The 68,821-nt window shown below is 38.7% G+C and overlaps 3 protein-coding genes across 4 annotated transcripts; 2 read left to right on the plus strand and 1 right to left on the minus strand.

Annotated features, from left to right (window-relative positions):
• The first annotated feature begins 923 nt into the window (after positions 1-923).
• slc2a11l (solute carrier family 2 member 11, like) lies at positions 924-6,616 on the plus strand. Its single transcript, XM_062434278.1, has 12 exons — positions 924-1,073; positions 1,325-1,423; positions 1,564-1,724; positions 1,848-1,972; positions 2,195-2,324; positions 2,925-3,073; positions 3,691-3,878; positions 5,341-5,451; positions 5,694-5,795; positions 5,940-6,015; positions 6,116-6,243; positions 6,395-6,616. The coding sequence occupies exons 1-12, from the start codon at positions 1,050-1,052 to the stop codon at positions 6,614-6,616; spliced, it is 1,515 nt and encodes a 504-aa protein (XP_062290262.1). The 5' UTR covers positions 924-1,049.
• A 727-nt stretch (positions 6,617-7,343) lies between these two features.
• On the plus strand, positions 7,344-19,098 carry nt5c2l1 (5'-nucleotidase, cytosolic II, like 1). The gene is made up of 18 exons (XM_062434277.1): positions 7,344-7,670; positions 8,884-8,957; positions 9,186-9,303; positions 10,748-10,843; positions 11,548-11,639; positions 11,747-11,804; positions 11,915-12,008; positions 12,148-12,201; positions 12,284-12,367; positions 12,501-12,536; positions 13,591-13,698; positions 13,791-13,857; positions 14,107-14,277; positions 14,368-14,419; positions 14,537-14,597; positions 16,180-16,356; positions 16,446-16,524; positions 16,629-19,098. The coding sequence occupies exons 1-18, from the start codon at positions 7,600-7,602 to the stop codon at positions 16,670-16,672; spliced, it is 1,536 nt and encodes a 511-aa protein (XP_062290261.1). The 5' UTR covers positions 7,344-7,599; the 3' UTR covers positions 16,673-19,098.
• A 14,228-nt stretch (positions 19,099-33,326) lies between these two features.
• sppl3 (signal peptide peptidase 3) lies at positions 33,327-60,582 on the minus strand. Of its 2 annotated transcripts, none has more exons than XM_062435194.1 (11): positions 60,132-60,582; positions 47,406-47,483; positions 44,332-44,417; positions 44,084-44,203; positions 43,297-43,375; positions 42,354-42,466; positions 40,128-40,234; positions 38,231-38,394; positions 37,482-37,669; positions 37,182-37,291; positions 33,327-36,401 (listed from the first exon to the last, which is right to left on the minus strand). In XM_062435194.1, exons 1-11 carry the CDS (start codon positions 60,155-60,157, stop codon positions 36,330-36,332), a joined length of 1,143 nt encoding a protein of 380 aa, XP_062291178.1. In that variant the 5' UTR covers positions 60,158-60,582; the 3' UTR covers positions 33,327-36,329. The 2 variants fall into 2 exon arrangements, with proteins under 2 accessions (XP_062291178.1, XP_062291177.1); XM_062435193.1 differs by having other exon boundaries at positions 44,314-44,417.
• Between the last annotated feature and the right edge of the window lie 8,239 nt (positions 60,583-68,821).

Consider the following 68,821-nt stretch of genomic DNA (forward strand, 5'->3'; position numbering starts at 1 on the left):
TTTCCTTCCTCCATCCCCCTTTCTTCCTTCCTTACGCCCTTCCTTCTTTCCTCCATCCCTCCTTCTCTCTTTCTTTCCTCCCCCTACCTTCCTCCCTTCCCCTGTCCTTCTTTCCTTCCTTCCTCCCTTCTTTTCTCGCTCCTACCCTCCCTCCTTCCTTCCTTCCTTCCTCCCTCCTTTCCTTCATTCTTCCTCCCTTCCTTCCTCCCACCTTTCCTCCCGTCTCCCTTCCTTCCTCCCTTCCTTCCTCCTTTCTTTCCTTCTTCCTCCCTTCCTTCCTTCCTCCCTCCTTTCCTTCCGTCTTCCTTCCTTCCTTCCTTCCTCCCTCTCTCCTTCCTTCCTCCCTCCTTTGTTTCTTTCTTCCTCCCTTCCTTCCTTGACTCGAGGACAACAAGAGGGTTAAAGGCTCCATGTATTTGCATCTTTAGTTTCTTTAATATGATGTATTTTCTCACTGTAGACTATAAACCAAAGAGGTCAGTTAACGAGTAAAAGGCTGTTGTAAGGGTCGGGGTGGATTTCTTAGAATTTGTGATGGATATTTTTTCATTGGAACTCTTTGTTCACGCCTACTGTACAGAATGACAATCATTACAGATTCACAGTCCAAAGAAACTTCACTTCACATTTTGGAGGGTCTTTAAGAAGTCCTGCAGCCTAAAATATTTAAATATGGATGCTTTATTTGCTTGATTGGAACATTAGAAAATAAAATATCCTCAGGAGTTTCAGGTTTTATGAGGAATTCACAGTCATGTTGATGTTTTACTTTTTTCCCCTTAGCTTTCAAACAGATTGCAAGACAATAAATAACTTTTTTTAGCACGGTCTGTCTGTCCAAAGTCTGTCAAATCATTGGGCAAATTCCTTACGCAAACACAAATAGTATCTGCACAGCTGTTCTATTCCTGACACTCCTGTGGCATTTCCTCTTTGGCCTCAATAGAAAAAGTTAATCATTTCAGTGCAAAGTTATATGTCTGCAGCACCGTTTTAACATGTGAACGATTTGTACAGACTTCACACACGAAATCAACCCAGCTCCAGCCATGCTACAACACTTAACACTCCTGGTAGGAAATATTTAAGATTATTTTGTGTCCACCTCACATTTTTTCTTCATAAATACAGTATGTGAATGCCAACTTTAGGAATAAATGAAAATGGCCTCACTGATTGCTGTAACCTGCAGAATCAAGATGAGCATTCAGCGATAATAATTTAACATATAGATGCTGACAAACGTAACCTTTAGAACATGTGATAATGAAGATTAATTTGTTGATCTAACATCTAAAATAGTTCATATGCTAAATCTCTGCAGCTGGACTGTCCTGTTGTTATCGCTGCTATTTTTATCGCTGGCATCGGCGGGACATTTCAGTATGGATTCTGTATATCTGTGATGACCTCACCCTCTCCTGTGAGTGCAACTACTTCACAAATTCATGTTAAAATGTCAAGAAACTTGTGAAGCTATGTGAAAACAAAACATACATCATGATGGCATGAATGTATAGAAAATGAATATTGAATATTGAACTGTACTTGTGATACTTGCAGTTTATACAGGAGCTGGTGAACCAAACATGTCTGCAGAGATACGGACTCTCTTTGCAGCAGTGGCAGCTCTCTCTCATCTGGTCTTTCACTGTGTCCATTTTCTGCATTGGGGGATTACTGGGGTCACTGGTGGCTGGTCCACTGATCTCAAAATTTGGCAGGTCAGTGAACACAAACAGAAAAGTAACAATTATTTAAGCATCTTAAAAGAAAAGCAAATAACGACAATTTTTCAAAATGGCTTAAGACTCTAACATAGATGTCTCTTTTTCCCTATCCCACAGAAAAAAATGCCTTTTGTTAAACAATTTTGTGGCTATAATTGGAGCTGTGTTGATGCTCTTGAGCAAAACAGCCATGTCCTTTGAGATGATCATGGTGGGACGATTTCTTTATGGCATCAATGGAGGTGAGCCTACTGTATGAAGAAACTAATTTCATCTCTCTTTCTTCTTTAATTTCCTCATAGATGGCTGCTCCATCACTCTTGGCCCCCCCCCATTTAACCCTACAGACAATCGATTTCTATTTGTGACTATTATATTTCAAAGTTCTTCAGGTCATTCGTCATCCTGTTATTGATCACTATTGACTCTCAAAATGTATGATCCCCCCTTGTGTATGCCTCTAGGAGTCAGTCTCGCAGCTCATACACTGTACCTCGTTGAATGCACTCCAAAGAGACTGCGAGGGATGGTGGGAGTGACCATCGCTACTTTCATCTCACTGGGGAAGTTCTCTGGTCAGCTGCTGGGGATCAGGTGAGGTGGCCAACGTCATAGATACTGTGCATAGAGTTAAGGAAAGGGTCAGGTGGTGCTGGGGGTCAAATGACAGCTCACATGTGAACATAGCTCTGTGTCTTCTTTGTACATATGGGCAATATGGATCAAATCTTTAATCAAAATATATGTAACGCATCACAATATTTGTAATAATAATATAATAACTTTATTTGTATAGTGCCTTTCATACACAAATGCAGTTCAAAGTGATTTACAATGAAAGAAATGATATCCACCAAGTGCTTCTCATCATAAAATACATAATCTTAACATAGAAAAATGTACATAAGATGAAAATATAAAACACATTTAATAATATTTCATATATAAGATGAAATTAAGTGAAAATATTATACATAGAATGTCTCCCTTTTCCCAACGGACGCTTCTTCTACCACTGGTTAGTATTACTGATAAGAAATGATGAAAAAAATAAGATCCTAGCTTTCATAAAACCTTACAACATGAATGATTTCAAACAAAACACTTTACTAGTTAGTGTTTGTCTGCGTGCCGTAATATTATACTGTGAGTGCTACACTGCTGCATAAAGTTAACTTGATTTTGTCCTTGCAGTGAGTTACTTGGTACAGATGAGAGGTGGCCCTGGTTGCTTGGTTTCAATGGTTTCACTGCATTACTTCAGCTCCTCACCTTGCCTTCCCTGCCAGAGTCTCCCAGTTTCCTGCTGCTCGACAGAGGAGACCGCCAGGCCTGTGAGAATGGTGCGATTATACATCTTTTGCTTCAGGGGGATCCTCTGTACTTTCAAGTTTGTAATCTTATGCTTGTTGTGATGTTCAGTGGTTTGATCACTCCTTAACCCTTGTGTTGTCCTCGAGTCAAGGAAGAAGGAAGGAAGAAGGAATGAAAGGAGGGAGGAAGGCACGGAGGAAGAAGTAAGGAAGGGAAGAAGAAGTAAGGAAGGGAGGAAGAAGGAAGGAAAGGAGGGAGGGAGGAAGGAAGGAAGAAAGAAGGAAGGAAAGGAGGGAGGAAGGAAAGAAGGAAGAAGGAAGGAAAGGAGGGAGGAAGGAAGGAAGGAAGGAAGGAAGGAAGGAAGGAAGGAAGGAAGGAAGGAAGGAAGGAAGGAAGGAAGGAAGGAAGGAAAGAAGCAGGAAGGACGGCGGGAAGGAAGGAAGGGAGGAAGAAGGAAGGAAGGGAGGAAGGAAGGAAGGAAGTATGGAAGGAGGAGGGAGCAAAGACAGAGGGGAGTAGGGGGAGAACGAAGGAAAGATTAAAGAAAGAGGAAGGAAAGAATGAACAGTCAAAAGAGACGGGGTCAATTTGACCCGGGAGGACGACAGGAGGGTTAAATCTGCTGCGTCTTCATGCTCTTTTATAGCTTTAAAGAGGCTATGGGGCGACAAGGACTACAGCAGAGAGGTGGAGGAGATGTTGCAGGAGAAAGCTGCCCTGCAGAGTGTTCGCAGCCACTCAGTGATGGAGCTGATTCAGAACCAAACAGTCCGATGGCAGCTCCTCACCATCCTCGTTACCTTCACCACGCTGCAGCTCTGTGGCATCAATGCCGTGAGTGATATGTCATACACTCAATGCTGTTTAGCAGTTTGGTGAAATGTTTACTGCACTTTGAGATGAAATGCATTCTTTTGCATAATTTGACATTTCACTTCTTTTTTTAGACAATGATGTACAAAATCAATAGTTTAGCAAAAGGTCTGAATGTTCAAAACATGAGACTTATTGATTGTGTCCAACTAGCTGAAGTCTTCAATTTTGACGCTATCAGCATCCGCAGATGTGTCAATATATTATATTAGAAGTGTAGATACAAGTCATGAGAGTGTACACGTGTAGGGCTGTAAATTTCATTATTTTGCAAAAAACAATGTTTAGACCTTGAGGTCTGTAAACCGTGATGAAGACCTGTGAAACCTGCTTATGCCTCCACGTACACATACATGAATACATAAAGTTTGCTTTTTAAAAACATTTTGGATATACGTTTTAGCAATAGTAGAGCTTATATAAATTCATCCCCAGAGGGGCAATTAATTTTTGATTGGTGATGTTTAACCCTCCTGTTGTCCTCTGGTCAAGGAAGGAAGGAAGGAAGGAAAGGAAGGAAGGAAAGAAAGGAGTACAGATGAAGGAAGGAAGGAAGGAAGGAAGGAAGGAAGGAAGGAAAGGAGTAAGGAGGGAGGTAGGAAGGAAGGAAAGAAAGGAGTAAGGAGAGAGGAAGGAAGGAAGGAAAGGAGTAAGATGGAAGGAAGGAAGGAAAGGAGGAAGGAAGGAAGGAAGGAAAGAAAGAAAGGAGTAAGGAGGGAGGAAGGAAGGAAGGAAGGAAGGAAGGAAGGAAGGAAAGGAGTAAAGAGGGAGGGATGTAGGAAAGGAGGAAAGAAGGAAGGAAGGAAGGAATGAAGGAAGGAAGGAAAGAAAGGAGTAAGGAGGGAGGAAGCAAGGAAGGAAGGAAGGAAGGAAGGAAGGAAGGAAGGAAGGAAGGAAGGAAGGAAGGAAGGAAGGAAGGAAAGGAGTAAAGAGGGAGGGATGTAGGAAAGGAGGAAAGAAGGAAGGAATGAAGGAAGGAATGAAGGAAGGAAGGAAGGAAAGAAAGGAGTAAGGAGGGAGGAAGCAAGGAAGGAAGGAAAGAAAGAACAGTCAAAAGAGATGGGGTCAATTTGACCCGGGAGGACGACAGGAGGGTTAATAACAGTCCAACAAAAAGGACAAACTAAGCTCCAGTTGGCATTAATGCATTTTCCTTAATAGTCCCTCTTTCCAGTCATATCAAACCAGACATTTAAACATACTATAATGTTAAAATGTTGAATGTATTTACTTTCAAAGAGAAAAAATAAAAACAATATCAACAACCCATTTCCCTCTCCCTGCCCTCAGGCCTACCTTACATGCTAAATTCAAAACTGTGCATACAGTAGGGCTTATATTTAAAAATGTCTTTAACTTCGTGGGTTAATGAATAGACGTGTAATATGGCTCGGTATCTCTATATTCAAATGCTTCTCTCCAGGTGTACTTTTATTCTTTTGATGTGTTTCGTGCGGCAGGAATCCAAGAGCAGCAGTTACGTTATGCTGCCTTGGGAACAGGGCTGTGTGAGCTGTTCACCTCTATAGCCTGTGTAAGTCCTGTTTCACTGATATTTAATCATCTTTTATATCTTTTTTTATATTTTGAGAATAATATACTTTACACATGCTAACACATTGTAGTATTTAGTAAAACATCATGCTTTAGTAAAACATCATGCTTTCTAAAAATGTGCCCCCTTACAGTAATATGAACCATCAGTGAAATTATAGCTCCCCCATGTGGTTGCATAATTTAGTGAAATCATTGCTGAATATCCTTTTGATTTTGCAGTTCATGATAATTGAGACTACAGGCAAAAAAGTGCTGCTGTTCAGAGGATACATGGGAATGTCGGCTACACTTGTTCTCCTCACCATCACCCTGTATCTGCAAGTGAGTCGCCACACCCCCACCAGTTGCTGCTGCTGGAGGCATGTTTCTGCACATTTTGAGGCTTAAAACATGTCACATCTTGAGAGACAGTAACTCAAGCCACTCATAAACTCATGTATAAGAGATATTTTTTGTTTTCCTCAGAGTCTCATCTCCTGGATGCCGTACTGCAGCATGCTCCTCATTTTCTTCTTCATAACGTTTTTTGCCAGTGGACCTGGTACGTTAATTACTCCAGATCTTATCAGATATTTCAGTTTAAATAATATTCGCTTTTTGAATAAATAGAGGTGATATTTCTATGTGTTCTTCACCCCCAGCTGGAGTTACAGCTCCTCTTCCAGGGGAAATGTTAACTCAGTCGTTCAAATCAGCTGGATACACCATAGCCTGCACCGTCAACTGGACAGGCCTGTTTGTGCTAGGGATGCTTTTCCCTGTCTTAGTGGTCAGTGCATTATTATCTTTATCAGATTTTAAACTACAGGACAGTAGACAAACAATATAGGTGACACTTTGGTGAAGATATTCATTTGGAATTAAATAAAATGCATCATTCAGACTGACTCACACATGTGTCTCAAACGCTTCCTTTCCAGGAGAATCTGGATTACTTTTGCTTTCTCATATTCCTGTTTTTCTGCGCCACCTGTGGGATGTACGTGTGGTTCAACGTCCCTGAGACCAAACATCTGACAGCGCTGGAGATCGCTGCAGAGTTTCAGAGGATGCACTGCAAATCTGGGAAGTCACTGAGGGAACAATCCAATGAACAGACAGAGACACCTAACAGCATGGAACTATACGAGACCAAATTATGATATTAGTTACTCCAGCTGAAAATATAAGATATAACTGATATAGTCATACAGTTTAAATGTTTCACCACTGCAACTGCATTTTGGTGTTTTGTAAGTCCACATGCACAGCACCATAGCATTTATAAAGGATTTCATGAAGTTAGTCTTGTGAACAATGCATTAGGCTACTGCACCATGAGATTAATAAATGTGGCTTTACTGTATTTTATATTTACAATTTTTTTGTTTTTTTTGTAGTTTGAAGTTTGAATGTACGAATAATTACATTTGTGCGGTGTTATTTCAGTGGTAAATGTCTGTATATTAACTTTAAAATGTTCAAAAGCAGATGTTGGCTTCAGTGGACAGACATGGCTCTGTTCATCCTTGTAGTTTAAGACAAGTTTTAGTCACTGAAGGTTTCAGTGAGGCCTCGGACTAAACAGACACACATCACAACATCCACTATCCTGCTGCAGAAACTTCATGCTGCATGGAGGACATTCGTAACCTCAATTTGGGGTCACAGTTGCACTAAGAGTACTCATCTATTTTAAACTTGGAAACGTGACAGAAATACGCCCACAGTAGTTTAGCTTTTTTGGTAAAAAAACAGGTCAAATCAGTAATTTAAATATGTGACTGTTTTGTTTTGATGAGCTCTGGTGGGGATGACATCAGGGATCTCCTAATTACGCAGCCACGCCACATGTGTGCTGCCCTGATAACACAATCTGCACGCTCAAAGCTAAAGAACTCACAGTGACAAATGCACGAGGCAAGAACAACGTGTGTCCTGCGGCCGTTTACGTCACCAACGAAGAGATTCAGGCTGCAAACACAACAAAGGTCCGCCCCCACGAAATTGGGGTAAATTTGGCATTTTAAATGCATGTCTCGATGAGCGGCAGCCAAACAAAACAAACTGCTGAGTTGTAGATCGCAGAGCAGTTGTGCGATAACTTACAGGAGAGTTGGACATCAGCAGCCTTCGTTTACAGACAATGGACGCAATGGACACAGAATCCAGCATCTCCTCTGATCAGCCCAAGTTGACGAGAGGCTTTGACCAAAAGTGAGTCAGTTTGTTTTAGGGGTAATAACACAGACACAGACACACACAAATATACTTCAACATGTACAACAGGGCGATGCTGCTGTACTTCCAGCCTTAAATTATTCACATAGTCAGAGTATGTAGAATGTTGTCATTTATTTTTTATTTTTTTTGAAAGAACAAATAAGTATTTTAATTTTTTTTTTTTTTTTTTTACATTGTATGTGTAATTACGTCATCAGCCACAACACCAACTCCAGTTTCTATATTAATTTATACATTTTTATTAACATATCATTATTTGTGTCATTATGTTGACATAATTACAATGTAGGCAATAGTAATTAGCTATCTACTACCAGACCTGTCTGACACTCCTGACTTACCAGCTTTTATCCTCTGAACGTTTTGCACCCTGTCACTGAATATTTTAATCAGTAGCTCCCCTCAACAGTAAGCCTCCTGCATCAGACACACTCACCTCTCACCAGCTTTTATTTGCCAGAATGATCTCCAGGAGAAAGATCCTTAATGCTCAGCAGAAACACGCTTAAAAAAAAAACAAGCGCTTACAGGTAAATTATTTACAGCAACCCTATATGTATGAACTGTCAGAGAGGGTTAAGCTTGGAAGAGTTGCAGATAGGCTTCACTGTCAGGGTGTCACTGATAAAGAGCATCTGGGGGCATGTGACACAGGAAACCATGGACCGTTTGCACCAGTGAATACCACAGTCTCTTAAGAATTACATCATGGATGCTTTTTTTGGTTCCCTGGTAGTAAGTTCATTTAAACAGAGATAATTGAGATTGTGATAACAATTCTAGCCTGCACCCAGCTCGCTGAAGGCAGTTGGAGGGCAGGAAATGAGGCAAAGGAGCCAAAAGATAGAACAAGTTAACTTGAGGTGTGAATTCAGGTAAAACAATAAAAGCAATAAATCTTGGCTTTACATCAAACAACAATAATAACAAAACATTCGCTTCACCATAGATGACTTCTTCCCTCTAACCTAACATGAACATGACTTCTTGGTTGGACTGATGCAAACTAGCTGATAAGCAAAGACCTCAGTGTGTCATACAACATGCTTAACTTTAAGAAACCTCACTCAGACAATACACACACATGGATTGTGCAAGTTCAGAGGTCTTGTGCTCCAACATCTTTCGTTCTGCTGTAATGAGCCTGCAGACTTCAGCTGTGTCGTTGTATTGTGTTCGATCACAGGGTGTTCGTCAACAGAAGTCTGACACTGGAGAACATCAAATGCTACGGCTTCGACATGGATTACACGTTGGCAGGTACAACAAAAAGACCTTTGTGTGCAATCTTCTGTCTCATCCTGAGGAGCCTATTTGTGCTGTCTGTTCATATATGTGACATAATATAGTTATCACTATATATTCTAGCTTCTGAACTGTCTCCTGAACCAGCTACACCAGAATAACCGGCTGTATGCTAACGGTTTTCTGTTTGTCTCTCTGTGTGTGTATGCGTGTGTGTGTTTGTGTGTGTGTGTGTGTTTGTAGTTTATAAGTCTCCTGACTACGAGAGCCTTGGCTTTGAGCTGATAAGAGACAGACTGGTGTCTATTGGTTATCCTCATGAGCTTCTACGCTACAAGTATGACCCAAACTTCCCTACACGGTTAGTTCTTCACTCTGCAACTGACGATCAATGCCACAATAAGGAAATCAATTCATCTGTTAAATTAAAATTGAAAGTTCAGATTCAAGCAAATGTTTGTTTTTTTTTTACTTAATTTTTATTGAGTTTCTCCTCAACAACATGACATTATAGTCTTTAAACGTGTAAGATAACTGTAAAAGTATATCAACTTATAATAAAGTACAATCGAAAAATGTATATATAATAAGATGAGATGGTAGCAGATGAATAATTAAGAAATGATAACAGTAATATTAAGAAAAAAAGAAAAAAGAAAAAACAAATGAAGGGAAAAGAAAGACGAAAAGAAAAATGATAATAAGTACATCATTTTCAAGCAAAACCAAACATTTTTCCAGGTTTATTGCTCCTATATTTCAATTTTAATTGTCTCTGCACAAAATATATTATACAGCTGGGGACATTTTTAATGTATTGTGATTAAAAGTAATTAAAATCTTTGACACATGAAATGCAGACATTTAAGGCACTTATCAAATCAAAGGTTGTAAATATACAATAAAATATAATAAAATGGTAAAGGGGGGAAAATACAGTACAGAGAGATTCATTAAAATAGGCAAGGCTTTAAAAAATATTTAAGGCAAGATTTAAAAAAAAAAAAAAAAAAGTAGGTCTTAAGATGTTTTATGAAATAATTCACTGAGGCTGCATGTTGGATATTTATGGGCAAGCTGTTTTGGTCCATAATACGTTTTATCTAAAGATGTGAGATATAACCATAGACTGTATATAAAATGGACGTTGAAAATTTCCGGTGCATGCCGGGTAAAAAAGAAACACGGATTCTACCTATATGGGCATCAGGAGGAGCATGAGGCGCCCTCCTGAACCTGTGAACCAATCAACCTGTCAATCACGACGTAGCCACGCCCTAATGCATACCCTGCTTTATCGTCAAATATAAAATCAGGGAGGCCAAAATGTCCCAAATGAACATCATACTGCATTGAAGAAGGCTTTAAACTAGCGATTGAGACCATAAACACATTTAGAAAACGTTTACTGAGGTTAGAAATCAAGTGAGAAGTTGGTGAATTCTCCATTGACTTGTATAGAGACGGAAGTCCTTTTGACACCAAAACGGTCGCCCCCTGGTGGCCTTTTGATAGAATGCAGTATTAAGTTACTTCCGCGTTGGCCTCATTTCAGAGGACCGGAACTCCCCGCCTGGATATAACCCATTGAGATAAACCATCTTGCTTCAAGGAGGACCTCAGGCAAAAATAAATGACTACAATGTTACAAAAATATTAGTTCTGTTAAGGCGGGTTTAAAACAGTTCAGTACAAGCACCAATGCTGCTTCACATCTGTCCTTTCCTTCCTTTATATCTGCTTCAACTCTCAGTTCATTTCATGTCTGAATAATCTCTTTTCTTTTCTTTTTTTTTTACCCTCAGTGGTTTAGTGATTGATACCACATACGGGACTCTGCTGAAGGTGGATTCAAATGGGAATGTTTTGGTCTGCAGTCATGGTTTCCGCTTCCTCACAGGGTAAAGGACTTTTTAATTATTATTTTTTTGATTTTAAAGTTGTAGTTACACTTTTTTTTGTGACATACATGATTTAAGTAAATGAAAAACTTCTTCAACCAATGGTTTTATGTCAAGAAAAAAAAAATCAGAAGTCTATGATTCACCTTTTTTTTCAGATATATTGAGTGCTGTACATTCAAATGATATTTATACTTTGTAAGATACTGATTGAAGTTACAGTAACTTGGATCGATAGTAAGACAGTTTTATTTCTATTCTGTGATTGATTGGAGAAAAAATCAAGAAAACTACAATTGCATGTAAACATTCAACCATTCACACACTGATAGCAGAGATTACCATGCAGAGCTGCTCATCAGGAGATCTAAATTTACACACACTTATGGCACATCCTTCAGTAGCAATTTGGGTTTCAGTATCTTACCATAGAATACTTCGACATGAGGACTGGAGAAGCTGCGGATCGAACCGCTGATCCTCTGATTAGTGGATTACCCGCTCTTCCTCCTGTGCCTCAGCAGGTAACAATGACTGCAGCATGACGGTCAGCTGAGATGAGCCGGCTGAATGGGGATAACTAAGATTTCACACAGTAATTAATTTTTTAACATCCCTGAAATGTTAATGACTCTAGCTTATTGGAGTCTGTAAACTTGTGTGACTGGATCTTTAATACTCACCTGTATGATTGTGTTTCACAGGGAAGACATTCACAACTACTACCCCAACAAGTTCATTCAAAGAGATGACACCGACCGTTTCTATATTCTCAACACTCTCTTCAATCTTTCAGGTTATCTGAATTCTTAGATTTCACAATTACCTTTATATATTTTAATAAGTTTGTACTTTACTTATGTGTAATTACAAGCATTCATTTTTTCCCTGTGCACTCTGCAGAGACTTATCTCTACGCCTGCCTTGTGGATTTCTTCACCTTATGCAGCAGATACAAAAAGTGAGCCATAATGTGACCCCATTCCTGTCTGCTCTTTTTTCTTCTCTTGAACAATTATAAAATTAACAAATTAACTTATTCTCTTTCTCTGCTGTTCATTTTTCTTCCAGCGCTCTGAAGGGTTACCATCACGGCGACTTGTTTATGTCCTACAGAAGCATGTTCCAGGATGTTCGGGATGCAATGGACTTTATTCACGACACGGTGAATTGACAAAACATTTCATATTCTGGCTCACTTTTTTTTTAAGATAAGAAATATTGCAGATGTGTGTCCATCTTGATTCAGGAACTTTGTCTGTACAGTATAGTAACTGTTACACTCTTATATGTGTGCTTTATAGGGGATCCTGAAAGAACGAACAATCAAGAATTTGGATAAATACGTTGTTAGAGATGTGAGTAGTACACTGACAGGATTGTGTATAAAAATGTCTCTTAGCTTGAATTTTGATGCATAAATAAATGTTTTCTTTACAGCCAAATATCGGTGTACTCCTGACTCGGATTAAAGAAGTGGCCAAAGTCTTTCTTGCCACCAACAGTGACTACACCTACACTGAGGTGAGCTTCCAAATTGACTTAACACTCAAACTCAATTTACATTTACATTTACAAATTACATGAAAATGAAGGAACACAACCATCAAAATGACCAATTATTCTAACAACTTGTTTCTTTCCCTTCTTCATCAAGGCCATTATGAAATACCTGCTGGAAAACGGCACTAAGGTAAGCTAAATTACATCCAGAAAGTTTACACTGAAAGGTGGCCTGTGGAGTTTTATTGTAAACAAACAAAAGTGATATTTACCCTCCTCATAAAACATTTGCAGAGCTCACTTCTCCAAGTATTTTAAATTCTGCATTGTTTAGACCAATGTTTACTGGCTTGCAGTCATGGCCGTAGCTACCATTGAGGACACCGAGGTCATGTCCTCGGTATTGTTTTCTTGAAGTTTCGTTTAATTGTGTAGTGAAAATAGCCGCCGAGACAATTATCCTTGCATCAACGGACCGTCACGTGACACATACTTGCAGATAACGCTGCCATGTAAAAACGAAAGTATCCGGCTATAGCCAGCGGTGGAGTGAAGCCTTGAAATCGCCAGAAATCTGTTTATGTCTACATTTGTGAATTGGATTTGACCCGATTTTGCAAACTGTTCATTCATTGGACGAGCCCTTTTCTCCCTTTCCCAGCAGGCCGTGCTCCATTCCACATTTTAAGAACAAACAAAGAAAATAATATAATGCACTTATAATTTTTAAATATACAACCATGGAAGTTGTAGAATACTGAAATATGAGTTGATTTAAGTTGCAAAATTGGAAATGATAAGAAAGAACTGGACCACAAGAGTGACCATGACTGAGAAATGCACAGCAAGAAAGCGTTATAAATACATCATGGATTAAAGCAAACAGTCATATAAATTGTGGTCTTGTTTTTGACCTCGGTATTTGAAAAATCCTGGCTACGGCCTTGCTTGCAGTCTTCTTCTTCATTGCTGTGTCTCTCAGTACTTTACAGTCATGCGTAGATCAGTGGAGTAGTATGAAATGATAGGTTGGACTATGTACGCATATTTAGAAACAAAACAACAAAACCTTAGAAGGAGACATTTATTTCTCTAGAGAAGGTCCTTCAAATAGAAAGGAGAGAGGGAGAGGGAGAGGGAGGGGTATAAAGTTGGTTTCAATCTGCAATTTCACCACTAGATGGCACTAAATCCTACACACTGGTCCTTTAGGAGAGTCATGAGAACTTTATTCTTAATTCCAGTCTGGAAATCCGAAAAAGTCCTGGCGCTCCTTCTTTGACCTCGTGGTTGTGGACACCAGGAAGCCACTGTTCTTTGGAGAGGGGACTGTGCTGAGACAAGTAGACACGGTATGAACATTGTACTGATACTGTTGATTTAAATACTGATGTTGAATCACAGCATGTTTCACTCACGTATGATATATATTTTTGACAAACAGGACACAGGGAAGCTTCGGATTGGGACTTACACAGGTGCCCTCCAACATAGTACAGTCTACTCTGGAGGTGAGATTCCTAGTCATGTCTTTTCATTCAGACATTATTGCATTGTTTTTTGTTTTGTTTTTTACAAATTATCACATCATATTTACTGAATTAATAAATAAGAACAGTTATTTTAGATATTTGGTGATTTTGATATGTGGGTTAGGGTTAGTGATAGGACTGTAAATTAAGATAATATTTAAGGAAATGTAATAAAAACCTATCTCTTTATCCCTTTTATGTGTATTGTGAATCCATGTCTGGTTGCAGGATCATCAGACCTTATCTGTGATCTGCTGGAGGTCAAAGGTAAAGCCATCCTGTATGTTGGAGACCACATCTTTGGCGACATCCTCAAATCTAAGAAACGTCAGGGCTGGAAGACATTCCTGGTCGTACCGGAGCTCACCAAGGAGCTGCAAGTGTGGGAGGAGAAGAAAAGTAAGAACAGGAGTTTGATCTCATCTTTCTGTTACTGTGGTCATTTTTTTGGTGGATTTCGAAGGTTTGAAGTCTGTCTTTGTTTTTCAGATTTGTTTGAGGAGCTAAAACGTCTTGATGTCATCTTAGCTGAGCTTTATAAGTGAGTCTGTGTACATCTGTACCTTTTTCTTACATTATGCTTATGTAGTGTTTAAAAGCCCTTAGTACACAGTTAATTTGTGTCTGGTAATTGTTTTCTGTGTTTTGTGGTCTGAAGACACCTGGACAGCGGCAGTCGAGAGTGTCCTGACATCAAGGCTATTCAGAGTAGAATGAGGGTGAGCTCTACTTTTTAAAGCATGTATTAAAGACATTTTTGTTTATATTATGAGGCTTTGGTATATCTTTGCATGATTTAAAGTAAAAAACAACAACAACAACAACAACAAAAAAATCCTTATTTTTATTAAACTGACCCTTTACACATCCCGTTAGTTCAGCCTTTGTCGGAAAAAGGATGTTTGAGCTGCTGTCTCTTTACAGTCCCCCTCCCCATGAGCCTGCTCTGTTCTGATTGGACAGCTACCTGAGGTGACGTAAGCAAACAGCAGTAGTAGAACTTCTTTTTCCTCATTGTTTACTTAAACTGTCAACTTCTCCTACATCCATATATGTTTGAGCCTGAATCCAATCTTAAATATGCACAATGGATGGCATGGAACTACCGTGGTAACAAATGCTGTGACCATGTGTGAACAATCTGATGCTATCAGGATCTGACGTAATCATGAGCCTGAAGTAGAAGTAACAAGTAACAAGTAACAAAATGTTCAGAGTAGACTGAAGCTGTGGCATTTAACTTTCAGACAGCATTTTTTACACACGTTCACCTCCATGTTTGGAAATGACAGAAAATCTCATCTAGATTTATCTAGTATCTAATCTAGAAATGTAAGCATTTAGCTTTTGGTCTGAGAAGTGAAGCCAATGCAGAAGTGCCTTAGAGTAGAGTCTCCCTCTGCTGGCCATTAGAGATAATGCAGGTTTAAGGTTTCTCCAAAAAGAAGGCCATTTGTAATAAGGTTTATGGGAAAATGACTCTACTTTTCACTTTGATTTATTACCCCAGTAACAGTTACCCAATGGGTTTATGGCCTCAATTGCTAGTTTCAAGTCTCCTTCAATTCAACATGATTTTCATTTTGTAAATGATGGTCCCATTTAGAGTAAAATAGATGATAAAGCTTGGTAGTATGCTTTATGGTTACCTTGTGATTAGCAAATCGCTACCATGGTGGTGCATGAGGTGCTGTAGTTGGCCCCTTGGGGAGCTCCTCCCTAGCTCCACGCTCCCGTCCAAATATGGTCACCTCTCATCACCACTGACTAAAGAAAAAACAAGATGGCGATGGTTAATATGCCAAACTCAAGTCTTCAAAATGGGAGTCCACAAACCATAACATTTATGCAGCAAAAAGCATGTTATGTCCCCTTAAAGTTAAGAAATGGAAGCATCAAATTGCGTTACTGTTTTAAGTACACCAAAGGTTCAAAACATGTTTCTTTCTTGTTGCTGGGAACATTAAAATTCATTTAGGACTTTAACACACAACTTCTCTGTTATTTGAAATATTAAAGCTCATCAAAACTTCAATTGGATGAAGGTGATGGTTTGATTATCCTTTCAAAATCTACCTGTTTCTCTTCATGTTAATAGCTCATCAGTGCAAAGTGAACTTAAACAACATGAAATGATGGGATATATATATAAGTCTTACTAGGAAGCTCTTGGTATGATGCCAAATGTGTTCATTGGAGCAGCAATATTGCAACCGAGACAAAACACTAAACTGAGCTGTTTCAGATTGTTACCTTGTCTTATTTTCATCAGTACAGGCTTTTGTTTGTGTGTCTCTACAGGTGCTGACTTACAGAATGGACTTGTCCTACGGCCAGTTGGGCAGCCTCCTGCGCAGCGGCTCCAGACAGACGCTGTTTGCTAGCCAGCTGATGCGTTACGCAGATCTATACTCCTCCTCCTTCATCAACCTGCTGTACTACCCCCTTAATTATCTTTTCATGGCTCCTCCAGTGCTGGTCAGTCCTCCCACAAAAGAAATCTGTGTACTTTCATTGTTCATCGCGACAGCCATTGTTCATCTCACTCTCACTGACAACTCTTTCAGATGCCCCACGAGGCGTTGTCTCAAAACACTGCTGAATTCGCTCCGATAGAGCTCAACCATGCTATCAACAAAAACGAAGGTTGCATTTTTATTATCATGATGAAATATTGAAACTGTACAGGATTTTTATTCTGAATTATAGAGTCACAGAATTAAATTATTAACATTTCTTCTTTCTTTCAGGAGTGCAAATGCAGGTGCCTGAGATGAGACCGAAGAGGACATGATGATGCCACAGAGAAATCTTCTAATGTGCTTTTACTTGTCATAGACAGTTTTCACCTGTCTGCACCTGTGCAAATATGAAGGGTTTGTTACAGCCTTGATGTGCCTCCTTTACAACAAAATGTGAATTATTGCTCCACCTGCTGGATGCAAATTGCTGTGCCATGTTTACTTAAAAAAAAAAAAAAAAAAATAGAAAAAAGAAAGTATGTTGAGAGTTTTAGGATTCTATGGGAAACAGATTCAGGGTTACTGTATATATGTGTGAAAATGTGTCTAAATCTGCTTTTTACATATAGTGCTGCATATGCACTTTAAGATTTTAAACTTACTTAAGTATCACAGATAAGAGTAGAGTCACATAGTATTAGTGGCTTTTTTTAGACTATCCAGTAGATTACACAGTTTTCATAATGACTCTTTCTTTTGTAGCATATAGCTCCAATAAAAACTGTTCACAGAGAGGTCTGTGAATCAGGGTAACACATTGATGTTGAATTTTCCAATTCTGCGAGCACCAGAAACTAAATTTTACTCTCCTCTATTTCATTTGGATGGAGACAGAAATATCAGAGAAACTTGATAAAGTAAAACCAAAACTAGAAGTACAAGGAATTACTTCCCTAATGTGTATTTGTGTCGATTGGGTGACTTCAAGCCCTCAAGGTTTTCCGTTTGCACTACATCTCTAATCCACTGGATGGCAGTGAATCACCTCTGCAACAAACTCTGCAGCAAACAGATCACTGTGTGTGTGTGTGTGTGTGTGTGTGTGTGTGTGTGTGTGTGTGTGTGTGTGTGTGTGTGTGTGTGTGTGTGTGTGTGTGTGTGTGTGTGTGTGTGTGGCCAGAAATTAGCCCAGATAATGTTTTATTCATTGTCAAAATGTTTATTTATTTTCATTTTTACAAAAGAAGTAAGAGCGGTGTTAACAGTTAAATATGTAGTCCGGTTTTTTCCTGGCTAATTTATTGATCACAGATGGTAAATACATCAGATCTGCTGATATTCAGGTAAAACTGAGGCATGTTTTTGCATTGTCTCCTAATGCAAACACATCTGATTTTGCACTTGCCATTGTTGCAACCGATGTCAATATCAGGAGTTTATCAGGATCTTCATTGATCAGCAAAAAGCATTTAAATAATCATACAAAAAGAGACCCCTGATAGTTACTAGAAACTATGTATCTCTCTTTTGTTCTTGTGTTGTTCGGACAAAGAGCTTTATCGAGACAGAACTGGGAGGGAGATGGGCTCCTCCTCACTGTATGATAACGGTGCCCATGATAAGAGCTTTTTCTTCTCATAGGAAATGATGGTCTTGCAGGGTTGAAATGTGCCACAGCAGTACGGTTTGTCTCCTACGTGCCACTCAGGAGAAAACTTTCAGTCTACAGAGCTTATTCATTGCTCATATAGCAAGTGTCTCATCTCTAATGCTGACATCATCACAAAGGAAGAGATATAAAAGTGAGTAGAGGAGATGAAGATGAAATGTGTCACCGATCATTATGAAGCTTACCCTAATATCTTAAACCATGGGAAGGAAAACAGAACAAAATATGTTATCAGCCAGATCAAGTGTCCAATTTGTGGAGTTGTTGTCAAACTTTAAAGACTTTAAAGAAGATCTGATATCTGTTCAAATAATTCAATAATATTTGGACATGATTCATATGAGTGTGTAAGAATCTATTATTTTATGTCAGTGAAGTTTCATGGGATGGGACCATGGGACGCTGCATTGTTCTGGTCTCTCAAATTAAACTTGTGAGGCAAGAACAAATTAGGATACACCCACTTCTCCTTGTAAACACACATACACACACACACACACACACACACACACACACACACACACACACACAAAGGTTTCTTAGATGATTTCATATCCTGTATTGGGGCTATTTCCGTTGATTTGGATTTCCTTCATCATTGTCTGCTTGTCACCTGGATTTATTGTTTTTGGATTTTTGTGTGTTTTTCTTTCCATCTTAAGTCATTTGATTAGGATTTATTTATTTTTATTTTCTCAGCTTCCTGCTATTTGATCTTGTGTTTTTTATTTTATTTTCACCATACACATAAACTAACCATATCCTTTTCTGACATTTGATGTTTAACAAAACATTAATAAAAAGGTATATCCTTCTTTAATTTGATATAATGCCTCTTTAAATACATTTTTTTTTTGTTTTTATTTTATTTTTCATTGCATTAATGAATAACAGACAATGAATGATTGTGTCATCAGTAGCCAGACCTTCGATCCTGCACTGCAGCTCCTGTCCTTTGGATGGCATTAAACTGCCACTCTGCAGCAGACTTGAATGAAAAGAAAAAAGCACATGTGGAGAAAAATGATCAGTCAGACTCTAACTGCTGCCTATTTGTGTGAAGATAGTCAAGCTATTTATATTGGGATTCTGAATCTTCCACACATGCTTTTTTCTTTTCTTTTTGTCTTTATGTCTTTGTCTTTGATTTGGGTGTTGAACCTTTGACAGGAGCTGAAATGGACTTTTGGTCACACACTTATCCTGACAAGCATACACTCGCACACACACCTTTTTACACTCTATAATCCCTCCTTCTTCCCCACAACACAATCAACTCCATCATGCATTGTGATATAAGAGCTGTCCTCTCACACAGAAGGACAAAGACGGGTGGAGAGTATCAGTTTCTCTTAGCTGCTGTTTAAAGTTTCACCCACATGTCACACTGCAGAAATATCTGTTTAAATATTTCAATACAATTTTGTATCATGATATGAACATTGAAGAAGCGATAGGAAGTTGTTAAGGTTGTTTTCTGAACATGATTTCAATTTGATTATTATCACAAAAGATTTTTTACAAAGGACATCACAGTGATACAAAGTGTAAATATCAACCCAAAAACTGTGGGTTCCTGAGAGAGAAACTGTATGCTCCATGTCAAAAACATATATCAGCTATCAAAGTAGAAAAAAAGGTGAAACACCATCAAGACATTCAGTATCTGTTAAGCTTCATATTTTATTAAAATGTCAGTGCTTGATGCTTCAGTCGAGGCCTCCCTCTGTAACTTTTATAAAGATGTTTGTATTTAAACATTTTAAACACAAGACAACATTAAACTTTATTAACCTTTTCAACTTGTAATTTTATCCTTAGATTTCACTTTAAGATAAAGGTAAAGGAAAATATAGATGTGTGATAAAATGTGTGGAAAAATTACCCCTCTTCACACTATATGGCAGCATATTCTGTATTTTTCCCCCTAGCAGCTTCACTCTCTACACTGAGTGAAAATTAAAGGCCTTTAAAGGTTACATGTCATTTTTCCACAGTATTTGGTGACTTTGGAAACTTCGGAGTGGCCACTATAACATTGCCTGCACATCATGAGTTTACGAGAATTAATAAATGTTTTATGAGGTAATGGGATTTTTTTTAAAAACAAAGAGTATTATTAAATTATTTGAGTGAAGTTTGTTTTGAGTCAAAACTTGTATTTCTGGTCTGTTCTGTATTTAATGAAGATGTTGGGTTAACGCAACAAAATCCAAACAAGCAGTCTGGTAAAAGATCTATTCATTTTTATAAGGTGAGATAAGGTTCTTGTTTATTTCACTTTATTGTATATTTTTCTTTGTTTTCTCATTTTTTAATACACCAGACTGGCTTGCATCAAGGTGTCAGAGTGGCTTTTTCCAAGCTTATATCATCAACTGATATCTTTTAATTATTATAGTTTTCTTTGTTTTAAAAATTGTTTTTTACCAAGAAAATAAAAAGCAACAACTGAAAAGCTTAATTTAATTGTCTTTATTCAAAGAGAAGGTGACAGACAAATAACATCACTTTCTTTCATCAGAAACATTTTTATAAACCACAAAAACACAAATACATTTATATGTTTATTCCATGTTAATGTCACAGCTTTTCTTTTTCTTTCCAACATTTTTCCAACAAATTCTTAAACAGTGATTATAAAAAAAAAGCTTTATCAGCAGGAGCTTAATACAAACACACCCAGTCATGAGCAGTAAAAGGAGAAAAAAAACCCCAAACCATTTATTTTATGTGTAGCAGTTAGAGTAAGTTGTGTTTGGTTGTGTTTAATGAAATGCAGATGGCATTAACTCATTGGCTTGTATTCTGTGTAGTTTAATCTGCACTGTGGCTTCTCGGCCTCACATTAAAAGCTGCTAAAAAAAAAAAAGCACCGCTGACATGTTGGGTTTCATTGCAGGATACTTGCTGCTCTATGCAGTCAGATAACTGCAGAAGCACCACCGTCCCCCATTCCACACATTCCAGGATTTCCCAGCAAGCATTGCAAGCAAGCCTAAACAAGTCACGTTCTTTACTCAGGGAGAATTTCACACAGTCAAGTGACTCCTTTTGCTTCACAAATTCTACTTTCCCTTCTGTGTGCAATCACAAAAACACATTTTAACATTTGTGTCACCTCTTAAAATTCAAATCTATTTTTCTCCCCCAGCCAAACATATATGATAAAGCTTTATAAAACAGTCACCACACTGGTGATTTCACCTGAAATACTGCGTTTCAGCAGGGTGTGTCCCAAAAAAAAAAGAAAAAGAAAAAAGAAGAAGCAAACACATTTCCTTTCTGTTTTTAATAATGACTTGTGTCCTTGTGCAGCAGCTTGTAACAGCAACTGCACTGTGTTTAAACATTTCCACCCAGAGAAGTCTGCTGACAGTCATCAAAACAAACAAACCTCTTAACTGTCTCTTACTTTAGGGTTCAAACATGAGGCACACACCGGAGCTGTGACACCTAATCTCAACACAACTAGAAAGAGAGGAGAAGGCAAACGCGAGAAGGGGGGGAGAGAGAAGGGCCTACATTCCTCCCAAAGGTCCCCTTCCCCCCATCGACCTGCTACCATTGAGGATGCTCAAAAAACACACATCAACCTCTCCACCCTCCCCCCTCCCTCTTTTTTTCCCCCCTTCATCTGCTAATTTTACCACCAGCACACTGATACTGTGTCACAGTGTTTGGTGTGACGACAGAACGACACACAGGTAAAGAAGAGAAGAAAAAAAAAAACCCCGGCAGGTTGAGCCTCTTTGGAGAAAAAAATGGATTTAACAAAGAATTCATTGACTGTTGAAAAATCCAGTTCAGATAACAGAAATTTAGTCATAATACATTTTTATTTTTGTAAACTTTTTGCCTTCAATTCAATTAATTTGCTCTATTGGTGTCTTTTAGGGCACAAGTGTTTTTCATAATTAGCCACTTTTTTCATGACATTAGCTGTGATGTAAATTAAAAGGTGGGTGAAAGAGGATTTTCAATTAACTGTTAGACTAGATGGACAAATATCTATTATATTATAGTTTTGTCAAAAAAAAAAGAATTATGTAATTTGTTTCCTTATTTCCATAAAACTAAATAATATACCAGTGTGACTGCACTTCCTATACTTTACATTTAAGTCATGAGGACTCATGTCGGCCTACAAATGTGGGTAAACTCTCTTCTGTAAATACAGTTACTGAATAAACAGTTTTAGGAGGCTCTGCTCTCTCCGCCACCACCTGCTATCAGACATCAGTCCATTTCTACACAACCCACGGTTTGAAACGAGCCCTTTAGCACCAGTTTAGTGTGAGCTGAGGCCAAATGCTATGACAATACTATTGCACTGCTAGAATGGATGGTACAGTAGTGCAACATTGTCAAAGCAGCTGACCTCAGCATGTGTCAGCACGTGGACATGGGGACAGCCATTCTTCACTGCCAAACTCAAATTACATTTAAATAAGCAACAAAGCTGTTTGTCTGGATGGACTGTTGGATGTTTAAAAAGAAAAAAGAAAAAGTCGGGCAATGAAATGCTCAAATTAGAATTTATCTGATTCCTTTGATGTCTGACTGATAATGGCTGTTGAGTTTGGGCTATAAACTAAATACAAAGTTCATCTTTACACCTACAAAGTAAATCGTCCCCCCCCCCCCCCTATAAGTACATACATACATACACACACACACACACACAATCACATTTACCCTCATAGCTCCATGTGCAGGTTAAGAGTTAAGGCAGTAAAGGGAGGTGTGGGTCTCTGTTTCATCAGCCAATGCCCTTTTAATATTGCACTGCTCATCTCAATGTCCAGTAGTGCAACAGAAAAAGGGCAGTGGACAACAACATGGACACCATCAGCCTCCACTGCACATACTGACTCAACTATTCACCTTTTTAACCCACAAAAAGATCACTAAAAGTACATTAACAGTCATAAAATCTGGGCTATAATCATGTGCTCCTTTATTCTAATAAAAACTGATATTAGAAAAAAAACAAGCAAACTGTATTATAAAGTTTGTAAACTGTTAACATTGTAAGTTTCTGCACAAAAATCAACCTTTTAAAGTGAGATTATTCAGTACTTATTGTGCATCTGTGGGAAACAAAAGTTAGGATATCACAGTTTTGACAAAATAACTTTTCTGATTAGTAGAGTTAAATGAACTTCCTAAATTAAACAGCATTGGTTACTCTCACCCTGGGAGAATGGGAATTTCCCAGCATGTGGGCCCATACTATTCTCTCCAGTGAATGACATGCATTCTAATTTTGGGGGAGAAATGGGAGGTTGGCGATACAGGGGTGACACACTCCTAAAGCTTTAAGAGAGCTACAGGCTACTAAACCCACACATTTAAACTAACAAATACATTCCAGTATTTAATCATTCTTTCTTTGATGTTCAATTAGAAAATAGACATAAGGAAGATCCAACGAAATTAATTAATTGGCTTCTTTAAAAGAAAGAAAGCCAAACTTTACACTAAAAAAAAGTTGCTTTGCTCCACTACAGATAAATTATTTAACCTTAAACTGTAGCAAATTCTACCATAAAAGCAAAGTAGCTCCTATAAGTTTGCACAATTACTGCGTTGTTACACAACATACAGAATCTATACCATTGAAGGAAAAGGACGCTAGAAATATCTCGAATACCGTGAAGCCTTTCTCAGGCCGGATCCATCTGATTATTCCGATTAAACACATCAAGGTGTTCTTGTTAAGGTTTTTTTTTTTTTTTTTTTTTACCTGTTCTTGAAAGCTTTAGGTTTTCTCCGCCATACATCTGTGTGAGCGGCCTATAGGCCTCCTTAACGTTACTGGATCTGCTCTGCAAGCCATTCCTGCCAGCTCACAAGCCCACAGTACAATACTGACGACTTGTTAGATTGCACAACAGCCTATAGGCTGCACACGCACGCCAGCACCGTGAAAATGTCCCCCTCGGAGACCTATTACACTACGATAACAGCCCAATAAGGTGCAGGACGCGTTTATCTCTCTGCAAGGCGTTAAATCTCGTCCCGATCAAGTTTTGAAGCGAGCCTCCAGATGCGCAGCGCACGGGATTGACTCAACTCTTATTGGTGTTTTCCTCCCTTAAAGTCGCATAGGCCTAAAGAAACACTCAATCTTCGCATCTCGGCCTTTGCAACTTCCAAGTTTGCACTCAGCTCCTGACAATTTACGCAAAATCGGGCTACAACTCACAGTGGACACCCCTCCACCACCACCACCTCCTCCTCCTCCTCCTCCTCTCTCTCCACAACCACCTCCTCCTCCAAAATCATGAATAGTATCTAGCCAAGGGAGGGACAATCCGTTATAGGCAAGAAGAGAAGGGAAAAAAAGTTGTCCATAAAACAAAGAAAAGCAACCCCTCTCCACAAACCACACTTCACAGTCCTCCGCCTTGTGGATTCACGCCGTCGTTCCTAAAAGAAGAACCGGGAGCGAATAAAGATCAAATCTGCGCAGCTTGAAGATTGAGAAAAAAAATCGCAAGTCTTCCATGCACAAGCACACGGCCTCGCAGATCCGGACTCCATCTTTGACTACTTGACATTCACAGCCTGCCGGAGCAAATTCCTCGTTTGCATGCCTCCCACTGATTGGCCTCTTCTTGCGCTAGTCTTTGCTATATGATGAGCCATTGGTTTGGTTTCGGCGTGTTCAACATTTCCAGCGCGCACGGGATTGGCTGCACGCGGGGAAGCGTCACGGCGCACAACGAATACCTGATTAAATGTGTCCCATTCACAAATTTCACATCATCTCTCCTCGCTGTATCTGGATACGTGATCACTAATTATTTTATGTACTTTTTGGCGCAAAACCCCTTTTGTGCAATCACAAAGAGGATTATAATTAGCCTTTAATTGGCCTCTGGAGGGACAGTAATGCTATTCATTAGTTCAAACACTCACTAAGCCTGGTTTATCCAAGCAGCGCGCACCAGGCCTGCACTATTGATTACTTTTAAATAATCGATTTTTATATAAAATTAGACATAGATGTGGCTCTTAATTCCGTTCTGTGCACCTCTAATTGGACACTTCTGCAATCTTTATGAAAACTACAATGAAAGTAAAGTAATAAAAGCATAAAATAATCCTACATGTTCCTCAAATATCACCGTTTGGGAAAGAATATGTGAAATGAGCATGTATTATGTAGTTTGAGAGGGATCAATTGTTGGATCAGATGTGGTTGCGGGACTCGCACGCAGCTGGAGGCGGGCCCAGTGGGCGCCTCGGCCCCTTGCGAAGCTTTGATTGACGCACAGAGAGGAGTAGCGGGCTGTGAAATTTGGCATTCCTGGCCAGAGGAGCTGAAATAATGGCATTATCCAGTGGGAGAGGGCCCACTTTTTACTCCCCACACACCCACCCGACCCCAGCCCACTCAGAAGGGATCTGATTGTGCAGCCAGTCGGCAAAAAAATGTTTGATGTAAGGCGGGGCATGATGGATCCGGTGAAGGTTTGGAGCAGTGATGCCCCCTCTGCCTCTCTGAGAGGCTTTCCGGTGACTCTCCTCAAACTGGACAGAAAGTGTCCTGTCAGAGGTTCTCACACAGAAGTGAAGCTCATATCTGAAAGTGGACACATGGAGTCATTTTGTTGTTGATCTAATTATAACTTCTGATTTCATAACTCCTGCTAAACTAAGCTGAAGTATCCCTTTCCTTATTTTTTAACTAAACATAAAATAAATAGAAAAAACGCATGCTTAACAATTTCCTGATTAATTCATACAACAGTTTATTCATCTAAAATGTAAATATATATATGATAATGTGATGAAAATACACTGAGGATCATTATTTAGCAAAAAAGATAATGAGGTGATCTAATGTGGAAATAAAGTGAATTTAAATGTTGAATCTGAGTCAAATTAAAAACAAGCAGTTGAGAGATTTACTTCATTTGAGAGCAGATTGAAATACAACAAATTAAAGAAGTATTTAAATTGAGGAAATGATTCAGTGTGAATTTAGGACTGGATTAAATATTTGAAATCTGATTTTTACAGAGACAAAAAAACAATCACTGTCCACTTCAACATGATTCCCAGTTTCCTCATGAAACTATAACATGTTTAACATGTGTTTAAAAGTATTTTTTAACTCTTTATTTTTGCTGCTTTTCCCTTCACCAACACCTGTTTGTTTAAATCATCTCACTGTAGAAATAACACATATGGCTTAAAAACTACTGTTGTACCAAAAGATACTCAAAGACTTTACACCTGATTTTTGCAATTAAAGTGTCAATTCATTTATATGTTTGCATTTTTAACAAAAAACAGTCTAATCAATGCAAATAAAAGGATTATTTACTTATGTGACAAAATTCTATTCACTGAATTTACAGAAATCCTCAAATCAGTCCTCAGTACTGTTATTTTATTTTTGGTTTCTTATGTGTCTTATCTCGTCTTTCTATTATTTTGTGTATTTAAGGATGTATTAAAACATGAAGTTCAATTGTTTTTAATTCCAATTTAATGTTTTCTATTCTTTAAATAAAGGAAAACCCCAATGAATTTCAATAACAAGAAATCAATTGATGGCAAAACATTGAAAATGATATATGATTAATTCTGAAAAGTCCAGAAATCCACCCTCGAAATACTCAAAAACTATTTAATATGATTATTTCAAATGCATATTTTCTAATTTAAATGCCACATTTGGATTTTTTCAATGCACTTTCCTAAATTCAAACATACATCACAACTGTAACAATTTAGAAATAATCAAATAATCAAATAATCAACACCGTAATTGCAAAAGTTATGACATCAAGTGTATTTTCCTGTTGTTAAAAATGCAACTTGAGCTAAAACAGGCCTTTAATCTGAATATTTATTTATATAAGTAGTAATACAATTCCTTAGATATCTTATCATGAAATACTGTAAGGGCTCTTTTAACACATTTCATAAAGAACTAATGTTAAACCACCAGATCAGACCATTTCAACCAGTATCTCTAAAATAAATTGTAATGAAGAGTTTAAACAATTATGGTTTGCAAAAGTGTTTCTGATTGGTTGCATTTAAAGGTTTTTTGCAAATTAAAAAACAAAGACAGCAGCAGCTCAGACATGTAGGTTTAAAAAAAAGGAAAATATAGGAGGAGCTCTGCTGTTCTGGGGGGGGAAAAAACATTTTTATAACATGTGAGTGTTATGAAGTGTGCTTTGTTGGAAGTAGATCAACAGAGAAAAGAAAAACAGAGGCAAAAAAATAAAAAATAAAAACATCAGTTTCATGTTTTGGAAAATGTTTCTTCTTGAAATGAGCCTGAGGGTTAAAGTGCCACAAACATTCACTCCCTGCAGCATGGTCTGACTTTAAACTGCTGCCTGTGTGAGGTGTCATGGGGGCTGAGAAAAACCTTTTAAACATGGGAGTTATTGTTCCCCCCCTTTTTTTCCAGCCTCCCATCCTCCGAAAATGTACCTCCTTTCTTCCTCTGCCCTTTAACCTCTCCCAACCCCCATCCCTCCATCTCACGTCTCTCTTCTAGATTTCCCCTCTCTCATCGGCCGGAGACCAAACAACCGTGATGGATTGTCATTGATAATTTCCCACCCAAGAGAGGGAGAGAGAGAGAGAGAGAGAGAGAGAGAGAGAGAGAAAAAAAAAGGTTAATGGAGAAGTTTTGGCAGCGTGTGGATGTGTGTGGGGGGTGGGAAATGCGTTTTCTGCTTCATCTTTTTCATGAAGTAGTGGTAGTAGTAGTAGTAGTAGACCCCACCTTGAGCACCAAGCCCCTTTGCACCATGTCTCTTCCAAACAGGGCTCCCCTCCCCTCCCCTCTTCTCTTCTCCTCTTCTCTCCTCTCCTCCTCCCCCCCTCTGCCTCCCTCTTGAAACAGATTCTATGGACTGCATGCATGACATTCCAGCTGTGTGGGTGGCACAGTCTTTTACAGCGTCTCCAACAGTACACAGGGCTCCTAAAGCACAACAGCAGAGGAACCTCGACCCATGATCCATCTCGAGATCTTCGCTGAGGCGCTTGGGTGTGCTCTCGATTCTACCTGCGAGACTTACTTACAAATGCTCATGTTTTGTTACCTAAGGGCTCAAAGGATGTGTAAGACAAGAAGCCACTGAACAGGATGTTTCTTTACTTCTTTGACTTTAAGCTTTAATGTCTGCAACATCTTTAACACCTCAAAAAATATCAGTATTGTTTTGATACTTTATGACTTTTTCCCAATTTCACAAGAATTGCTTAGAAATTGAACTGATGAGATGTTGCAGAAGTCTCAGAGCCCTCACCTCTAAAAATAGATATATACAATAGATTTGAATATGCTCTTTATCTGTGATTGGTGTTGGCAGTACAGTTCAAGCAGCACAACACCTCCCAAATCCCAACTAGTCTATTCGGATTTCTGTTATTGAGCTTTTATGAGAGTTTGTTTAAAGGAGGTTTATCAACAAAAAAAAAAAAAAAAATCAAGCAACACAAACACAAAATATCTCTTTGTCTGTTAATTACTTTTGTGGTAAACAACAGGAATATTGTTCATGCATATCACATACAACATATCAATCATGAAATAATTCCTTATTTGGTCAAACAGTAAAAAAAAAGGGGTGATTAGATAGTTATGTCCGTATTTTGTCACGTTTCAAATGTGCAAACTCAGTTTGTGGCAAAGGAATTGGTTACCACTTCAATACCTTGCTACACACTAGTTTTAAATAAGGCCAGAAGTCAAAAAAGTCAATTTAACCTTTAATTAAAGTGCATATACAAAATTGTCTAAACTTACTTTACAAAAAAACGAACAATTAAAACAGCAGCAGAACTAACAAATTTAGTAGATTATTAATTTAAACACTGAGAACAAAACCAAGAGAATGCAAAGAGAGGATTCAAACAAACAGAGTTAAACTGAACGGATGATTACAATAAGTTATACATATAGGACAGAGAGGACAGGTGAGTGTTAAATCTGGACGTAAAGGTTTAAAAAGAAGGAGAGGGGCTGGTATACGTTGGAAGACACCAAGATCTTTCTTGGTGAAAAATGTTTTAAGCAAAGTGGTTCATTTCACAATTATAATTTCATTTTTAGTAGTTAACAGGAACAAAGATTAAAATGTGTCTTTTTGCAAATTCAAGTTATGGAAATTGTTGAATTTTTAACCCTTCTGTTTTTAATCTTTTTTTTCTTTTTCTTGCATTAGTTTAATCTTTAAACTGCACATACTAATTTGTTTTTTTCACTACTCATATGCAAAACCCACAGTGGACGGTGATAATTGAATTGATATTTTTGGCCACCATGTTCCTCCACCTCCACCAAGACCCGAGCAGCAACCAATAAAAGAACTGAACAAACTCCACTTCCTCAAATCGACACACTTCCACTTCCACGACATCCGCCATTAAATCAATTAGTCATGATCCCAAAGGATCACTGCAGAAGTTTATAGAAGCTCTGAATGCTGATCTCCTGTTGGGAGACATTGATTTTTAACCACCGACGATAAACAACAAACCTCATCTATAACTCACAGCTGCCCGATGAAGTGTACACCGAGATTGTTTTTCTCCCCACTTTCCATCGGGCGAGTGCATGAGCAGAGTCCAAAAGGATGAAGAAAAAAAAAAAAAAAACCCTCAACCCCATTAACTGAACTTCAGAGGAATTCCTCACTTTACATATGGAATGCACTTTAGGTCAAAGGGCAAAGGGCCAGAGGGGAATCCACCCGCGCCCAGGCAGGCAGGCCTTATTTAAACAAGCCTGGAATGCCTGGTTGGAAGAGAGCAGAAGAAGAAGGGGAAGGAACCTCTCTGCCATTAACATGAGCAGGGGCCACCGCCAGTAAATACCAGCACATTTTAAATTACCTGCACTGGCTGACTTCATGTGCTACTGACTCTGAAATTTATTATGAGCTTTTCCCACTTATATTCACTGGGAATAGATGTCTTCCACTTTTATAAGAGGTAATATCAGTGTACGTGTTAAAAAATGTGTTGTGCAGGTACCCGCAAGTGCAGTCAACCTCCTAAAAATTACACTTTCCCCATTTTTCCTCTCATGTAGCTTTAAGGTTGAACAAATGCATTATGATTTGAGTCATATATATTCTGCAATGGCTTGTTCTACTCATTGATGTTTTTGTGAAGTTTATTCGAAGTGAAATATTCAAAAAGAAGAGTCCATGTCTTTTATGGCTGCACCAGTCCATAAAAATGGAAATATAATAGATGTCTTGTGCATCGTTTTATACAAATTTACACCATGTTTGGTATATTTAGCAACTTTGGGATCTCCACTAAAATTTAGGATAATGACATGAAGGTTTTAACAATGTTTTGCTGCACGGCACAGATTTGTACTGTCCGATCCACCTTTTCTATTCATGGGATTTAATGGTAAAAAAGCACACAGGAATAATGCATATTGTCTGTTTATTTCATGTTCAGTTTCACATAATATTGGAAAGAATGTTCTCTAAAATGTGAATCAAAAATGTTGCTCTTAAGTTGTTAATTGTGGAGTTCATATCCCTCTAAATTAAAGGCAAATAGTTTTGATGGCTAATTGCGGTTGCTCTATCACCTGCCCGCCTGTAATTTCAGGATCATTACTAGAGGACCCTATGAGCTCCTCTAAATACAAAACCCTGCATTCCAAGCGTGGGCCAACCTCTCCGTTTTTAGGACCATCTCGCCAGAATTTCCTACAAATGACATGCTACAATCCCCATGGCCGTGGTGGAATTCTGTCCACTTCAGGGCTTCAAAGCTGCAGAGGACTCGTCGGCCAGTCTGGCCAATAGGTGAAGAGGGGTGGACCCTGCCTGCCTTGACCTCACCGACCTTCCCCAACCCCAACCCCCTCCAACCATCCCACCCAGTGTCCTGCTCCTCACCCCCCCCCCCCACCTTCCACCTCATCCATCCATCCAGCCAGTGTGAGCAGCCAGCAGTCAGTCACTAGGTCATACTGTCCGTCCGTCCGTCTGTCTCTTGGGAGTTTTTCTTTGCAATTATGAGCACAAAATATTGAAATTTGGAGTTGAAATTTTCCTCTGAGCACAAACCAAAGAACTCACCTAAGTTGAACTTCAACAAGAGGAAATAAACATAAAAAATTAAGCATTAGCATTCATGACATTTTTTTTCATTTAACCGGCTGCTCATTTTGTAGAAGAGCGTCCTTCTTTAGGCGTTTCTCCATTCATGCCTCTGTTCATACACAAGCATTTATCCTACAGTTGTCATTCTAATACACCTATTGTCCACAGACCTGTTATCACTGAGCAACTGAAGTGGATCAGACAGACAAAAGCCTTCATATCCACTACAGACGAGTACAGCACAAGCGCAGAGAGAAGAACTCAGCATTTCTGGATGGCATCCCCCGTCCTGCAGCAGCATCTCTATAAACTCTTGACTCAGCGTCTTTGGTCTGTCATTGAGGCAGCCATTTTCCCATGAAGGCTCACGAGATCTCTCCCCGGTGCCCTGCAGGAACCAATTACCTCACTTTAATGAGAGCCCGCCTTTCATTTCAGTTAACTGCCCGATCAAGGAACGATGTCTGTCTTTTATTGTTCTGATTCTGCAATTTTTATAAAGTGTCGCTGCCCAAAAAAATGAACTTTACACAGTTGTGGTTTGTCTGCGTTCAGATACATTTAGCTGTTAAGACACAGCTATGATGTTTAAAGATGCATTATCTGGAAGATGAGTTTATAATATTGACTGTGATGTTTATACATGAAGTGAGAACATATTAGATGTGGTGTGCTTGAGTCTAGAATCCACACCAGGCCTTACATAACTCTGATTTCTCTGAGAGGGTTTTCAGATATTTGTACTGTGTCGCCATCTGCTGGAGAAGACTGAACATTGATTTATGCAAATTAGCAATTCAAAGCATCACCTTCCCAAACAGCATTTTAAGGCTGGTAGGTAATGTTTCTTGGCTTCTACAAATTCCAAAAAAGCACAATATTTCTCCTAAAGTGTTGCACAAGAGAAAAATGTGTTGCAATCTTGGTTGATTTAAATGACAAACATATTTACAATAAACAAATGTATTTAACTTGTAAGTGGAACAACATTTATTTTTGCGTGTGTTTAAAAAAAAATAAAAATACTAGATTTCTTCTTAATAAACCAGACTTGACCCAAAAATTCCATTTTGTGAAGTTTGGATATTATTTTTCTGGACACAAAATGTCTCTAATAAGATGTCACAGTGACAAAAAATAAGAGTTCATGCTTGACTACTACTACTTGAGAGTTAATCAAAGCTTGAAGGAGCCACAGAAACATTCTGCTTACTATAAACTGAATTTTTGGCAATTCTGTCAATATTATAGAGCACTATAAAATAAAATACTCCTATTCTGTTGTTGTAGTCAGATGAAGATGTAGGTGTTGGGGAAGAGAAGATGAAGAGTTCATGTAGCAAGTTTCTTTTCTACATGGGCACATTGCTGGGTTTAACTCAACAACTCGGTGTGTAACTGTAATATGAGCCCAGTACTGATTTAACAAGGAGCACAAACCTTTTCACAACACAATAACTGTTTCATTTTTACTGTTTAAGTTCATAAATTAAAAAAAAAAGTTAACTATTTGAAGAAAGGCTTATTTTAAAGTATGTTAACTGTCATTGTATCTTTCTTTTCACTTAAAAAGGGTGCACACTTGTGAGAATAATGAAACTGAAAAATGATCCATTTATAACTGGATTACCGAATAACTGGAATTTTCTCACAGATAAAAAAGGCAAAAGCATTTTCACAGTCTGAGATTCAGTACACAGGCTCTTCTATAAATGTCCATATGTTTGGGAGCAAAATACTGATTTGAAGAACCTCATCAACAGATGCAAATAAGCCTTTAAAGGAGCACTTCACTGATTTTACACATTAAGTTCAGTTTACTTCCCAGTACTCCAAGTGAAAACTGTTGTAAGATGTCTTAATTTTACAAAAAAAGTAACCCTGATGATGTCACCTCTGCTTGTGCTTGAGACATTTTTTTTAAAACAGAAGGCCTTAACTACAAACTGGAGGTGTGAAATTCCAAAGTTGCTGCAGAGATGCATTATGAGAAATGTGGGATCCAGCATTTCTGGAGATTTATGCTTACGAGATATTAAAAAATTCAGGATATCTCAACCTCTGCTGCTTCCAATTATTTTAGAAAATCTGCATCCCATATTTCCCCCTAATGATGTACCTCAAAGTACAATTGCGACTTAGTGGAGAACCCTTTTAAAAAAGACACACCAGTGTTACAGTTAGAGTCATGTTTATTTACAGCAGAATCCTGAACAAGAAGGGAAAGAACGGGAGAGGGCAGAAGGGAGGAGGGGGGGGGGTTAAAAGGAGACAAAGTGTTTTAGATTGAGCGCTTCAGGATTCATGTTTCACTACACAGTTCTTAAATTTATTTATTCACCATTTTTCTATACAGAATCCATTCAGCTGTAATGTCGATGCACCAACAGAGCTGGGATCCTCTGCTGGAGGGGAGAAGAGGTGGAAAAGAAAATTTTAAAAAAACTAAAGCACTAAAAGAAAAAATTTACAAAGGGGTAAAAAGAAATCCATTTTCTATAAAAAAATGAAACTTTTTTTTGTTATCATCACCATGATCGTCAACATTTATATATGTATATATACACATATACGTATATATATGTATATAAATCTATGTATTTTCTCGCCATGTCCATGAAGAGGTGAGGGGAGTTTGTGGTTCCATTAAGTCCAAGTTTGGACGACAGGCAGGCTGGATGTCCCGACCTGTACTCAGGTCCTAAAATTCAGCCTTTGTGAATCAGTCAGAGCTGACCAATCGCAGTCTTTCTGACCTGACAAGTCCCACCTGCTGACACTGCTCTGTGTAGGCCAGCTCATAGGTCCAGTGCCTTGGTGTCGGCCAGCAGAGATTCAAAACTGCAGTAGCCCTGTTAATGCAGTCTGAGAAATGATACACTTTACATTTAACATGCACGTCCAGATAGTAAAAAAACCAACAAAACAAAATTAAAAAGCCAGCAAACCGAGTCATCCGTACATCTCTCCGACTTCCTGCCGTGCGATCACTCATACTTCCAGTATACATTAGATATTAACTGACAAGCACCACAAAACAGTGGAAGGACAAAAGTAAATAAAAAAAAAAAGACGAAGACTGTCAAGTACCAAATGATGACAGTAAAAACATACTATGGGTTAGCTTTAATTCCTAATTTCCATTTTTCAATTTCTGAAGGGCATAAAGTGATTTTCTCCCCTCCCTGGGTCCAAACAGACTATGTTATTTGATCACACACACACACACACACTTAATCATCCACTCAGACAACCTTCTATCTGTAATTACACATGGATCTAACCACAGAACATCTTCATATCCTACTGACCCTCATCTTTTAGGCTTCAAGTCCAAAATTTCACAATAGTCAGGTCTTCATGGACTGAGGTGAAACACTGACATTTACAAAGTTCAGACGAAGTAAACATGTGCTGTTTGTTTCCATTGACTTGTCTTTTGTCAAAATATATAAAAACTGATCTAATGTCATCGTGCTCAGACATTTTATGGACTCGTGAAAGATAAAAAGTTTTGTCTCTCTTACAATAATTTAGGGTGCACAACAGAAATTCAGTAGAAAACCCAGCTTGATGCATGACGTGTTTTCATGATGAAAGTAACACCTTAAAATTAATTCAACATTCATTTATTTGAAACCCCCCCCCCCCAAAAAAAACAAAAAACAAACACTGTGTACATTTCCACCTGTCTGCAAAAGACTGATAAAAAGATGAATTGACCCTTGTTGAAAATGTGTTTTCAGGTATTTACTTCACAAGATTAGACACAAACTGTTTCCATTAGACATATCATGTGTTTATGACAGTTTGATCCAACACACTCAGTGGTCAATGGAAACCTGACTATTGTCACTGTTTTCAACATGTTCATGATGTGAAATTAAAACCAGTTAAAACAAAACATCTGTTTCGCGCTCTCACACACACACACACACACACACACACACACACACACGCACGCACGCACGCACATACGCACATACACACTCACACTAGAGCAGGAAACTAACTTCTTCATCAACCAGCCATGATTTTTTTTTGTTTTTATTTTTTTCTAAAAGTCCTTTAGCTGCGTTTCCATCACCAGCTAACAAACTTTAGAAAACAACCTCCGAATGATGGATGATCTCTGATCGACTCGACACAATTGCTGGCTGGCTTTAGTTTCCCACCCTAATCAACATGCTCCCGAACACAAATACAAACTCAAGATACCGCAAATACATGTGTACACATATATACAAATAGAAGCGCCCCCTTCAACATAAGGGGCGGTTTAACAATTTATAATGCATCATTTCTGTATATGCCAAGAATAAAACTTTTCTAAATAAAATACATAGTTATCTGTGAGGGTGGGGAATGGGAACAGCAGATGAACAGAGAGGAGGAGGGCGGGGGGGCTCGCAGGGAGTGTCAGAGGAGGAACGCTTGGGAGAAGACATGGTGGTGGGATGATGGACAGATGAAGAAAGCGGATGGGGGGGAAACGGATGGAAGGGGGAAGACTCTTCTCCTTTTCTGTGCTGCTGTCGCTCTCGAGCACTGTCCTGTGCCTCTGCAACACTCCACCTCTTCTGTTTGTTTAACTCGTTCCATAATAATAATATTAATAATAATAATAATAATGATGACCACGACAATGCTAAAAAAATATATATAAACCCCAGCCATGTCTCACAACCGTAAGTCCACAAAAAGGGGGGAGGCCTGGCTCTCGAGTTCATCTGAGTCGGTGACAAACAGGGATGCAATAGGAAATTAAAGACGCAGAGAAAGAAGGAAAACGCAGAGAGAAGAGGCCTGACGAAATACAACGGGCCGTGGGAGGGGAGTGGCAAATGAGAGCAACTATAGAAGAGAGCTGAAGAGGGGGAAAAAGGAAAAAAAAAAAGAGAGGGAGGGGCTGTGGAACAAAAACAGCACAGGCAGGATGTGCTATAATGAAGAGGAAATAAACAGAAAAGAGGAAGCGGAGATGAAACGGGGAGGATGTAGGGACCAAAGATGAGTCGTGTTGGGGCGTTGTGATCCACACACTGGTGTCCTTCTGAGGGTTTTCACAGAAGATTGGCGGAAAGCATGAACAAGTGATGACAACATGGCCTCACTGTGAGTGTGCCCTCTCTCCTTCCCTCTTATTAAGGGTAAGGATCCGCAGTCCTCCCTGCGCTGGTCGGTTATTCCCAGGGTGCATCATACCTCCAGGAAGCGGGAGCTGCTGGTCTTGGCGTGGAAGGGCTCGGACCACATGCGTCGCAAATCCCCCTGTGAACCACGAAATAATAAGAATCTCTCTCATTTATATTTGTGTGGATATTGTTTCATACTACTTGCTGTAAACTTTGTTTTTAGGTTTTTAAACTTCAAAATTTGAAGAATTATGTCCTGGACAATTCATACAGATCAACTAATTTATTTTCATTACTGATGAATCTGCAGATTGTAATCTCAATGTTTTCCTAAATTTCTTAAAACAACCTTTAAATTGATTGTTTTCCTTCACTAACAGTCCAAAACTGAAGAAACACTGCAAATCCTCATAACTCAAAAACTGGGATATTATACTATATTTGGTATTTTTGCTTAAAATTAAACAATTAACCAGTTATCAAAATTGTGGCCAATTATTTTTCTGCCAATCAAGTAATTGCATCCATAGTCATTGATGACTGGCCATGTAATGATTAAACTGCTTAATCTAAAATTACAGAATAAAAAAATGCAACAGCAAAAATCTTATGCACTTTTAGCCATTGGTAAATCATTCAAGTAAATAACATCATTTGAAGCAAGAATTAGATCCGCAGCACTGGTGAAACAAAATGTAAAAAAATTGCTGGTTTATTTTTTACTGAGGAAATTGCATCAGTTGACCTTAAATATTTATCCTTGTCTCCTTTGAAGAAAATAACTATTCAATAGTCCTTGGTTCAATTTTTCTTTACAATCATAAAATTCAAGGAAACTGCTGAATTTTGCAAAACTGGCTAAGCTGAACCGTCATCTCTGGTAAATGAATATTGGTGTTGCATGCTCTCAGTGTACCTTCAGGTAGGCCATAGTGAGCAGAGGCAGCAGGGTGAAGGGCACCAGGTAGAGCAGAGCTGGCTGAGCAGCACGATGGATCCTGGAGGCCACAGTGGCGGTCAGCAGACCTACCAGATCAACCACATGTTAATGTTACAACAAAATAGAGACACCTGAGATTCAAAATCAATATTCTGAAAGATTACAACAAAAAAATATGTTTAGATGCTTAAAAGTTAGTATTAATCTAAAAAACACCTCACACTGAAATAAAACACATCTTGATCTTTCACATCCGTCCATTGATTCCTTGCTTACCCACAAAGTATCCAATGAGAGTGCAGTGGAAATAGGAGACGCGCTGCATGCGTCCGGACGTGTTAGGTCCTGGGACCTCCCCATTTGCTTGTTTCTTGTAGTTGTCATAGCGCAGGACGAAGCATAACAGCAGCCCCGGCATCACAATGTCTCCTATTCCCAGCATTGAGAAATGACTTCCTGTGGAACTGCAGGGAGAGGAAAAGATGAAGAAATGAGTTTGTAACTAGTGTGTAGTGTACAACATGTATGTCATTTGTATTGTAATACTTATTACTGATGAGGAGTCACATTTAAATTAATTTGAGGTTATTTAGGGAGTTTTATAGATATTTAAAAATGGAATTTTGACTTGTGCTGCATTAGATGAAAAGCAAAGATTGATCTTCTGCTGACATTAAATATCTTAAATCAAATTTTATGACATGTCAAACGTGGTCGCTCTGAACCAAAGAGCTGGACTGATTTGCAAGATCCATATCAATAGTTAAAGTGCTAAAAACTCAATTTGAGACATAGCAGACAGAGTGATGAAGTGAGCAGCTTCAATGACTTAATAAAGGAAGAGTTCAGAGTGGAAGTGAAAGCTCAGGTTTCACAGCACAAATGCGCAGAAGGTTGGTCAATAACCACACAGACGCACACAGACAGACACAGACACAGACACAGACACAGACACAGACACAGACACAGACACAGACACAGACACAGACACAGACACAGACACAGACAGTTAGGGTCATCCTTACCTGGGAAAGACCAGTTTGCCAGGTAAGGAGAGGCGTGGGACGTCACGGCCCATCCCTGGGCCCAGGTGGAGCTTCCTGGACAGAACGTCTATGGGATTTTCAGCAGGTTGGGTGGCAACTTTGACCATCACATTACTATTGAAGATGTAGGCTGAGAAAAACACCTGGAGGGAAATACAAAAGTACAATTGAGCTGGCCAGGTTACTACTTATTTTATATCTGACTAACTGCTGTATTCAATTTAAAATCCTTAGAATAAAATCAGGAACATCTTAAATTTTGAGAGGCTGTAAAATATTTGGTATTTACATTTTTCTGCTGCTCGTTGTTTATCTGATTTCACAGTAAACTCACTCACTGCTTCAAACAACTTGTGTTCTCAAAGCATGTATCAAACAAATAATTATTCATCTGATGTTTGTCTTTTATAGCATCATTGTGATTATAAATGCTAAGTATCAGTTGAGAAATAATGCGCAAGGCAAAAAGTGTGCCAGAGGGTTGCTAGGCACCCGAAATGTAGATGGGTGCTATGAGTGCAAACAGAAAATGTACTGAATGGGGGAAGTTGTTGTTGTCGTATATCAGAGTATCAGTGAAAACAAGTTATTACTGCGACAACGGACCAGGATCCGCTTCTGCCAAGCAGCCGAGACTTACTGCTGTCACAGACGATGAAGAGCTCAAACAGACGGTCAGAAAAATGCTAACCACAGAAAATAATTGCTGGGAACTGCTTCAAAGAGCCTGACGACAGAGTGTGAGTGTGTGACTGATAAACGAGATACACAAATGTGGGGATTTACATTCTGCTTTAATGGGAACATTTCACTTTTTACGAGAGAAGAGGCCTCAAGGACGACGACTCTCTTCTCCTTGGATTAATAGTATCTCTGGCAAACTTTCCCAACAGGATGAGGGTGAAAGTGTTTTGTATTTTTCCAAAAATAGATGCTGGAAAAGCAAGATTTTTTTGTGAAAGGAAACCTCAGAGAAATCTGGCAGTTGTTCCAACATGTGGATGAAGACGCTTGAATCTGGAGTTACCCACGTTTATTATTGTTTATAAAAATAATAGGCAACTTATTATTATATGAATAAAACAGATAAAACATATGAAGCGGCCATTTGCTCTAGATTCTCCATGGAGGGATCCACAGATCGAGATGTATACTGATCATTATTGTTCAATGGTTTCAATAAATGATGGAAAATACAAATCAATCATTCTGTGCATATAAAAATGATCATTTATGAAATGTTGGTTCTCCTCCACTGTGGTGGCACTTTTGTTGTTATGTGACCGTTGCAAGAATACAGTCTAAACCTGCTCTATTTGAAAAGAGCCTTGAGATAACTTTCGTTGTGATTTCCTGCTATATAAATAAAACTGATTTGAACTGAATTGCTTTTGTGCTGATCCAAAGTAGTGACAATGACAACTGAGACTTATAAACCACGGCTAAATCCACCAGTGGCAGAGAAATACAACAAGTTTAACAAGTTTTCTAAAAGGAAACGGTTTATCTTGGTTTGAGCTCAAGGAGACTGCTGCTGTCCTTTCTACTGTGCATTCTTTGTTCTTGGCATTTAATCTGATATTTCCTGGTTGTATTTGTGTAGGTAGTTCTCTTTTATTTGTTCAGCCACCGTGGCCATCACAGCTATCAGTGCTAATAACCCACTTTCTTCTTTAACAAGCTGCTGCTAAAATGTGAAATGAATCACATCATCAGCAGCAAATAACTCAAGCTCACATGAAGGCCCCTGCTCACGGGGGTTCAAAACAAATGTGAAGGCTTTAATAAAGTAGAGGGATGTTATTAGTAGATGGGGTTTTTTTTGTAAGTCATGGCAGTGTGTGTGGTTGTCAGTGGTGATGCTGGCATTACTTACCCAGAACACATCATAAATGAGCAGTCCTGACAGCAGCAGGCAAGACACCTTCAGACTGGGAAGCCGCACAAAGGCGATCATGGCGACACACAAGCCCATGGCTAAAGCTGCGAGGAGGAAATAAAACACACGATAGTTAAAAACACAGTTCCACATTTAGCAGAGAAGAGTGGAAACAGCAACATGGGAATGGATTTTTAGCAAGTTTATTTAAGAAACATTAATTACTGCGGACACAGGGATAATTAATTAGACTATTCTGATGAAATTTCTCTGCTTATGTCCTACTTCACTTTTGGGTGCATGAGGTATGACCAGATAAGAGACAAGAATGAATGCCTTGTGCATAATACTGCAGATACTGTTAGAAAAAAAAAGTGACATTATTTTACTGATTCCAAAGCAGGGACACAGAATCAAGGCTTCATGGAAATATCGTATGATCTTTTTCATCCAATATTGATTTTTCACAATCAGTTTTCCATTCAAATCGATTCCCTATTCACGCTGCTACCAGTTTTATCTGTGTTTTTTGTCATATTTGATGATTAAATGTTGCATTTGTCTCAGGGCTGCATCATTCATGTCACAGAAGATGTCAGTAATGTATTTAAAATGACTGAGATTAACTGGATCACACACCCAAACAAACACTACGACGCCAACTTTGATGAAGAGCAGTTAGCTTAAATGCCAGTTTTGTTTTCGACAGCCGTCGACCAACAATGTGGGACTATTCCTGCGTTAGCATGCAGTGTGCTCCAGTAAAAGCCTGAAAATAGTGTTGCTAAAAGCTTCACATTGTATGAGTCATGTCAAGTTCCTTCTTCCCCAGGAGAAGATTAAAGCTGAATTTTGTCCAGACTCTCGCCTTTATCTAATGGTATTTTTCCTACTGGCGTCACAGTTAGCAGCTACGCTTACACTACGTCACCCCAAAAATATTAAATTCATTTTCACGAACAGACCAGTTCTTATATCTTTTCACCGGCTTCAGGCACAGCACAGAATCAACTTCAAGATTCAGCTGATAGTTTTTTATAGCACTTAATTGTTTGGCTCTCCTAACATATTACTGACCTGCTCACTGACCCCTCAGGTCAACTGGTTGTTATTGTTTAACTGCACCCAGAATAAGATCCAGGTCATAGGGGAGTTTTTGGTTACTTTGGTCCTCCTTTCTGAGACAAACTACCTGATGAGCTGAGATCAGTCACTACTGCTACTACATTTATAAGAAAACTTAAAACCTTTCTGTTTTCTAAGGCTTACAACAAATCAATTTCTTATCTCAGTGTGTGGCTTGACAACTCTTTACAGATGATTTATTATCACTACTATCATCATCATCATCATCATTATCATTATCATTATTATTAATGTGTGTGTGTGTGTGTGTGTGTGTTTGATTTGGTGTTAATTTTTAATTCTTTTATTTCTGTATTTTTAAACATTGCTTTAAAACGATTTTACCATGTTGATCAATTGCTTTTATGCAGATGTTAAGTAGTATATAAAAAGGTGCTATGCAAATAAAATTGACTTGTCTAATAGTTGCCTACTTTCGTGATTAAGGCTGTATTCAGACCAAATCGGGCAGTGCAGCTAAACACCGGTCCACTCATTCATTTGAACTGGGGGAGTGCGTTTTAAACCAGCCTGTGGTGAGAACCCTGCGCCAGAGTCATCTTCTGGAGAACCACAACCCGACGTCACGCTGCAGTGGCCAATCACAGATGGCGATAAAACTGATCAGAATTGTAAAGTTCTGCCACGTGGGAGGACGGGAGGGTATACTCTTCGTTAGATAACGTTCAAAGTAAAGTTAGACTGTGCTGTCAGCTTACAGACTCAGAAACAGAGAGTGTGCAGCTGTGGTCAAGCAAGCTAGAGAGTGAATGAAGAGAGGGAACAGTGGTGGCGAGAAAACCTGTGAATCAAATCAATAAAACATTATTTTCTGATTGCTTCACAGCGGTTACGTTCTAGAGCACAATCACGCCACACACCTTCGCTCAACCCTGTAGTGGTCCATCGCATCGCCTGATTTGGTCTGAATACGGCCTCAGAGACCATTCTGGGCATATTTTTCAATATTTCTAGTTATTGTAACGTAAGTAATGCGAACCACAAACAATTGAGAGGAATTTCATTATGAGCACTGAACTCTGGTGAGTGAAAAACATGCAGACACACTGACACAACAGTCATGACAGAGTGACGCACCGTCCATGAGAAGCCAGTGTCCAGTCAGCACCCAGATGAGCACCAACATAACCGAGAGGGAGAAGGACAGGAGCTCGGCCAGAGTAAAACGCCCACAGCAGCCAAACGAAATCCTGCGATAAGACACAGCAGAGATGCAGTGATTAAAATCACTCCGAATAATCAGAAGAAAAGTGACACATACGAGCAAACATTTCTGGGTTGGTATACAGTATATTTTAGATAAGATGCTCAGAAGTAGTGAGTACAGCCTTTATCTGAAAGCATGTCAAGATACAAAATAACAAACAGGGCAGAAAAGGGTATTTGGGTTGGAGGTGGGGTTATTACTGGCTCTATAAAGCAGACAAAGGTTTACTGAAACAGGATAGTAATCTGTAGCTAGAGAGGAAGTGTATAACATAGTTATTGAGTAGGTGGGTTGAGTTGTCAGTGATTTCTTGTGCTTTATTATTGCGACTGTGTCCAGACACCTGAGCTGAATGACTTTCAAATGGACAAAATCCAAAGAATTGAAGATGGCAAACAGCTTTCAGCTTCATTGGAGGAAATAAATTAGATCAGTTCAAAAAACAAACTCTTTTCATTTAATAAAGGTGCTGCAGCTTTCAACTACATAACCTGTAACATCATCCAACAAACATAAAACAAGCTACCCTGCCCAGTCTTACTGATTTTTTAAAAGTTAAAGTTAAAGAACAATTTCACCCAAAGCACAAGACACATTTTTCCACTTACCCCTGATGGAAATGAGTCATGCAGATAGCTTTGTTTTTAATTTTCAAACTCAAGTGAAATCCACATTTTACTGAGACTTGACCATTAATCAACAATGACTCACAGGGCGTAATTAACATTTACTCAAAGACACACAGAACAGCATGCAGCAGCTTGACCAACAGACAGGATTTAAAGACACAAAGAATCCACATGACTTCCTTACTTGTTCTGTGGGGCGCAGGGTCTGGTCAGATACTGGCACATTGGCAACAAGAGGAATGCAAATGCAATTGTTGCAAGAACTGAGGACAAGAACAAAGAATTGCAGTTAGACCAAAAGCCTAATGCTGTCAGCTTTAATGAGGCAGCTAATGATCTTTACAGTTTCAATAACCAATGCAGAAAAGAGGCCTTCTCCCCAGTGTGCAACTGTCAGAAAGACTAAGGGCGGAATTAAGTTCATTATTGTTGTTTACCTCCTGTTTGGTTAATGTGTTGCACACTATGAAGTCTGCTAATATCATTTTTTCCTAATGTGTGTTCATGAAAGAAAAGTAAGTGATGTTAAGTTATTTCAGTGTGTGTGTTTATTGATTAATATAACTTTGAATGTATTTCAGAGAGTAATATCGCTTGTTAGCATTTACATGATAGCATTAAGCCACCACATTTTCCCATACATAACAATGTTACGTTCTTAGTGCTATAGTAGCAATACATTCATTCTGTAATTAGTGATGCACTATTACATCGCCATGAGTCCCTCTGATGTATATTGACATCTAGTAATGTTTACTGAATAATTATGGCTGACAAGATATCCTGCTTAATTTGTTTACATAAATGCTGCATATAGTGAATCTCATGTAGGCCATTTGTTGTATTTGTTTACAGACCACATCCACTCATCCATATGTCACCTGCATCTTTTGCTGATGGAGAATGATTGTTAAATATTCACTCCAGTACCTGACTCTTGTTTTCATGTGATGTTGAAGAGGGATAGTTACCTGCAGTGCAAATGGTGAAGACCACCTGAACTGAGTCAAAGAAGAAGAACATGACAAGCAGAGATACAGAGGCTCCTATGGGTAGGAACAGTGCTTGTGTGGAGTCTATAGTCTGAATACCTGCAAAACAAGACAAACATTAACAAATACTTCAAACTAACGGCTTTAAAGACGCCGGTAGAAGTATTAAAAGAGGAGTGAAAAAATGCTTAGTAAATTTCAAGACTTGCCATGTGAGTAACACTCACTGTTGTTTGTGTTGCCGTTATTGAACCCCGGCGTGGGGTTACCATCTTTATCCTTCTCCTGGTTCTCACAATCCATGTTTAATGACCTGCAGGGAGGGAGGGACGAGAGAGCAGAGAGCAGAGGAGTGTGTTGGGTATTGGACTCAGGTATCATTAATCAGGATCTCAAAAGCAAGCAGGCTGTTGATGTGAGGTATTGAGCTTAAAAATACAGCCAGATTTTGTCGGTGAATGAATTACAGACAAAGACTTCTGAAAAGCAATGTCTCTTACACATGAGGTGTCTCATTGTTTTATTTCTTTAAAGAAGTTTACTAAAACATAGTGTTGAATTGAGTTGAATTAATTTGTGCACAAAGGGAATAAACATCTGGAAGACTTCATTTGGGTGAAATGGTGAAAAAAGGCGAAATTTGCAGAGTGCTGGAGGTCTGTGAACTTCAGCTGAACTGTGGCAATACACTGAAACCTCAAAGCGTCTCAGTCATGTCAGCCCACACAATATTTCCATTTAGTTGCAGCTTTTTTCCCTCTCCGACATCAACAGTGCTGAACACAGTCATTAAATCTGTCATAAAAATAAAATATGCTCATAAAAAGTAAGGTGACATACATATTTCCATCTTAAAGACTTTATTCATACATTTTGACATGTCACAGAGGGAGAAGTACAGGTGTTAATAATAAAGTTAATTAGGCTGAATTCCATTTAGCTGCCGGTAATATGAGTGCTGGCTCACTGTTACTGGGAAACTTGGACTACATCCACACTAATATGTTTTTTATTTTAAATCAGCAAATTAAAATGAAAGAGATCTCTGTCCACACGAGTGTTTCAGCACCGTTTCAGAAATTATCTCCGTACTAATATGTCTGAATACACAAATCACATGACCATCCCCGTACACTGGGCATGCGCGTGCAAGGGTAAACAGGAAGCAGATTGTCTACTCTGTGGTTGGTTGCTTAGCTGCAGAAAATACTACAGAGGAAGAACAGCAACGGTGAAAAGTAAGACCAGCGATTTATTAGTTTGGTCCGACAACCAGGAACTATTAACACATATAAGGTGGAAAACAGAGAAGTCTCTGTTTAACACAATAACAGAGTTTTCAAACTGAAACGGGGTCAGAAGCCTTTTCATAAGTCTGTTTTAAGGGTCTGAAAATGCCATAGTGTGGATGCTAGATGTAAGTGTAGCAAAAGTTGTGCATTTTAAATGGATGTAGTCTTGAATGGAACAGAGCCATTGTTAATAGTATTAGTAACACCTGTGCTTTTCCTGCTATTAAAGCACCAAAATGTCTGCTGCTGGAAAGGGATGTGACTGGTGATGTCTTGTTTAAAGTGCAAAGACGAGAATCCTTCAACATCATGCTGTAAATGATTTTATCTCCTGACAGCAGCAGCCTCAGACTAGAATCAACTCAATGCAATTTGATCTGATGGGTCTTGATTTCCAAATAATAACTACAATGCACCCAACAACCATAATGCACCCCAGCCAGCGCTGATGGCTTTTCTCCTGCTATCACACAGTTTGCCTGCATCATGAAGTGAGGACAGAGCATCATACTGGAACTGGCCTCTCTACCTCTTAATATGTGGTCGACAGATATGTGTCAACAGATACAGGTACAGTTTTCCTAAGAGAGAGACACTTGATTGATTATATATCTTAATCAATAATAAATGGATGCAAAACATAAATTCAGCCTGAGAATAAATCTCCATTGAGCCATTTACCTGCTAATGAGGCTCCTCTAAAACAAATGCTTTTTGGCCAATTTCCTAATGCAATTCAATCCATCAAAACACCATTAGACGAAGGGCTGCAGATTTTTTCGGTGCACATAATGCACTAAAATCACGTTACAGTCACTGTTCACAGGGTTCAATTGGGCTGTGAGAGTGCTCAACACTGCTGAAACAAGTATTTATTTCTCCTATTTACCAGAAGATGTACATTTTTACCAGGCTGAACCCTAGGAAATTGTAAATAAATCAAATGAATGATTTTCACATATTTTCAATAACATACTAAACAAAAGATGTTTTCTTTATGTTCATAAATTCTTGGAGCCTTGGACCAAAATGCGAAAATGTGACTTGATACTAGGGCTTCGTGATTTGGTGAAAAAGTCATATCGCGATTATTGTGGAAAATACTGCGATTACGATATGATAAACAAAATGGTACCATGAGTGTGTAATTATTGATGATTTTGAGAATCTAACGTACCAATAGAAAGGTGAAGTTAATGTCCATTGATTAAGCTTCACAACTTTCACAATGTTAATGCAGTTATCTGTTGTAATAACGACCTGACGCTCCTCACACATGCAGATAATGCCTCTTTCAAGCCCAAGGCTATTTTGATCACCGGTGTGATCCTCAAGTCCAGCTCATTTTCTGAAATCCCTCTTTTCTAACTGAGTACAGGGACATCATGTCTTTTGCCAAGCAGTATCTTATGGAGTTGGGTTGCATTTTGTTTTGTTTAAAGTTGTCTCTTTATTAGTTAGCGCTTTCACTGCGATGCATTCATATTTTTCTTTGTGCTGTTTGAGCTGCTGATATAAACTTGTTGTGTTGCTGTGTGACGTAGAGACTTTAATTTGAGATGTTTTACAGAGTACTTCTTTCTGCTCAATGTTACTGAGCTTGAATCCAACGTACCGCCATAACAGAGGACGCTTTTTTTCCTCCTCACCAGTTCAGCGTTGGCTGTTCTTTATCATCCTTTTCCACCTGGTCTGTGGTCTGCACACCGGCAAGTCATGTGACCATGCACTCTACATGCTTCACTGACTACACAGAGACTGAGAGCAGTCTCTGAAGTATCTCCGCTCATGGTGTGTAGATGGTTAAAAGTCTGTTTTGCTGTTATATAATTGCACAGGCTGATTAATCATGCAGCATTACTTGATACTATAGGGCCAAAGCTTATTATTATTATGGGATAGGAGAGCTTGCTGTATAAACTATTATTTAAGAAATGATGCTTTAGGCTGTAGGTCTTGTTTATGTGACACGCCAGATGTGTTCTGCACGTCACTGGATGATTACTCACCTGAAGCTGCCATAGACGATGAGAAGGATGGAAATGAGGAAGGTGGACACCTGGCTGGAGTCAACTAGGGAGTACGCCCTGAAGAGGAGAGAGAAATACAAACATGACATTAGTGCCAAAATAGTAGCAATTCATTCAAAATGCAAATCATTCTTTGTTTAATACCGGAGACACAGGTTTCTGTTTCCGTGTAATGATACCATATTGCTGATTCATGACAAGCTGAAGTGAGTGAAAAATACATTTGTTGTTTGATTTCAAAACCAATCTGACATGATCAGATTTCCTGTTTTCTCTCAGATCATATTTTTATATTTCTGCGCGTTTCTATCTAACTGCAATTTAATTTTAAAATCAGAAAAAATGATTTATGATTTCTGTACTGCACATTTATGATTTCTAACTGTGGATAAAACACAATGACTGGATGGACCTGATGCTGCACTCATGTATTTGAACTTAAAAATGTAAAAAACTGCACAAATATCCCTTTATCCGAGTATAGAGGTTGTTCTCTTTCTTCTTCTTCTACTCCATAATCCATTCAGCTGAAGAGTGCACAGCCACAGAAGCATACAAACCATCACACCATGTTGTGGTAAATGAAAAAAAGAAATGGAGAGAAGTATTCACCTGTAATTTCAATCAATAATTTCTGCACTTTTGTCAATCTAACATTGGTCGGGGTGGTTTTATCACCACCAATTTCAATCTCTGCAGACACAATAGTCACAACTCCCCTCCCAAAGTAGACAGCGAAAAGCACACTGACAATCACAACTGATAATTGGGGGTAGTGCAAATTTCAAGAAATCTCAAAATTTACAAGCATGTATACAACCGCAAGTGTTAAGAAACCGAGAAGTACATCCACATTATATAATCAGCACAGTTCAATAAATCCCAATAATCTACATTATGAAGTCTGAAGGATTTAAAAAGCTCTCTTGTTGGCCATCTAAGAGAAAACCTAATATATAATGTGAGAAACATTTGAAATACATGTTGAATCACTACACAACATACTGATTTTCCATCCTTCATAAAACGCTTCTGTGTAGCAGAGAGTGGAAGATGTTCGGCTCCCCTGAGAACATCGGCTCTTATAATTACAAACAACAAAGCGAGAAGAAATGAAGGGTGAAACAGTTCGATAGTAAAAATTAGAATTGCAAATTGTCTTGCGTTTAAAAAAAACCAAACACAGAAGACAAACAAGTTATTGATTATGGAAATCAATAAGGCAAATGTGATTTATAAAGGTCACAACTGTGGTAAGGTTGGGATCTTTTGAGACTATTGATGTAAATTGGGAGCAATATTATTCTGTGCATTACGCTACATTTTGAAGCACTTTTTGTGATTTTGTGTTGTCGTGTATATTTTGTTTTCCTGTGGTTTTTATGTATTATATTATGTATATGTGCAGCTGCACCTGGCACTTTTAGCCCAAGACAAATAAGACACCACTGGAGACTGAATGAAGTTAAAGTCATTCAATGAATGTATCAAAAAGGCATATTACCCACTGACACTGTTGTTCTGTGCCGTTATATCATAAAAATTAATAAAATTTGAGTGATAAAAAAAAAGAAAATAGAAACTAATGTTATTGCAAGACATTCCTGCAAAAATGTTTTATTTTTTACTATCTAGCATTGCAAATAAACATTTAGCTTATGTTGTGAAATGGTGAGTGTAGACTGGGCCCACTACTGAAATGATGCCACTGGAGTAACACAGCAGACTGAATCTTCCCTTTAAAAAATCTAAATACCTCTTGGCCTATATTCTCCTGTGCTATTTGTACATATTATTGTGCTTTGTGAAAAAGGCTAGACAAATTTAAGAGGAGCTGATCATAATGAAAGTCTTTGTGTTCAGGGTTGCTGATTAAAAGTATCTGTACACCTCATTTTATACTGAATATTGAATGAAGAGAGATGAACTGTGCTATCTCGATGAAGGACGAGTATGACTGAAAAATGTTCCACGTGGAGCTCCTGAGAGGTTTGAATCCTACAATTTCAGCATAAAGCAGCAGTGTCTATGTTTCAGACAAATGTGTCTAGTTTGCAGACCAATGCTGCAGCTGAGCACCAAATTGTTCCCATATCAGTGATCTGGGGCCTTCACATAGTCTAGACTTGACATGCGACCTTATAATGCAACTTTTTTTTTTCTGGGGAAGACACAAAGCTGTTACTGTGAGTAGCCACCTTCAGTTGAGAGGTGCAGACATGACCCCAATCCTGACCCGCCTGTCTCCTGTCAAACTCTCTGGCCATGGGAGAGGAATGCAGCCTGGAGTTACAAAAACATGCTCTGTCCCCAATAATGTCCTCATCATCAATGCTCTACATGAAGTGCTGCCATCTTTAACTGCCTTTAAGTTCCCCCAAATTTCATGAGTGTGTTAAAATGCACCAATGCCACCATGCACGCATCTAACACTGAAATCTATTAGCGATCAGCATATCAATCTCTTTGGCTAATTAGTTTTATTATCTCCAGCAGGCATAAGCTTAGAGGAGATCATGCATTTGATTGTGTGTGGTTGTGTGTGTGTGTGTGTGTGTGTGTGTGTGTGTGTGTGTGTGTGTATGTGTGTGTGTGTGTATCTGTCCGCAGCTAATCTTGCATACTATTGGACACGTCAGCCTTATGTTTTTTGTGCACATTTGACTATATTGTAGGGATGACTATCAGTGCTTTCACAAAATATTTACACAATTATATTTTTTGATCAATAATCATCAGTAATGTGAACATAATGACTAAGTGGATAAAGGCAGATAAAAGAAGAAAAGTCTGTTAAGTTCAGAAAATTATATCATTTTACTGCAATGCAGCCGTTAAAAGCAGGAAAAGACAACATTTATGCCATATCCCGATATTACGATATTCAAAATCTAAGACAGATATCTATCAAATATCACAATATCGATATAATATTGATATATTGGCCAGCCCTAATTCACAATTTTTTTTAAACATATTTTATAATACAATTCCTAATGAGCCTATCATAAAATCTAAACTTGATAACTACAGCATTAAAAACAAGGTTTACCTAGTCTGTTTGCAGCTTTATCTATAGAAAGTATAGCATCTGCAGATAATTTCTAAACCAGATATGTTATGAGCTACCAAAGTTCGGCACGATACAAGATTCAAAACATTTTATTATCTTCAACACCATCTTGATAGTGAAGGAGACACACCTGGCGGAGATTTGCACTCTACTGAGTGCTCTCTTCTTGTTCATCATACTTACACACAGATGCTCTTCATTTTGTCTTTCAGTGGTATGAAAACAACTGTGGACTGCCTCTAAAATCACTTTCTATAAGCTATCTACTGCACTACATTTACCCACCACAAGTTTTAGAGTGTCTGAATCCTCTGTAGTGCTCTCAAAAAAAAAAAAAAGAAGCCTGCATTGCATCACATTTTTTGACAATCCCACTTTGCAATGTGCTGCATGTGATGAATGCAATATTAGTCACACGACAGGTTTGATTATGCCAAAAGTTAATGATTCATTGCGCTGGGCCAATATTTGCTTCTTGGAGATATATTGTAGCAGTATGTACGTTGATAAGTAACAGTAACACACCTTTGCATTCTCTTTAATAAGAAAGTGTGTCCAAACTTGGGCTGTAGGTGCTTGTAAATTAAAGGAGGGGAAACACAGCTATGGTATATAGTAGGGGTGGGTAAAAATATCGATAAGGCAATATATCGCGATACTTTGCAATATAATATCGATTTTTCAACTCCAAAGATCGTTTTTTTAGTAGCATAATAATTCATGTTCAGACGCGTTGTGAATACAGTATGACTTCCGTACCTCCACTCCGGTAGATGGCGCCGAAGAGCGACTCTGCTGTGCAGCGCATGCATTTCTGTATTAGAAGGAGTAGTTGAGGTCTTTCCAAAATGGCTATCAAAATAACAACGCCTCCGCAGTTTAAAGCCGACGTTTGGAAGCACTTTGGCTTCCAAGTTAAAAAAAGAGAGTAAAAACAACAAGTTGGATAAAGATAATGCCGTTTGTAAGCTTTGTCATGGAAATTAATAAAATGGAGAGGCTGTTTTGAATGAAATAGTTTTGACTCAATTTGTCCTCTGATCAATATCATCTGATTTGCTGATACATCCCCACTTAGCCAGGGCTGCAACCCCAACATACAGTTAATATATATAAACCTTTACAACATGTATGATGCAGACTGTATTTCAAATTTTAGCTCGTGTTGGCAAAAATTAATCATTTAATCTTTGAGCTTAGTGTAATATATTGATAAGAATAGATTTGAATGTCTATGTAATCACTGGTACAGCTAAGATATAAATCCATAAAATATTTACGAAAGGAAAGTTATAATACATTAATACAAAGTGTGGCTATGGAGCATGCCCACAGAGGGTAACAAGTTATCACCATCGTGGTGTGGACAGGGCTCGTAAGGTAACATATTAATTCACGCTGATAAGATACACTAAGAATGTACTAAAGGTGAAATATTACTTGTCGAGTGGCCTGGCGCTGCAACTGAAATCTGTGCCGTTCTGCTGGCATTCGCTGAATACTGTTTCAGTTCAGTATCTCTGGGCTGCATTACAAGTTTTCTTCCGAATACTGGCAGAGAAAACAGCCCTTACATAAAAAGACTCAGTGCTTCAAATCATTATTCACTCTGATGTACATGTGACACAGGAATTCACAGGCTTCATTGTGATGTTGAGGGTGGGGGGGGGAGCAAGAATCTCCTGTCTCTTTCATTCATTCAGTAGTAGGGGAATGACTACAGGGAGTATAAGGGGAGGGGTAACATGTAGTTCACTGTGGAAACAGGGCACCAGGACAATGCTGCATCTTGTAGCTTTTCTCTGTTCTTGTTTGTCCAATGCAAGTCTCTGCTTAATGACTGAAAAACACACTATGCAGGCATCGTCTTTATGTCGTCAATGGGGTCGGGGTATACTTGACCCAAGATGTAGGTCATAATAAATGCCTAACATTGTAGCCAATCTAAATATGACACACTGCACAGGTGAGTTTCTGGTTTGACTTAAATGGGTTAAATGTGTTACCAACAGTTTGGCTTCAAGTGTTCAGAAAATGATTAAGACACTGACCTTGTTCTTCCACACACACACACACACACACACACACACACACACACACACACACACACACACACACACACACACACACACACACACACACACACACACACACACACACACACACACACACACACACACACACACACACACACACACACACACACACACACACACACACACACACAAACACACACACACACACACTCATGATGTCACTGCCCCACTGTCAACACATAGACAGCTAGTTGAATCTACCACGGACCTAATTCATATTCTAGTATCGAACTGGTCCGTCTGAATTCTGCGCACAGAAGCCTGTAGAACATGGGTGCGATAGATGAATGGAACATTTAAAAACAAAATACAATCCCGGACTGTTGAGGGCTGGACGGCCGCCCAAAGTACCATAAGACGTCCTTGTTCGCTGACAGACAGACTAGGTTTTCAAATAACACAATTCCAATACCGACTTCCATCAAGCCAACTGCATGCATGACTTGACCACTAAGGGCTAGGTCACCGAGCGACAATGAAGACTTTTGCAAATGTTGCCTCTGCCTGTGAGGCGTGGCTGTTTGAGAGTCCAAGCATTATTACTCGGGCCCGTGCATGTACACACATGCAGATACATCTCTCCAAATGTTAAATGTGAGCCCCTAGCACAGAGCTATCTATCACACATGTATTTATGTGGCATTTACTTGTGCTGTAGTGTACACCAGCTTACACAGGGTGGGGTTGCCCCTGGACCTCCAAGTGGGAATTAACATTTATCTCTCTGTCTCCACCTCTGATCCAATTATGGATGTAATGGGCTAAATCCCTCAGGAACAAGGATGTAATTTTTGATCAACTGTGACCTTATTGCCTCCATTAAAAATAAGTACACCTCCCCTGCGTAGCTTCTCTGGTGTGTGTTTACACCCTTCTGAGGCATTTCTTTTTATTTGTTTGAATTAGAGCTGATAAGGGATCGACGAGGTCCTGGATTGGGTTTGTCCACGATGTTACAATTACAAGGTCCACATCTCAGCCTCTTTTTTTAAAGGGGGGGAAAGAAAGATCTTTACCAGCTACTGGTCACACTTATCAAGAGTGAGGTCCAGATCTAATCACTTTATACATTTTCTCAGAGCAGATTAACACCATCAGCTTCAAATTCAAGACGGGTTGGACTATTGTCTATCCAAATGAATTGAAGGGATTTAGGCCTTTACGTTCTGAAGGCTAATCTTTGGACACGGGCAACAGGTGCTTCAGTAATCCGTAAGATTCAAACAGGTCATTGTGTGCTCTTATGCTGATACTGCAGCATTAGTTGTGTTGATAGTCATACTATAATATCAGGATAATCGTGCAGGTGGGACAGTGTTTACTATAATTTTTGTTCTTACTACATTAATCTAATGCTGCTTAACACTAGATATTACTGGTAGTTCAGTAAACAGTAGTTAACATTTTCAACATCCTTGGCTTCATGGGTTGTGGGGATGATTTGTTGATTAGTAAGCATCTAGAAGGCAGAGCTTAACTTAGATTTACATTGCAGATAGTCTAAATAATAGGATTCTTGGATTAGATCTTAATAACAGAAAAGCATTAAACCTTATTTCAAGATGTAGAATGACATTTAAAAACATTAATAAAAAATAAAAAGACACTTGTGGATGCAGTCGATACACATATGCAGCCAATGTTCGATATACATTTCCTTATTATCATCTTAAAGTTTTCTATTTGATAGTTAAATTAAATGCGCACATTGAAATTTAAACCTTTGACAAACTTTTAAAATTATTGTGATCTAGAAACGTGTGTGGTATCAGAGAATAAATACCTTTATTTTATATAAATAGAAAGAGACAACAGAAGAAAAATAATCAAATCTCTTCTTGTTGTTGGCAAATACTTAACTAATTACTTCAGCATATTTCCATTAGCTAAATATATAACTTCAGTAGAACATAAACAAACCACACAACTTCAGCCACATTTGTGAGAACCACAATACACTGAACATTTTGCATGCTGCAGTGATGTTTGTAGCAGTTAGCTTCAATGAACCGTGATAAAAACACTGTGCAAAATTGCTAAAGTGCTCAGTTTATGCTTACGTCCCCATACATGGACAGTAATACCTACAAATCAGTCTTCCATACAATCAGCAGAATTAACTGTGAAACATTTGTGTTAAATAAGTTATTTAATGATCAGTCAAATTACTGGAAATGAATCCATTGTGATGAACAGTTAAATATGCAAGTCATTGTTCAGGCAGAAATACCACAAAAAAACTCACTGTTGGTTGCAACTTCCTGTGTGTATTTGACACGCAATAGTAATATTGTATAATAAAAAGGTGTGAACCAAGAATAAACGTATGTCTAAAAAAACACAGGATATCACTAAGGCACATTTTTTGACTTTTGGTTTGATATACAGGGTTGATGTTGCATTAAGACATGAAAACAAGGTTAGTACACAGCCTACATTTACACTCATGATCAAAAATCTCATAAAATGTTTGGTTGACAGGATTTAAATGTTATACCAATACAAGCTGAGGAGTATCAGGCCCAAACTGAGCTGAGAGCTGGATCATAAAGCCAGGCGACGCCTTTGGTCACACGTTTTATAGAGGTGTTATCTTCTACTTTACTTCTATGATTCCTTACTTGTCTTTTAGGACCTTGCAAGTAATATCTCCTTATTGAATTCTGATATACAGGATTATACTCGAGCTATCCCGGTACTATAACTCGCCATGCAAAGGATGGCCTTTGCTTCACGGTAAAGGGATGAGAGAAGCTCGTACTTTGGCGAGGTCAGCAGTCTCCTGGTAGTCATTTCATGTTATTTTTCAGGAGAGAGTTTCAATTTGACACTTCTGTAAACAGACAAGTTTGCATACCCATCTTAATGACCCCAAGCATCGCTCTATTACAGCACCACTGTGGTCGTTTGACAACAGCACACCAGTAATTATTCACAAAGGAATAACATCTTTACCATTCATTGTTGCTATGATTGGTATGCTCCCCACTACCCTCCATTGCCACATCAAAAAAGTCCAGTCTTTCTCAATCGTACCCTAAACCCTCCTCGGACATCTGTTATGTGCACTTGCCACATCCCTTGAAGACAATATAGATTGGTTGTTCAACAGTACATTCACTGCAGATGCTACAACATACCACAGGCACACAGCAATTTGGGCAAAAATAATGGCCTCAGCAAAAGAATTACGCAGATTGAGGGCCAATATTTTATGATGTTTCCCTGTGATGGCAAACTTTGGCAAAATGTAATGGTTAAAGACATTTTTTCACTCCTTTTATTAGCAGTTAAAGCTATGCCAGATACAAAGATAGACAGAAAAATGCCACACTGATTTTGACACGTGCCTTTTCAGACACGAAAAATGAAATACTATAGGACACACTGCAGAGGTCTGCTCTCAACTAATGTGTCTGTGTGACTGTGTATCGCTGTGTGTACCTCCAGGAGACACAATTTCACCTTAAATGTGATGGTAAGAAAGCTCTGAATTACCAAGTGTGCACTGTGACACAAAACTGAAAGTGAGGAAGAGAAACTAGGCGATAACAACTTCAATGACACAGATGTACCAGTGTGGTGGTAACAGAGTCACGTATGAGTTGTCAGCAATCAAGACGGCGAATTTACCAGCTGCTATTAAAAGTGGCTTCAAGATACGACTTAGAAACAAGACATCCTCAGGAGTTTATATTAGCAAGCTGGCTATCGCAAGGTTAAACAGGGCTTGTTGCTGTTTGCTCATTAGCAGTTTATCCAGTACAGTACGGACAGCAACTAGATAACTAATTACACACAAAAGAACATGCAAATGTGTAAACACTGCTGGGCACAGCAGCCAATGCAAAGCCTGTATACACGTCATTATAGGTCTGTGTCTTCAAAGACCTTAAATCAAATACATATACAGTTAAGTATATTATTGACACCTTGTGTTGCTTTATGTAATGTAAATTGTTTGTTTTTCTACAAATGCTCATTAAGACTATCCAGAGGTCACAACTCCATTGATGTCTGCTCTCAAACTAATAGGATGCATTCAGGGTACGAAATTATCGCCTGTCAAGCGCTTAATGCAGGTAGGATTTCTGTTTGGTGAGTAAATCTTGGAAGGCTATCTGCCTCACTGGTAGATAAATGTTTGAACCAAAAATATTTATGCAATAAAATATCTACCAAGATGGCTCGAAGGAAATTACTAACGTTTGTCCATATTCAGTGTAGACACTCGCACCACGTGTTTTTTACGAGCATCTAAACAGTACCGCAAAACTAATTCAAGAGTGCTTGAAGTAGTGTGAAGTGAAAGAGTGCCAGCCACATACCGTCTCAAGCACTCCAAGCTTTGCACACATGTGATATGACACCATTTATCGTACGGGACATGGGGTACTTGACATCGCAGCTTTCTGCTAAACTGTCATTTGCCGCCAGTCTGCTGCTAGCTACCATTAATCAAATATCTGTTATGTGGCGACATTTACAAGGACTAAGTATATGTGACACTAAAAGACAATTAATCATTTTGGTCAGTAAAAAATATGCTTGGCTGGTCGATTTTTGCATCCGACGGCCCCCCTTTGGCAGGTGAGTCAAAAATAAATTTCGGACACTGGTTGCATTCAGCGGTTCAGGATGTGATGTATGGAGTTTGTGTAGCTGCTCCTCTCCTGCTGAACAGTGCCAGGGGTGAGGGAAGAATAACAAAAACAGACAAAACGGGCAGAAATAACACTTCCAAATTATTCTTATGTTTGCTGAAGGTGGACTGATTTGTGCTACAAGGTCAGCCTGACTTAAAGCTGCAATATGTAAGTTACATTTAAAATACAGGAAATACGGCGGGGCATCAAGTGTAATTTTGGTGATGCTGTTTTACTTCACTACAACACTGTCAACCTAACAGAAGCATCACCATCCACATTTTTCAACCAGGCCGAAGCAGTGTTTCCATAAACTCCAGCATACATGCGTAATAAAATAACAATGTGCTTTCAGCCTTGTCTTACAGCCTGCACATTTACAGAAGTACATACTTGCTCACAGCATCATGACTAACCTTAAACAGTTTGAAATTTACGGGAAAACGTAAAGAAGCAACCAGTCACATGATACAGCTATAAAATTGCAGGTGCCTGTATGTTAAGGTGCAGCATAAAAACCTGTGTGAAAACAGTTTGAGTGAGTGAATGAAAGCAAATGTGACTTTTCAGTTTGATTGCAAAATAAAAATGTTGCCAATATACATACAAATATACAAAACAGCTCTGATTTAGCTTTAACATCCCTGCTTTTAGTCATTATTAAATATCTGAAGTTCCTCACTGATATTTAGGCCATATTCTACGCAATAACTGTCAATAATGTATTTTCTGCTTAGCTTGCATATTAACACAAGCAGCTAGACACTCAAATTTCATTCAAATAGGACAAAAAATCTAGGTTTGGGTTGGGAAATTTTGAAGGAAAAAAACAACAGTTTGGAAAATATGTTAATTGTCCTAACAGGCGATCAAACAATTGATCTTAATTTAATGTCTATATACTCAATGCTAAGAATGGTCCAAGCCTAGCACAACACAAACGACTGGATCATGAAGGCATACAGGGCTATAAGATGATTCTGATGCTGCTGGAATTTGTTTTCTCTTTGTTTTTTATCGTTTATACACACAGATCACATGTCCATACCAGGTATAAATGAGGCCTTTAAGTGCATCTCTAAGTTTTTGTGTCCAAAGAGATTGTTTTCTGTAATCAAGTTGGCACGAGCAGTTTGATTTCATTGCAACTATGATAACAACTGTCCTGTTTTACATCCTTTCCTATAAACAAGCTTAGTTATCATGAAGCATGGCATTTGATTACTACCCCCACCCCCACCAAGAACATATTGTCATATGAATAGGACTTTGCTTATGCTTTATAATACCTCTTTGTAACTAGAAAATATATCCCTGCAAAGAGGTACTGCCTCAGAGAAGATCAAATCATATTTAGATATAGCCCTCTTTACTCAAATTTGTATTTCAAAACAAACAAAAAACATGTGGACACGATCACCATCACCTATTACTCCAAATAAACTCATTTGCCATGCATTACAATGTAAGCAGTCACCGGGTCACTGTCTTTCATTGTCCACCTCAGACAATCCACTGAGCCTCTCTTTACTAAGCTACTTTTAACTACATTAATTTAAAAGGAGAACAGGAAGGAAACATCTAAACCTACTAGACACCCATTTCCTAAACAATGGTTATCTATTAAAATCCCAGATTAAGCTACTATGTGTTTTCTGCATGCTTAATATTCATAGATATAAAGTTCATCATAACAGTTCCTAACCTTACAGAATGCAGGCCCAATTCAAGATAAAAACCAAATAAACTGATGTATCAGTATACCAGATGAATTAGATTAAGTAAATGTGTGCATTAACTGTAGTGATTAAAAAAAAACTTTGGCTTAATCCTACATTTAAATGTTTTTTTTCAATGGTTGGCCTTCTTCTCCCTAAATGTACAGCTTTGTGACAAAACGTTAATTAAAACTATAATGACACAAAGCCACTTAGCTGGACAAATTAAAACACAGCATTTCCTCCAATGAACCCAGTCTGCTCTCTGAGAGCCATTTATGCGGAATATTCACGCAAAACGAGGATGATGTTCTTTAAAAAAAAGAAAGAAAAAAAGCTCATTAAAGACACTCAGCCAGTGTTGCTGGTATCAAATAAGCATAATTTAGCTCACATTAATTAGCTAGGCCTCAACAAAGTCAGGTCATTTTCATTCATGGGGACAACGCATTTCAGTGATCACATCTGCTCTTATCTGGTTTCGTTTCAACACACCAAGCACTAACACGCACCTATAACGTTGACCTGGCGTCTGCAATGATGATTTAACGATGACTTATGACAACCTGTCGTGTGTCACAATGCCAAGCTCAACCTGTAACTGGCATTTTTGGAGCATGACTGCGATGCCAGTGAGCTAGCTTAGCTCCACGGCAGAGCCTTTGTTATTGTGTGCAGCAGTGGCTCGACGATGAATGCTAGCCATCTTAAATCAGCTAACGCTAATTTGTTGGCACAGCTAACCTCCACTTATCAGTATGACGCCGTCATGCAACGTTGTTCTCAATGTGGACAATTACTGCGTTTTTCTCACAAAATAAGGTGTTGATAATATGAACGTAAGAATTAATTACCAGCTAGCTAGCCCAATAACGTTAGCACGGTTAGCACAGCATCAGCTGGTGAGGCTGATTAGCCGCTGCTAGCTGAAGTTAGCTGTTAGCATGATCAGAGCTGCAGGGGGGTGGGGGATACTGTCTGAGTGACATTTTGCTCTGTAGACTGTGTTAAATGCACCAGAAACGTCGACATGAAAAGCACAGTGTGTCTGTGAATTGTCAGACATTTAAATTAATTGTTTTAGCGTCCTATATGAAGCAGACTTGTCAGTAGCAGCAGCTAACGTTGGGTAGCCGCTGCTGGTCGGTAGCGCGATGTCTGTACGCACTCACCAGGATGAGTAGCCCTGCTCCGCCATATCGCCGAAAACAGTGGGCTCCGCGACAGATTCAGGTCCCAGTGACAACCCGTTGGGACCTCGGGAGACGTTTTCTGCTTTTCCTTCACAATCCGACGTCCTAGCAGTTACTTTTAGGTGACAACATGGTGACACATCCCGGCGGCGGCGGTAGCTAGTAACCACCAGCTGAATATCTTGCAATTGAAATGGGAATGATGGTCTGCTATCGTTAGGTGGACAAGACAAAGCACCCCGAGAAAAAAAACACTGATGTTATTTTCGTCGGTTTTTGCAAATGTCCTGCCGTCACCTCAGCCGAGAAGGCTCGGTCTTCCAACGATGCTACACCCACTGTAAATCCATATTCAGCACGATGTGTCCAGTATACAGTCGGTTATTCCTCAGGTCTGCACCCCTAGCTGTTATGGAAGACGTTCAGCTTTGTTTTCTATGGCGAGTGTCGCGGGGACGCGCACAGTCGCCCTGCTGTAGAGGTTTACAAGTAGGTCGCGCGCCGAAACGCTTCTGTGCACTGAAAATGCTTGCAACGGCTTCTCTATTATAACATGTAAGTTATGTATGCTGTGAACATGATTCATTCATTCACTGCCAAATTATTTCATGTAATTACGACACCGAAATAATAATAAATAAATAAATAAATATTGACGAAATACTAAAAAAAAAAAAAATCCCACAAAATTTGACTCATTGAATGTATAGTTAAATTGACCATACACATGAATTGTCGGAAATTGTCGTTGCAAACAAAGATTAATTGATGAATAGACCCAAGGGCCTCTCCCTAAAAAAGGTGGTATGCAGATTAATCTGGATAATTGATTTATTACAATTTGTAACACGTCATTTTAAATGAGTACATTTCAGACACAGGAGTCTGAAATGGGGATTTCATCATCATTTACTGGCAGTAAAACACAATAAGACACCATAAACCAAGAAAACACAGTAAGACAAAAGAAGAGAAGTAAATAGAAAGTATTATTGAGTTGCAATAAGCCAATCAATTAAAATCAAATATGTTGAGCCTACCTATTTTTTTCCCCTTTTTAATATTTTGATGCATATAAATACATGGTGTGGTGTCCCTTAGGCTGATCTCTGTGCTGACAAAAGATACTGAATCCAACTGCTGGATATCTTTCCTCTCTGATGGAAATAAACTCTATAGCAGCCAGGACTGGATATGGATATGATGGATAGAAAGGTAAACAAGTGTTCCAGCGCTGCTATTAGTCAAACAGAGCAAAGCCCTAATTAGTCTGGTAATCGCAATTTGCAGTGATTGCAGAAATTGTTAGATTGAGCAGTGGGACACATTTTTTCTGTTTGGGACACACACACCAAGTTAAGATAAATGTAAAATGTTGGAAAACCTGTTCTGTATAATTTTGGATTACTGGATATTCCAGTTTGCCTCTCTTGCACTTCAAAAGCTTTCATTGAGAGTCATTTTTGCCAAGCACTGTTATTGCATTTATAAACACCTAACAAACATCAGAGGAAAGACATGTCCTAATTGTGAACATAATGTACATAAGACCAATTATCATCCTATTTCATGACACTTTGATCAGCTGTGCCTACAAATGTATGTGAAATAAGTATACAAACATCCCCATTGGCACCCATTGAGGCTACACTACAACCTATAATGGTTTTTAGCCATGCTAGCACTGTGTCTTCGGGGATGACAATGTCAGTTGTTAAATTGATTGTTCCACGCTTTTAGTCCAGACTTAAATATATCAACAACATAACATTTACCATGAAATTAGGTTCAGACTTTCATGGTCCCAGGAGGGTAGATGGTGATGGCTTCTCCTCTAGTTTCAGTATGAGGTTGACATTTGTGGTTTTGAGTGAAACGTCTCAACAACAGTTGGACTGATTTCCATTACATTTTGTAACCTTATAACAACTTCGATGATCCCCTGATTTCTAATCCGGCATTCTCAATTGACCTCAAACTGGTTCAATACTGTAGTTTAAGATCAAATAACTGAAAATATGCTAAGTGAATTAAATGGCAGTCTGCCATGTTTGAGTTTGGTGTTTGTTGTTTTAAAAAGGAAAGGTCAGAGGGGTCCACATAACATTAGGATTCATTCTCAAAGTACTATGAAAATCTACAGAAAATGTCAGCCTTTTTATTTTATTTTTTTATAACTGACAATTTAACCTGGGGGTGGGGTTAAATGATAGTGTCCAAATATGGCCCTATATGGGCCTCATGGATGTGGTCGATAAATCTGCCAACTAGCTTTAAATATTTATTATGTTCATATGGATATGTTGGTGTGATAATGAACAATAGGATACATTCTCATTGACTAAAGGGTTGGTCAGGGGGAGATTTTGACGAAAGGTCATGTCAACGAAATCATTTTGAGCCATCCACTTGAGGCTTTGAATATAGTATTCATGCATAATTTCATGGAACGCCGACTCATAGATTGAAATATATTTTTCTGGACTAAAGTGTTGGATGAATGAATACACAGATGCTACTTACTACTTACTTTGGTGCGGTAAATAAAGCTGTGACATAGTACAAATCAAAAGAAGCCGTATGTTGCAGTGTTGCATGCTTGACAGAAGTGGAGCATGAGCCCATATGGAGTTGGTCAAAATGACATAGTTAAGGCTACTAAGGCCAGACACCAAAAAAAGCACAGCTGCGTCGCATATGGAAACAAAGTTGGGACTTGACCTGACATGAGCTTTGTGAGATTATACCCTCATTCCACAATATTTACTGAGACTTGTGACATAAATGTGGAGAGATTTGTAAAAATGCTGCAAATCATGTGTGATCATTTTCCTTTTTGTTTGATCTAAATTGCCCATTATATGTCAGATCTTTTTGTATAATACACTAGTCTCATCACACATATACATGGCTGTGGGCATAAAACTGCAAAGATTTTATAGTAATTAACCATCTGTCTAACTCACAAAGAAAAATCGGTGTTTTTTCTTTATTCTATTACTCTACAGGTATATTAAATATAAGTAATAAACTAATATAAATATTCGTACACACCAATTTAAATCCAGTAGAATAAAAAAATTGTGGTTGACAATAGAAGATTTTCCTATTAGGGCTTAACTGATGCCAGACGAGACAGTGTCTTTCCTGTAGATGGAGATGGCATTAGGGTTTAGAAGGGGTCAACAGGATTTCCTCTAGCCAAAGAGTGGAGGGATTACAAAAGTCTCCAAAGAGCTGCATTTCTTACAGATTACACACAATCTGTCCCCAAAAACAGAACCACAAATTCACATGATACAGGAGCAGAAGTAACCAAAAGCTTTTCGAAGGGCAGTGATGGTTTTTGTGTAGCATCCATCAACCTGCACTCAAAAAAAGTGCTAACTGATGTTAGTGACAGTTTAGCCTTCCACGTCTGAAAATATGGCTTCTCTTTACTTTTTGTTGTTTACTGTTGCAGACTCAGTTTAAAAACTCTCTATGCCATATCAAATCTTTATCGACTTCAGGTGGAGAGATTTCCTTATTTCAGCAGGAGATGCTAAAAGGCTTGTTCAGAAAAATAAGATGGCCTCTTGTGTGGCATTAGAAAAATTACATATATATTGCAAAACTAACATTTAAACATTTAAGGAAATATGGGATTCTTCAGTACAGTTTCTTAAAATGGAGGAAACAGAACTTATATTGGCATCATTCTGATCCCTAAGAAGAAAGATAAATAGACACCCCCCCGAGATATTGTATTTTTGGTTTGTGTATGCGTCTATGTACATGGTTATGTGTATGTGTGTGCTTTGATATGCTGTGTTCGTTTTGTTTTTGTCCTTGTCTTGTCCTTTGTCTTTCTTATCTAGGGTTTATATGTAAGTTGATTTCTTGCTGGTATGAATTTTGTATTGTTTTGTTTGGAGCCAATGGACAGCTAAATGTTCTGTGATCTTGTAATAGATCAATATCTTGTAAGTGCCACGAAAGTAATACTACTTAAGACATCATAGAACCTCTAAATTATGTAATTTAGTGCACGTGATAACGATGTTGTTTTGGATATTTTAAGAACTGGATTGAAAGCTCTGAGAGGAGCATAGGCCTCTGATACTGTAGGTATATCTGTGGAAAGTGTTTGTGTGCATTCTTAGAAGTGATGCCAGCACGGACTATTCATTCATATTCATTGCAGCTGCGGCCACATATCTCTGCTGGATCCAAAAGCAGTTAATAGAAGTAGTTGAGCAGATACGCAGCTACACAAAATTTGAAGCTACAAATTAGATTTCACCGGTGGTTTAAGCATCAGCTGATCTCAACCGAGTACTGAAGACTGAGGGTATGCAGCTGAAAAACAAATTCACTGTTCTGACTAGATCATGATTAAGGATGTTTAGAAAGTATTAGAAAAGTATTATTATCCTTTCTTGTGTTACAGTTACAGAAATGTCTTTCCTTGACTCAGTAAGGGATTGCTGGAATGCATGTGATGACGTACATTTTAAAAACTCGGTTGTGTACAAATGTCATATTGATGTCAGTTATATAACAACTACAGAAAGGTTCTGCCTATAATGTAAATAACAAATAAATGAGGTGTAGACAAGGGCAAATAAGCTGAGTCACTGCAATGTGTTAAATTCACTAAAGATAAGCATGGGGTGTAGCCATCAATGAGTAAATAAATATATGACTGACCTAAAAATCAGTCATCATGCATTGGCAGTGTAGTACATAAGCTTGGTCACTAGATGTCAGTATTTATTTTGAGAACAGAGGAGACATGCACACCAGAGCCAACAATGCAAAAGCAGACACTTGTGAAAAATGAAAAATCATTTATATTTATTACCAGGTTACTCAGGTATTTCCACTTAGTGGAAATGTATTCACCTCTTGCTATATTTCCTTGTTAAAATATGTATTCATTGTCCATCACATCCATTGCTCAGTGAGGTCCTGTTTTGATTTGATGAGTCTGATAGAAGTCAAGGTATGCAAAGATTCTCAATGATAAAACTTATAAGATGGAAATATTCATAATAGTTATTACATATGATTTAATGTTAGCAAGTGGCATAGTAGCAATCACTTACTTTTAGGGTTATATTTTTTGTGGAGGACTTGTGAAGGGATGGTGGTGGGATGCCGGAGGCTTTTGTGTCTGGTTTTAGACTGAAATAATGTGGGCATTACTTCAATTAAACGTTTAGCTGCTACATGTTTATCTAAGCTGACATGAGGAGTATATTTATCTACTTTCATGCGTGCATACTACACTAAGTGTGTTGCAAATGTCACAGGAAATACACACCTCATTTTCACATTTTATACTTAACGATAATGATAGCAGTGATATTATCACATAAGATAGCCTTAACCGTCTTGAGTGGAAGAATGGAGCTCATATCACGTATCAGAGGTTACACATCCTGTACACAGACCAGCCCTGCTAAATGCTTCATTTCTCTAGTTGATTTAAAGCACCTGATTACACTTCTGAACTGATTAAATGTGGAGACTGAGTACACTGTCAGTATTGTTGTAGATCTGCAGAGAGCTCCAACCTCCAGGTCATGTGGTTGTGAGAAGGAAAAACCTTTATGTACTATTTCTGTTGGTTCTGCAAGGCTGTATGCTCTGTGAATTACTAAAGGATCCTAATCTGACAATGTGGTATAACCTTTCCACTTAGATTACAATCTGCACACACTGTGTGTTTTGGTGGGAACGAATCATTAAAAGAATGCAGTGATTAATTAATTGGCTATTCCAATACTTACTAGTGTTGCTGTCATAACTTTTTATCACAGTTGTACCTTATGGCACTCATTCCAAGTCAGTAATGGCCTTTTTAAATTGTACAATCGTTGCTTCCTTTAAACAAAGCAGTGAAAGTGAAAGCAGCAGGTGTGTTCTTATTGCATTGCAGTGGCCACTCCATACATATCCTCATGGCCGGATGTTCAGACTAAAATGTGGCTTTTAAGCAGAAATCGCTTTGGCAGAACATAGTTTATGGGTTTGTTTCCTGTTAGATACTCTGTGCAAAGCAAACCTTTGAGGAAGGCTAATTTTCCTCCTTCTTTATGCCACAAGTTTGCCAGGTGTTTTGTGACATGCCTCCCACTCATGCAGGTATTATCCCTGGGTGTAGATCACAACAACAAAACACCAGTGACACAGATTCCATGCTTGCTGTCAAGGACACTACTGACAAAAGCAGAAGCGACTTTCACTTCTCTCTACTGTACCCCATTCTCAGCCGCAAATGGCTTTACACTGGCCTCTTTTCCCATAGCAAATAGTAGTTTGAGCCTGTCCAAAAGAAAAGTTGTCATAACAGATAAACAGTCTTAAATGGTGATTGTTGCTTGGTAAGTTTAAAAAAAAAAAAAGAGATTAATGTTGCAGTGTGTAGTTGGCAGTTGAGACAGGAACTCTTCAGCCTCTCTTACCCCTTCCTCTCAAGCAGAGACAGGGGAAGAACGCCTGTTTGAAGCTCTCTCCCTGGGCTCCAGGGTTCTGTGGGATCCGGGTGTGCTGACACTGTTAGCACGCCTGATATGAGAGCCTGATCAAAGCTAGCTCATTCTGCCTGACCGATTTCCACAGGATTAAGGATTAGGGAGACAGGAAGCTGGGAGAGGCACAGAGACAATCTGGGAGAGACAAAAAGGGATGGTGAGGGTTATGGAGAGTGAAAGGGATGGAGAAATGTTGAAGGAGATGGAGGGGTCAGGAACATCTTGAGAAACAAAAGACAGGGAATAAGGGCATGTCAGTGCAGACATTTACAAAACAAAGAAATCAATACATCAATAAGTAGACCACAAAGATCACATTAAAAAGAACAATATAAAATGCTTTGCTGACAGTGAATAAAAGACAGTCTTTCAGCTAGAACACGTCTCACCAGATCTTGTGGGAGCTCAGACAGTAAAAGCTCGGTCACCTCTAGGACCAGGCTGTGCTGCAGCTCATGATGTGTTAAGTCTGATACTGTGCGTAGCTAGGAGGCAAAACCTGCTGTGCTTTAATAGTGAAATCTTGAAATCAATTCTAAAACTAACAAGCAACCAGTGTGGATCTGCTTAATGGGGGGTAAAATGATTCTTTGGTCGTAATTTGGCAAACAGCCTCGCTGCTGCAGTTTTACAAACAGGAATCTGATTTAAACAAGAATGGAGGAAACTACAGAGCTTTAAATGTAAAATGAAGAAGTGGATCATGTTTCTTACTGTCCTAATAATAAAGATGTTATTTTGGAAGTAGCTTTCACCTGAAGGAAGCAAAGACTGAGCTGCTGTTTTACTTTTATCATTGATGCAAACATCAGATTCAAAGGTCACATCATGATATCACAATCATGAAAAATATTCTAGTCATGTCTAAAGGGCCTTTAATTGCTACGGGAAAGCTTTTCAAGAGAGTAACCGGTTGTTATTTGGCCTTATCATCATCATCATCATCAAAATGATCATTATCATCATCACCTACACCTACCTATCAGCAACTTGACTGATATTTCCTTTGTGTTTATATCAGTCAATTTTATGTGCGATGATGCAAGAGAGGACAAAGATTGAAATCTTTTCAAATGCATCCAAACATGCATCACTGTAATTCCGCATTCTGTCAAACCTGATATCGTCAGTGTTTATTGTCACATGTTTGACATTTGAAGGTGAAATGTCAACAACAGCTGTTGAGGCTAAATGGAAACACTGACCTATTTCACGACCAAAACTTTTACTTTTTACGTGATGTCTTGTCTGAACTGGCTCTTTCTTTGTGTTTTGTCCTGTGTCCTGTTGACTGCCAGTTGTTTAAATTTGATTGGTTCAGAAGGGACATCCCAGTGAGGGGTTTTGGTGGTTTAGTGGCAGGTGTTTTACAGTTTGCTATTGTTGTATTGTCTGTTGTTTCTGGTAATTCATCTGTTTCATTTTTGAGATGTCCAAACAGTTCAATCTGTGCTGACATTGAAACTGAGAGCTGATACATTTCTGCAGAATTAAGTGACTCTTAAAGAGGAAGGGACTGTTTGTTAAGATGAGTGGCTTTTCAGAGATTATAGGTATACGTCCAATGGAGATAAAGAGATGCGATGAGAGGGAAAGTGACGGAGAAAGAATGAGGACAATACACCACCTGCCTGCCTGACTGGATTAAAAGGGCTGGATGACAGGTCAGGCAGAGGCAAAGTTGTTCACCCCCACCAGATGTGCTCTTCCACTGGCCTATAGCCGATTAATTATCTCACAGTTCATGACACTGGGGTTGGTGTCCAGGCAATTACATTATACTACACACCCTGAGCAACCTGATCTGGGGATTTTTTCCTGCTAGACAGTGTGTGTTTGTGTATGTGCGTCTGTGTTAGGAGGAAGGGTGGAGTCTCTTTACACACTGGTGGCATCCATAATGACAAAGCGATAATTCACATCATGCTCCGGTGAGATGATCATTATGTTTCTGTTTGTTCACGCATGTGTTTTTGGCGGCTGCAGTCAAGCAAATGCTTTTTAACATTTTTTTTATCTTCCCAGAGATTAACAAGAAGTGGAAGAAACACATAAAAAGAACCACCCATTCACACCCTGTGGCATGCTGCCTCATTTGCCTGAGCTTCTATCAATTCTTGGTTATAGCCAATAGCAATAAAGGAAGTG

This window comes from Scomber scombrus, chromosome 15, assembly GCF_963691925.1.
Source record: "Scomber scombrus chromosome 15, fScoSco1.1, whole genome shotgun sequence".
Taxonomy (NCBI): Eukaryota; Metazoa; Chordata; class Actinopteri; order Scombriformes; family Scombridae; genus Scomber; species Scomber scombrus.

Excerpts from the sequence above, each read along its gene's own strand:
- sppl3 (XM_062435193.1), bottom strand. The coding sequence starts at position 60,157 with ATGGCGGAGCAGGGCTACTCATCCTG. Across the intron at positions 43,376-44,083 it reads CTTCACCATTTGCACTGCAG|TTCTTGCAACAATTGCATTT; the intron begins GTAACTATCCCT and ends TCTTGTCCTCAG. Across the intron at positions 37,670-38,230 it reads GGCAAACTGGTCTTTCCCAG|TTCCACAGGAAGTCATTTCT; the intron begins GTAAGGATGACC and ends CTCTCCCTGCAG.
- slc2a11l (XM_062434278.1), top strand. The coding sequence starts at position 1,050 with ATGCTACAACACTTAACACTCCTG. Across the intron at positions 1,725-1,847 it reads CTGATCTCAAAATTTGGCAG|AAAAAAATGCCTTTTGTTAA; the intron begins GTCAGTGAACAC and ends CCTATCCCACAG. Across the intron at positions 6,016-6,115 it reads GTTTTTTGCCAGTGGACCTG|CTGGAGTTACAGCTCCTCTT; the intron begins GTACGTTAATTA and ends CTTCACCCCCAG.
- nt5c2l1 (XM_062434277.1), top strand. The coding sequence starts at position 7,600 with ATGGACGCAATGGACACAGAATCCAGCATCTCCTCTGATCAGCCCAAG. Across the intron at positions 8,958-9,185 it reads CATGGATTACACGTTGGCAG|TTTATAAGTCTCCTGACTAC; the intron begins GTACAACAAAAA and ends GTGTGTTTGTAG. Across the intron at positions 10,844-11,547 it reads GGTTTCCGCTTCCTCACAGG|GGAAGACATTCACAACTACT; the intron begins GTAAAGGACTTT and ends TGTGTTTCACAG.